This window comes from Manis javanica, chromosome 3, assembly GCF_040802235.1.
Source record: "Manis javanica isolate MJ-LG chromosome 3, MJ_LKY, whole genome shotgun sequence".
Classification (NCBI taxonomy): Eukaryota; Metazoa; Chordata; class Mammalia; order Pholidota; family Manidae; genus Manis; species Manis javanica.
Genome location: NC_133158.1, coordinates 154,703,261 through 154,764,208, shown reverse-complemented (window position 1 = coordinate 154,764,208; position 60,948 = coordinate 154,703,261). Strand labels below are relative to the sequence as shown.

Below are 60,948 nucleotides of genomic sequence, written 5' to 3'. Positions count from 1 at the left end.
ATTTTTATTGCTCTTATCTCTTCCCCTAATCTCCTCATGTTTGTTGGCTTATGTCTTCATAAAAAAACACTTTGTTGTAAATTTAGTGTGTTTTTAGGTTGCAGTGAAATTAGGGGTGTGTGTGTGTGTGTGTGTGTGTGTGCACATGTATGTGTGTTTTCATATTAACCCAGAAAAAGCACTTGACTTGAATTGGTTATGTTCTTTGGGTCACTCATGGGTTGGCTCTGACCTGGGTAGCGTGGTGCCACATCTAGTGGAAAGATCTCAGTGGCCTGGTCTGTATATCCTGCTCTGCCTGCCCTGTTAGACACACTCAAGCTTGACTCCTTGCATTAGTTTCCTGCCAGATATCCCAGTTCCTCCAGGGCTGGAATCTAGTTCTAATCCTCAGCCTCATCTTGCAAAGCAGGAAGCAGAACTGGCAGGAGTCTTTCTAAATATAAATAGTTGGGTTTTTATAATAGTAACCCTGAATTGCCCCAGTTCCTCATAGCTTTCCAGTGTGACAGGCCAGAGGCTGGGGTTTAGGGGCCTGAGTCTGATGGCTGTGATGTTCACATTCTCCAGGCATGTGATGAAAGGAAGTGTGGGTTATCTTGCACTTTGTCCAGCCTAGCAATACTTACCTTTCACCTTTGTCTTCTTTCTTTTTCCAGATTTCTGACCCTGTGCTGTCCCTATCACCCCATGACCTTCCTCCATCCCCTTTCCCTTCTGTTGTGTTTGTGGCATCTTCAGGTCTTGGCCGTCCCAAATCTGCTCCAACTGCACCTAGGTCCTGATTTAAGTCGCCCTGGTTCTTAGAGCTTTACATGTACCAACTCACTTAATAGTCACAACTCCATCATTCCCATTTTACAGATTCAGAAACTGAGGCACAGATATAGTAAGCCACACAGGCAAGACAGAACCCAGATTTGAATCTAAACAATCTGACTCCAGAATACATCTTTAAACCACTATGTTATAAGCCATTTACAAATTGCATCCATGTGCCAAACACTATTTTCTGAGGTACATATACAAATTGCTTTACATATATACATTCATTCAGTCCTCATAGAAACTCATAGATCGAGCAACCAACTGAAAAGGAAAGATGTTGAGGATCTGAATTACAAAATTAACATCTTAATCTAATGGACACATAAAGAATCTTACATCTAATATTTGCAGAAAACACATACTTTGAAAGTACATAGAATATTTACAAATATTAGCACAAAGCAACTCTTAAAATGTCCTAAATATCAGAATCATATAGACCACATTCTATGATCACAATACAATGAAGTTGGAAATCAGATAAGGAAAACACAACACCAGCTCATGTATTTGGGAATTTTAAAGCACATTTAAAAACTCACAAAAGGAAAAATAAATCATAAGGAAAAGGAGGAAATATTTATAACTGAATAAGGAAAATACAGTATTTCAAAACTTGTGAGATGAAGCCAAAGTGGTACTTAGAAAAAAAAATGCAGTCTTAATGTTTATTTTGGGAAGACATGTTGTAAATTAGTAAGGTAGGCATTTAAGAAGTTTGGAAAGGTACAATGAGATAGAAGCAAGGAAAATAAGAGGGAAATAATAAATGTAAGAGCATCTGTGCATAAAATAGAACTCATTCTCAATTAGGATTAGCTGGCAATACTCAGGCTCTCTGAGAATTTATAAAATGGAAAGAATATTTTCTAAAGAGGGTAAGAAAAAGGGCTATCACTCACATACCCTCATGTCTAGTTCTTCCCTGTTTTAAACTCAAGTGGATTTTACAGAAAGCACTTGCTTTTTGAATTTTTTCTCATTATTCAAGAAGTACATTTTCAAAGGAAAATTTGAAAATAGAGAACAATGTAAAGAAAAGAAATATAATTCATAAAACCCCATCATTTGGCAGTAATTATTAACTATTAATATTTTGGTATTTTTTCCATCATTTTTTCTATGTATCTGAAGGTTTGTACATGTCTACATGGAATTATATAGTTGTGTAAAAATGTGGGCTCAACTGGACACATGGATTTGCATCCAGCTTTTTTACTTAAAATTACACCGTCAACATATACTCTTTAAATACAAAATTTTTGGTGGCTGTGGTAATATTTAATTTACTAATAGATAGATTGTACTGCGTTGAACTGTGCCCCTGTTGTTAGGCAATGTTTCCAGTTCTATGATGGAGTTACTGAGCTGACGTCTATTCATGGTCCACCCTTCGTATGGTACCATATGGAATCTAAACAATATTAAGATAATCTGCAAGTGTCTAACTCACTGTTGGGGTTGACCCACTGGAAGTCTGTATACAAAAGGGCTGAGGAGTCTTTGGGAGAACTGGTCAAGAGGCACAAGATATGATGAGCTTCTGGGCTGGACGGAGTAATCAGATACTCTCCGTGTGCTGGTGTTCTTCCTCGTCCTTCAGTGAGCTTTCTGATAGCAATGCCGAGGCTGCCCATTCTTCACTTCCCAGTTCAAACTCTCAAGCAAGATCGACCACCCATGTGGTGTGAACCCTGCTTTACTCTAGGCTAACTCAGAGCCAGTGGGGTGGCACCTGGCTGCCCGTAGCTTGGTTCTGGGATAAGGGCAGGGGGTCATGGGGTCCACAGTATGGCTTACTTGCAAGAGGCTTGCTTCAGCAAAAGCTGTGGACTGGGTGGCTATGCTTAAAGGAGGCTGCAGGCAGTTCCGGCACAAAGGTGAGAGGCATTTCTCCCTTTTCCCCCAGGCTACAGCCCAGCGTTGGCAAGAACAGGTATTGGCAGAGCATGTGAACAGCGTCCATGGAGGGAAGAGTGGGGAAGTGGCAGAAGTGTTAGAGCCCAGCGGACCTACGATGGAGACAGGCGCTCGGCAGAGCAGCCGCGGAGACCAGAAAGGCCTGCCCTGAATATCCAACACCTGAGTGTCTACTGTGCCCATCTGTGCTGGACCTATGGATGACAGGAAAATATGAGACATGGCTGCTGTCCTCAAAGAGGTCATGGTAAGTATAGGCAGATGGTTTATAAATGTTTTACTTAAAAAAAAAACTTGTTTTTAAATCTTACCATTTGCAGCAACATGGATGGAGCTAGATGGTATTATGCTCAGTGAAATATGCCAGTGGGGAAAGACAAGTACCAAATGACTTCCCTGATTTGTGGAGTATAACAACAAAGCAAAACCGAAGGAACAAAACAGCAGCAGACTCACAGACTCCAGGAAGGGACTAGTGGTTACCAAAGGGGAGGGGTGGGAAAGATCTGGTGGGGAGGGTGAGAGGGAGGGAGAAGGGGATGAAGGGGTATTATGATTAGCACACTTAACGTAGAGGGGTCATGGGGAAGGCAGTATAGCACATAGAAGACAAGTAGTGACTTCACAGCATCTTACTACACTGATGGACAGTGACTGCAATGGGGTGTGGGGTGGGACTTGATAATATGGGTGAATGTAGTAACCAAAATGTTGCTTGTGTGAAATCTTCATAAGATTGTATATCAATGATACCTTAATAAAAAAATTGTTTTTTATAAATAAGGTAGTAGTAACTCCTCAGGACACAGGTATCAGCTGGTCAATGTGCACCTTCTCTAATCCCATCTGCTCATTTATTTCAAGGCTAAGACTATGGCCACCACACTCATCACCACAAGTAAGAAAAGATGACCAGCAGCTCAGTTAGAATGCCTAAGTTTATATAAAACTATTTTGGGCTTATTTATCTCACTACTTTCCTCACTGAACACTGAAATGTTACTCTTTGATGTTGACAGATACTCGAGGTTGGAAAATGTGGAAAAAACATATCTTTAAAGTTTGGAAAAACAGCAGAAGTTTTTCATAGTAAAAATACAAGTTTTGTAAAACATAATAAAACTTAGAAAACAGAGAAAAGTAAGAACGGTCACCTGTGACCCAAAAATCAACCACAGTTGGTATTTGTGTAAATCCTTCTAGATTTACTTTTGATCCTCAATTTTGATTATCTGGAGTTTTGTTTGTTTATTTTAGATAGTAATGCTTATACTGTAAGCAGAAATTTGTAATCTGTTTTTCACAGAGCTGTATTCATAATCTTTAAAACTTCATGTGTAATGACTATATAATATTTTGTAATGATTATATTCTATTATCACTAATGTACCACTATTTAATCCTTCCCCTGAAAGAGGCTTTGTGGTATTTCTAATTTTCCAGAATATTAAATAATGTTGCAATGTATCTGTATAAAGTTTCATTTGTATCTTATTTATTCCCATAGTATAGATTGGAAATGGATTTGTTTGATCAAAGAGTGTAAACATTTCTGAGTTTCTGACACATGTCATTTAGAAAAAAGTTCTAAATGGAAAGGTGGCATGATTGTAATTACCAGCAGATTTCACAAATGGGCAAAATAACACCAAATGATGAAAATACCATCATTTGAATATTGCCCTCCAGTCTACACAGTGGATATGAGACAGTTGGCCATATCTTGATGATTGGAAATATTCTTGTCCTTCTTCAAATAATTCCAGGCTATTAAAAAAGGAAAAATAAAGTCAGTAAAGTAGTAAATTTAGCTTGATTAATGATTCATAATACAGGTGACAACTTAAACTTATACTTATATTGAAAACATGATTGAATAGAAAAATATCTATTTGAAACCACTAGGAAAGGTATTATATGTTATATGTTATTATATGTTATATCATCTGTAATAACATTATATGTTATTAAACAAGATACACGGTAACTTATTGTTTTCACTCTAGACTTGCTGGAAAAGTTTGGAAGCTTCAGCCATAACTAAATTAACATTAGTGTTTAAGCAGATGAAGCAGAAGCAGTTGCTAATGATTCAGTATAAAGAAGGTTATTAATTAAATGTAGCAGCATAATTCAAAAGAGAAATTATTTCAATGGAAAAATGTTGTGAGCCTTCAATTATCTTATGAACAGGGAAATTCTGAATAAATGATAAGACTTCTTTGTGCTTTGGGTTATTTCTCCATAGAGCACTGAAATTTTGCTTATTCATAGCACTTGTACTGTTTTCATTGTTCAACGTGGAATGCAGATTTTACAGTTATTCCATTGACTCAGTCCATTCAGACAAGCCAACAGACACATTGGAATACCAGAAAAAACTGAGATATTAGAGCTTGAATAAAGACAAGGGCAGTAGGAATGTACAGAAGATGAAGGAGTTCTAAAAATCTTTTCAACAAGACTCACTGAGACCTGGACAGTAGGGGTAAAATAGAGGAGGTACAGGTGCCAGTGGTGGTCTGTTACCTGGATGATGACTGAATAGGTTCCACACAGTATCTTGGATAACTGAATGACTACTCTGGCGAGGCAAACGATTACTTGAAGCCCACTGAGAGCTATGAGAATGGAAAATAAAATGATGTTCCACTCCACTACATGTGCAGGTTCCAGACACTGAGTCCATATGCTGGAATCTGTGAGGAACCTGAGAGAAAGGACAGAAATGGCTGGTAAGACCCATGGTCAGGCTTAAATTCTTGGTCCAAGGAAGAAAGCTACAGGTATTTCTATGTTTGTGAAATTCATATATATGATTAATATGCATAATACTATTACACATTAATTAACATATTTTAAGAAATCATTCAGATAAATATACTGAACACATAATATGCATAACACTGGGTTATGCTTATTATAAACGTGGTGCCTGCCTCAGAGACAATTCTAACTTGTTTAGAAGGCAAGACACATACTGAAAAATTTCAATAGAAATGAAAGACAGCACATGCCAATAGCAGGAGAGGTAAAGGTTGCCCATTCCTTAGGAGTCCGGAACTTAGCTCAGGATGGCAGGGACAAGGCTGAGCTTATGCTGGAAATAAAATCAGGCATGTGGCAGAAGAGCAAAGAGAAATGCTGCTAGAAATTCCTAGGATCTGTCACAAAGCCCTTCAGAGCAGCAGTTCTCAAACTTGAGCATGCATCAGGATCATCTGGAGGCAAGTGAAATGCAGATTGCTGGGCCCCACCCCAGAGTTTCTGATTCAAAGGATCTGCCTGGGGCTCAAGGTTTTGCATTTCTGACTTCCCAGATGATGCTGTTCCTGCTGTTCTGGGGTCCACAGTGCAGAGAACCTCTGCTGTAGAACATGGCAGTACTGCAGCTGTGAAGAAGAGTTAGATTATGGGGTAAGAATGCAAAAGATTGAACGGTCCAATGAGTCTGGTTTAGGACAGGATTATGAGACTTAAACCATTCCCAAGATACTCTTGAAACCACACTGAATCTACCTGACTGACTTCTGCTCACTTCCAGGTCAGCCATGGCCATTTGCACCTCGAAGGGTCACCAACACCCTCTCTGTTCCACTACATCTAAATGCAGAACTGGTCTCTTCAAAAAATTCCCCAAATGAAAACAATCAAACCTATTTATTGGGCAGAGTTGTTTATAAATATCTTGCCTTTTTTTAAAGACAATGATTCAGCCACTCTGGATACCAGCCAAGTGGCCTGGGCACTGTCGTCTGTGGTGAAAAAGGGTGAATTCTGTATTTCGGTGACCACCACCACCATGACCTCTTCCTATCCCTCCTCTATTTCTCCCCTATCCCTTCCTTTAGCTCCCTCTTTCCTTCCTTAATTTCCTACACTCTCTGCTCCAGGACAGTCAGCAGCACTCTGAGGATTTCTAGATGTCGCTAATGCCAGTGGCCCTTCGGTCTCCAGTAGCAGAGCACCTAGTATGGGGCAGGAACGCTTGCATATGCGGGTTCTTTGGCGAGGGGCTTTACGTCACTGACTGCCATGGTCTTGTTTGGACAATGAACTTAAAATATCTAACCCAAGGGCCAGTATTGAATATTCAGTAAAAGGTATGTAAAAATGAGCTGGACTCTGTAAAGCATGATACAGTTGTGATTTCCCGTTACCATTTCCCTAGACCCAGTTCCTAAGCCCTCACAGTTCTAACTCGGTCTCAGCCACCATGGAAGCTAACCCCTTTCAGAGCCTTACCCTGGACTGGTCTCAGAAGCTCTGCACAGATCATCCAACACTTAAAAGCCGGATGATTTGCAGGGTTTCTATTTTTCTTCCAGGCTCTGGTACTATTTCTTCTTATAAACCACAGACAGTCCTAAGTGCACTAGCGAGGTCTAGAATGATTGGAGAACCTTTCCCTGACACTCACTCCCTATACAATCTGCATACACAGATCTAACCTCATCACTTACTCTGGTATGTTGTAATTCTGTCTGAATCTGTATCTGTATCTGTATGCTATACTGTGTACTCTAAGAGCACTATTGTGATTTATTCATCTCTGAAGAGCCAGGTCTAAGACCCAAGGCAATACCTGGTGCATTACAAAGATCAACAAATGCCTGTTCAATGAAACACTCAGCATCCTCTCTGGTTACCATGCCAGTGGCTGGACCTATTGGCCAACTGGAAAATAGAGGACATTATATGGCAAAAAAGAAAAAAAAATGCAGGGTAATGATGTTAGTGATAAAATCTGGCATGTTTTGATAATTTGTTAAATCTAATTTGTGTTTTACTTCCATTTAATTCTCAATTCTGTGAGGTAGAAATGATTATTATATTCAATTTAGAGAGGCTCAGATATATCTAGGTATTTTTCTAAGGTCACACAGTTTGTACGTAAGAGACAAGAGACTGAAGCCTGGATCCATAGCACTGAAGGCCTGTATTCCAAAGGCAATGTTCACATGAAGGCTTCCATCTCAGTAGAATGTTCTGTCAGGTCTGTTTGAGTGCCTAGAGGGAAGGCAACCTGTGTAATTTATCTTTTATTCTCTAGCACCTAATTCAAGGCCTGGACATAGTAGGTGCTCACTAAATATTTGTTGAATAAATGCACAATAAATGAATAGCTTGTTTGTGCAACTTCAGCTTTAATGTGTGCTCCAAATATTTGTTGAATAAGTGAATATCTTATTTGTGTAACTTAAGCTTTAAGGTGTGTTCCACCCTGAATTTTCCAAGCCTTAAAAATTTCTCTAGGAGACAAGAGATTTAGCTTCCCGTCATGGCCTCCAAACAACATTTCACCTGCAGACATTTTTATGTAGCTATAATCAGGTGAATACAAACGTCAAGGACAACTTTAAAGGAGTAATGGACAGGCATATGGCAGCTTGAGATTTTTGCATTGAAAGAGGAGGCTTCCTTGGTTTGGAGTGGGGGAAAGTTCAGGAGCTGACGGCATAAAAATGATTTTTTTTTTGCACTCAGTGCGGCATTCTACCTTGGAGTTCCCTTTTCTGAGCCCCTTCAATCCCACAAGAATGTCTCCAAGTGCTCAGAAAGGCCTGAGGTTATCTTCTAGGTTCTCATGACATGAGGGATCTCTGTTCACATCACGTGGCATCTTGCAAAAGCTTTGGGAATAAGGCAGCTGTGCACGCAGAAGCAGTTTGGCCATGCAGGCCTGACCATGGAAGACCTCAAAGAGATGTGGGCCTTGAATAGAGCCAGACATGGGGAATCGAGAAGAAATTGTAATTTCCCCAGATACTCCCTCATTTTATTCCATTAGAATTCTGAGCACAGGACCAGACAGGGAGAGATTCAGGGGACCTCCTCTGTATCCATCTGGGCCCTGCTACCTCCTAACCTGTCTCTGAAGGCACTGGTGGGCCATTAAACCCAGCACAATGCCAGTGTGAGGTGTTCTGCCATCCAAGACTGGGTCTGTCAACACCTGACCGAGCTACCAGTCCTCTGAACAAGGGGGCCTCCCTAGACTTTCCTGCAACACGTGCTGGCTAAGCTCCTGGCTCCTTCTACAGCTCCTGTACTTAGTCATGTCTCTGGATCTCAGACTGCACCTTGCTGCTCACCCTGCCAGGTTCTCTCTCTGCATAACCCCTGACAGTATGGCCGGGGGGCACCAGCCAAGGGCACTGTGATTCTCTCCCAGCCAAGCTCTTTCACCTCTGTCACAGACCACAAGTCCAACCTGGCCACAAAATGAGATGGAATTTCTAGAGCCACTGAAGTCCCAGGCTCCGGCGGTCACCAGAACATAATAACCACGAAGCTTTGTTCTGGAGTATGGGAGACACACGCACGCCTCCCCTTCGGATATCTCCATGACAGCCTCAAAATAGTGAATGCATGTGGCATTAAAAACTGGAGAAAAATCATCTAAACAAAGATCCGTGTAGGAACAAACTGATATTAGTAAACTAATAGGAAAATTCTGCACTCTGGTAACGTGATCATGCAAATGAATATGAGCAGGAAGCCAGGTGCCTCCGGTTTTCAGATTCCCTTGATCTGGGGAATTATTCCTTACCGTCCTGCAGTGTCTTCAAAAGCATACTCCCAGCCATTGGGAGTGTGGCAGTATGGGCCCTGAACAAGGCCCAGAGCAGATATGGCCAGGCAGTATCCAGAGAAAGCAATTCCAAGGGCAGAAAAGATAATCGACAGCAGTGTCTAAATTAAATATAGAAGAAGGAAGTTAGTGCCATAGAAGGGGACATGAGCATATGTGGCTTCATGATCAGATAGGTACCTTCCCAAACTCACCCAAGCCTTCTGCGGTCTATGTAATACCAAATGTCCACGTAAGAACAAAAGCATTTAATCCAAACCCACTTCATCTTAAAATTATTTTTTAAATGACTTTGTTTGGCATTCCACACAGGAAACTAACTTATTTACTAAATGTCTTCTTTTTTTTCCTGGAATTTTGATATCAAAATAATGATGACATCATTCATAAATACTATAAAGGAATGTAACCAATCACTCTATACTTCTTCATTGAAGATATTATTTTCTAGGTAGAGTGAGTTCTTTAAGAATCACAGCTATGATCCCTGTTTTCTCTTATGGAGATGATATTTGAATATCTTCACATACAGGACTATGAAGGGAAATATCAGGTGTTAGCCTAGATGGTCATATTTACATTCAAGTGAGGGTGGGATTGAAGGGAGGGGGCTGTTTTCATTTGAGTAGAGAGAATGAGCCACATTCCCAGGCAAATTGGTACAAGCAGAGTTATGAGAGTAAGTAGATCAGTTTGATCTAAGGGGGGGTCCTACTGAGGAGTAGAGGGGAGAAGTTCTTGAGACCAGTTTGACACGATGCTCATGTTGGGAAGCAGGGTTGCTAGGACACAACCCAGCCCTGGAGTCACTTTGAAGTGAGTGCAGTTCGGCAGATCTGGGCAGAAGACAGCTTTGAATGCTGGGTGACGGAGGCTGGACTTCATCCTTCAGGACCAGTGACTTTTCCCCCATAAGCAAATTTTTCAAATCTACACAAATCTGAAGGTATAGTACAATGAACCTCTATATACCCTTTTCACCGAGATTCACCTTTTATGAATGTTTTACCATTCTCACTTGCTCTTTCTCTGTATGGATATTATACACACACACACATTTATTTATTTCCACACCTATGTTGCTGAACCGTTTGAAAGTTGTTGCAGACATTGTGATATCTCACTCCAAAACATACCAGCACTTATCCCCCAAGAAAAAAAATACTGTTATTCTAAACTGTTTTGAAGTTTTCATGCAGGATCCAATGAAGGTTTATGAACAAGGTTCATTTTTCTTTAGTTTCTTTTTATCTACACTAGTCTTGCTGTCATTTTGTTTTTCAGAATATTAAATTGTTTTTGAAGAAAATCTCAGCCAGTTATCTTGTAGAATGTCCTACATGGGGCTTTCCTGTTTGTTTCCTCACAACCAGACTTGGGTTAAATATTTTGGCAAGAAAACTTAAGTGGTGTGGGTATATTATAGGCCTCTCATTACTATTGGTGACACTAAGTTTGATATCTTGGTTGAAGTGGTGTCCTTCAGATCTTTTAAATGTACATTTTCCAGTTTGCAATTGGTCAATAATTCCTGAGGTCATAACTTTGAGACTGTGTCATATCCTGTCCCTAAAAACATTTTGACGGATGGGTTTAACATCATTGATGATCTTCATCTCTACTGATCACCATTTATCACAATAATTGGTTGCAGTGTGCTGCTTTTCTAATTTTATCATTTCTTCTGCATTTTACAGGCTATCATTTGTCTGCCCAGAACAACTTCTATTTCTCATTTCTCTCTCTGCCTTTCCTATATGACTCTCCTGTATCCTCTCCTGTATTACTGCAGACTCATGGATATTATAATTCAATAAGTTCAAATTCATAAAGATGCTCAGATGGTCCATATATGGGCAGTGGGAACATCCCTTCAAGCCAATTCCTGTGCCCTTTGACAGATTCCAGCCATGCTTTGAACACTTCCGTGCTTCCTGGCACAGGATGTCCTAAGCTCATTTTAAATTCATGCTCCCCTAGACCTGGAATAACTCCTTGTCCAGCAAACCATGTAGTTAGGTTTGGAGGAAAGAAATGACATGAGCCAATATGTAATTTTGGAAGGCTGCTCTGGCAGTGGGGCATACCAGCCCGGCATGAGAGAGCCTAAAAATAAGGATTACACGGAGACAATGAAATCCAGAAGACAAAGATATACAATGGAGGTAAAGACACTGATGGGGAAATTACTATCTGCAGATGAAAAAAAAATCTCAGACCTTGGGCCTTGGATGAAAAGGAGACAGAAATGGGGATGGCAAGAAGGGTAGTTTGATTTGGAAGAAAATTTAATTTAGCTTTACAAAATAAGTTGTACAAGTGATAGTAGGAGCGAAACAGAAACATGCAGTAGCCAGGCAGTGATAAACTCCAATGCTGGAAGCAGAAAAATCAAGACCTGCAATATTTGGGACAAAAGTTATCTCAGATAGTGCTTCTTTGTTTACAATTATTTTACTGATGATAACATGGATACCCGCTCATTATGGAAAATTGGAAGAAAGATTTAAAAGTGCAAAGAAGAGAAGAATAATTCTGCTTTTTTCCTATTTGATACTAATCGTTTCATTGTCATCTTTGCATATGATTAAGAGCTTTCAAATTATTTTTCTTATATCGATATTCAGAGAGTTTTGGCTCACAGGGGATGAAATAAGGAGAGCTACTTTTTTCTTAATAGGAGATCATACTGTTTTACTTTATAAAGAACATTCACCTATCCACCATGCTCTGTCTTCGAAAGGGAAGAAGGCTGTTCTGAAAAGACTGAGCTCTTTGTTTGCCGAATGTATGTTCAACGGTTCACTGGGAAGATCAGTGAACAATTTCTTCATTTAAGGAAACTGGCAAGCAGAGCAGGTTACATATGTGTGTGCACATACACAAATTACGATCCAGTGAGTGGATACCATTGCACAATCAAGGTAAGCTTCAAAATAAAGTGGAATTAAGAATCGCAGCTCCATTTTCTGTAAAATGTAGGTGATTTTAGGTATCAGGACTATTTCGAAAATTAAAGGACACGATGGATATAAAAAGTACTTTAAAAGTGTAAAGTATGATCAAAATATTATCTATTATTTCAGGTGCCCTTATTTAGCCATATTTATTTTCAAGGGATAACCACCCATCAAATCTTGACAGAAGAGACTCTACAGAGGAATGGGTAGCAACCGAGACATTGGTAGGGTTCAGGTCACAATATGCCAAAATACGGCACCTGGGTGTGTGGAGCAGCTTAAGCTGAAGGAGTGTTGAGAAAACAGTAGAAGGAGCAAGGTCACCCTGACCTCCCTGAGCCCCTCACGCTTCTTCTCTGAAACAGGTCACAGCATTTCCTTGTACAAGCTTCCCTCTCTCCACCAGGAGGAAGGAGTGCATTCTTATCACTGAAGACAGGGAATTTGGGGCCAAGAAGTCTGTATAAGCAGACCTTGTTAAATGAAACTTCATCTCCATAGTTCTTCTTCATGTTTACTACCACTAACTCAAACACCTCTGTCTTGGCCAATTCTTTACAAATTTATTGTTTCTTTGTCTAAAAGGTAGAGAAGCTTGCTGCTCTGCTCCCTTCCTCAGGTATTCATTCTCTTGTGAAAGCTCCCAGGTGCATGTAAAAATTCAATATGATTTGTAGGCTTTTCTCCTGCTAAGCTGTCATTGTCAGTTTAATTTTCCAGACCCAGCCAGGGCCCCTAAAAAGGTCGAGTGAAATCTTTTCTTCTCTACAATTTCTGGCACCCAACGTGGGGCACCATCGGCTGGAGGCACCTTGCTCAGTCTGGAAGCGTCAATTAGAGATCCTGGACCTCTGAAAGACTGCTGGCAGGAGAGTCCTCACCACACCAGTCTCTTGTATGTCCCTCTGTACAAATTGGCCAAGTGAAGGTGGCGAGGGTCATTTCCTTTCCATATTTAGAATGGCAGGAGAAAAACATTTGTAAGAATTTGTTCTTTGGATTTTGACTCTGGTTAAAATTTGGTTTGGGGGTGCCCATCGGCTACTGATCCTTTCCTTCTTAGGAACAGCTATTACTTTCCTGTTTGTCTCTTGTTTTGTGTCCCAAGAACTGGGCTTGGCTGTCTGCCTATAAGGGCACACAGTGTCAGTTCCTGTATGTGCAGGCCACCAACTGTCAGATGGTGGACCCCAAAATATGGCCATACAGAACTGTGGTTTGCACCCCACTTGTGGCTAGCATCTTCCCATGGACTGCTGCCAGCTTTCAGGAGGGCTTGTCTAAATCTTCTTTCCTTTTGGCTGTCTTTGGAAGTGGTTCTGATCTTGAGAGGGCTGCAAATTTTGTGCATGCCTGTTGCATCCAAAGTTAATTACTGGCCTTGGTTTTAAGTCACTTGACAGGTATATCTTTGATTTAAATATTTGAAAAAAAATTTTTTTAAAGGAGTCCTATGGTCAGAAGTTGGCCAGGTTGGTAGTTGATATTCAGAGCCTGGTAGAAAATTTTTTATTAAGGCTTCTCTCCTAAGCTAAAATGGATCTCTGAACTCAGAGGAAAAGAAAATATGCCAAAAGTTTTGTGGAACAATTTTTGAAAACATCCCAAAGACACACAGCTCTAAATCTAGAATATAGAAATCTATGTCTCTGAAATGTAAACATCCCAGAGATAACTAAAACATTGCCTACAACCATCTGAAACTGAAATTTTAAAAAAAGGGAAGAGAAGTGCCTTAAAAAATACAAGCTGCTATAAAATCTCCCTTACCCAAAATCTAGTCCACAGCCTCCATAAGATTTCTTGTCAAAGGTAGTTACAAATCTTAAAAGTCTTCTCCACAAATATCAGGAAAAGCTTGAGCCATCTGAATGGAGGTGACTATAACTTTACCCATCTGACAGAAACAGAATTTGAATTCTTTTATAAGCTAGTGAGTCTTGTATTAATGTACCTGACACAGGCTAAAATTAAAAGCAAAAACTACTAGAACTACTAGATGTCTGTTTGCATCTACCTGAATATTTGTGTCTATATATGAATGTTATAGATGTGTGATTTTTTTCTACATCCAGATGGTATTACCAAATTAATTTATAACACCCCTCAAAAGATTCTGTTCAAATTGGTGTAGATATAAATGAGCACTCGTATAAATTAAGTATTCTTAAAACTCTCAGAAATAAACTAATTCAAAAAAAAATTTTTTAAGTTCATATCATCTTGCTTAATCTTTGGTAAATAAAGGTAGTTTTAAAATTGTTGGGAAAAAAAACCAACAAGCCTATCTTTACAGTTGTCAGCACTAAATATAGTGCAGTCATGCCATTTTTTTCTACCTAGGTTTATTAGTCAAACAAACTTATGTCTACTAGATGTTTAAGATTATAAAACTATAAAGCCAACATGAAAACAAGCATATGATAAAATTAAATTTCTTACTAAACATCAAACACAACAGTTAAAATTAAAAAGAGATAGAGAAGTAATATGTTCAACTTTTTAGGTACTTTGTTTCCATGTTTGATGCTTGCCAAATATATATATATGTTATAAAACTTATTAACAAGAAAAATAGCTTAAGATGATGGCTAATCTTGCCTAATGTCTCATGAAATTTTCATGAGTAATCTGAACATAATTGTGAAGAGCAAGTGAATTAAATAAATGTGTGATAAAAGTTTATAAGTGAATTTTTAAACAATGATTATGTTTTGTAAAATGTGTATGCTTTAAAATAGCTTCCAAAATGTTTTTGGTAACTTGAAACCATAAAGTTATAACCTTAAAATTAAGTTAAATGATGGTAAGTTAAAGCTGAGTTAAATGATGGTAATTCACTGAATATCTAGATCATTTCCAAATAAAATAAAATACTGAAACATCAGTCACTGAATATAATTTCCCTACGTTGTCTTCCTATTACAGAGAGACTAAAGATATTTGGGTCGGTAAGTAAACATGTCTTGTGCCACATCGAAAAGTTATACTATAAGGAAATGTATACTTCTAGAAATTATGAAATGTATACTCATGAAGTTGCCAATCCACAGAAAGTTGATATGTAACAGTTCTCAATTGCTTACTTCCCAGTTTTCACTAGAAATTGAGGTTTCTAAGAGTTAAGAATTCTAATTAATATTTACATAATTAAAACTGCTTAAAGTAATAAGGGACCAACTCTGTATGCAAGAAAAGTAGGGTGTGTTTTTGGTGAAAAAAAAATGTAGGCAGAATAGAGATGCATTTTTGTTAAGGAAAAAGATAGAGATGAGGAAAATTTCTTCTTCTTTACAAAGCAAATTTTAGGTGACCTCAATTCCCATCCAAATCTTCAGAAGTCACAAACTGGCACAGACTCAAATTTGACCTGCAAGATATGCTGTATTTAGTTTAAATGAGAATTAATTGCCAACATTTTATAATCAGAAGTTTTACATAAAACTCCATATTTCTACTTTCTGTTGAAACCTGAGAATTTTGCCCAATTTTGTCATAGTAACAATAGGCTGGACTTTGATAGCAGCTCCCTCTCTTCTCTGAATAGAAATTTCGCTCTAATGCCTACTAGGCAGGCTTCTTGCACTTCCCCCAGGTGTTTGGCTCCTGGGGGAGTTGGGGCCCCTGTTGGAGAGCCTGCTTGGAAAGAGCCTAGGGATCCCAGGGAGTCCTCTCTCCCTGCCTTTTGCTCTTCTCACTGAGATGTCAAACATCTCAACCGATGTTGCGTATAAAACACTGTGCAGACTTCATTATTTCTTGAATCCATTTGTGCTGGGGATGCTAATAGTGAGTTAACGCAAATTGAGTACATTGATTTTTATTATATGCTTAATGGTACATACATTTACTTCTAGAAAAATCACTGAATATCACAAGTAAAATTTATCTGTCCATTCCTTCACCTAGGCAATTCTTAAGTATTTTCTATAAGTAAATAGCAACAGCTACTATTGTTGGGGATGTCTGATCAACTGGCTGAGATAACTAATTTAATCTTCCAAACACATCAGCCAAAGAAAGCTGGCCATACCGTCTTAGCTGCACATGAAAATCTGGTTGCACCTCAGACGAACTAAACCAGGGTCTCTGGGGGTGGGATTCCAACTCCAAGCTCCCTGATGTTTGCAAATGTGCAGCCAAGATAAGGAATCGCTCCTGCAAAGAATGCCTGGCAGACCTCTGGTTAAGTTCCCCCTAGGTAGAAAGTCACATGTTCTCTTTGAGCCAAAGGTGACTCATGTATGAAATAAGAGTAGCGGTGGTCTGATTCATTGGGTAAATGTGAAAGAACTATTAAATGCTATGCAAATATGAATGAATGAATGGTGCTCATCATGAGGAGGAGGAAGAGGAGATGGATAATCATAGAGAGGTAGAGCCCAGTGCCTGCCTGCTGAGCACAGGCTAAGAAAATTTGGTTGTATTATTCTCTCTTGATTCTATTTTAATAATGTTTCAAGTTCCAATCTAAGAACACCCATCACATATACCCAACACATGGATAAATCTAATCATTTGCTGGGTGAAAGAAGCCAGATATAAAAGACAAATATTGTATGATTCTATTTATATAGACTATAAACTATTCTATAATATAATGACAAAAAAGATCAAAGATTAATCTTTTGGGGATGATAGAAAGGTTCTATATCTTGTGATTGTGGTTTCGTGGATATATTCAACTGTCAAAACTCATGGAATGGTACACTTTTAATGGATGTCATTTATTTATGTAAATCAGTCCTCAATAAAATTAATTGGGGAAAAAACAGACTTACAGGAACCCAGTTAGGAAAAGGCAGTATTATTTTCTAATTTTATGTGTCTCTAAATGCTGAATTTTCTGGAAGAAAGGCAGAGGAATGACTGTAAACAGAAGAGAGTTTTTGGAGTAAACTGTAAGGTTCTGAATGGAAAGGATCATGGAGAGGTACAATAGCATCAATATTTTCATATTTCTGAGTGAAAGGAAAGAAAACTAAGCCCATTCAACTGTCCTCAAAATACTCTTGCACTTACCATGTATTTTTTGCTGCAGTTTTCACTCTGGCAGCACTTACAGTTGTTATCACTCTCCAGGACAAGAAGAACTGCTGCTACTATAAGCATCTATAGTAAGGACGAGAGGAAGTATTAGAAATGGAACAGTAGTTACATTCATGCTTGTAGTCAGAGGGCAATGATTCAGAGTATAGACTTTGGGGTCAAGTAGAACTGGGTTCAATTCCCAGCTCAGCCACTTCCTAGCTGTGTGAACTCTAGTCCTTCCCTTAAAATGGTGTTAAGAACTCACTCATTGGGTTGCTGTGAGTTTATATATGTAAATTTTGAACTTAGAAGCTGATTCATAGTAAGTGATTGAGAACTGTTAGTTATTATTATCATAGTTACCAGTCATTAAAAATTAATGATTAAAGAGAAGTAAATTGTATTTACTACATGGGAATGCCACTGTAGGCAGTAAACCTGCATTTTTCATTGACTTGTGGAGGGCTAAGGAAAGTCATTCATCAGATTGTCATTTGTCAGTCTCTCTTCATTTCCTGCCCCCAGGGAATGCAGGTAAGAGGCATGGTTAATCTGAAACTACATCTCTTAATGCAAAGTGAATTAAGTTCAATTTCCCATGCATCCAGACCATCTCAGGATCAAATTTTCCAGTGTTTTGTCTGTATCAAACCAGCAAACTGGAATAATTCAATGTATTCTACTTCCTTGTCTTGGTATTGTAGACAAAGGGCTCAGGTTCTGGAAAGAACATGGATTTATTTTCTATTACATTTTTTGGTTTGAGCAGGTATGGACTATGTATTGCTTCTGAGAAATTCTCCACCTATCTTTCATTCTCTCTGTTCGGTACTGAATTTTGAAGCTGAGTTCAATGTTACTTTATTGTTTGTGGACAGCATTTCCAGTTTCCAAATTCCTTTAACCTTCATGTATTTATCTACCCATTTAATTATATAGATATTCCTCTCCTTTCTCCTAAGAGGATTAGATGTAGTAACAATAACATTTTTCAAGGTTTCCTAGACAGTGAAAAATAGAGAACAATTTCTTTCCCCCTTCTAAAATTTACATGAATATAAGCAGAAGAGTCCTGTCTTCCCTTCCTTTCAACACCATGAGTTACCGCAGATTTTAATAGGTTCTGGTTTAGCTTTATTAATGCTTTGTAACTCTTCCATTTATTACAATTACATATTGAGGGAAACAATAATGAGATAAGATACAGTTATCCAGGTACAGTAACTGGTTTCATAACAATATTGGTAGAGATACTTTGACTTAGACCCTGTGTCAAAAGAGAAACACAGACATCGCCTGTGTTGAAAGAGAAACTGCTTTCTTTTTTGATTGTAAAATAAAACTCCAATATAGAGGGCTCAAGAAAAATGGGGGAAAACTACCACAAATTCCACTAACCTCCCATGTTTTTATGTATTTAGTCCTAGTGTCTTCCCACATATGTATATTTTACATAGTTGTATTCATAATTATTCACAACTTTGGTACATCTTTTCTTCACTTAACACAAAATAATATACATTTTCCATGCTGTACATCTTCATAATTATGATTTTTGTCACCATATGAAGTGCATGTACCATAATTTATGCTAAGATGTGTCTAGTTATTTACTATTATAAATAATACTGCCATAAATGACTGTGTACACATCTTTTTATTCATTTTGGCTTATCTCCTCAGATTCTCAGGTTCAGGGTTACTGAGTCAAAAGATGTAAGCATTTTCATGGATCTTAACATAGCCTATCAAAATCTTTTCCAAAAGGGTTGCGTTTATTTATAATATCACCACCAACATTCATTATGTATCTGTCACATAGCAACTTCAATAACATCATATGAATATTTTAAAGTTTACTAATTTAATACGCAAAATAGTAACTAAATGAAATCTTTCCAACTCTTCAAATATTATAATGATTAAACACCCACAAAGGTATACAGATAGATTGCAATGCACTTTCTTTTATGTTATTGGTGGTATAGTAAGCTTACAGTGCACAATGTACTGTTTTTAGAAATGATATGATCAGGAAAAGTGCCTTTTCCTCTAAGTTGCCAACATGATTTACTCCGTTTGTTTTTAAAGGGCACAAAGTCATCAGAAAAACATTCATAGATTCTCACCATGGATGATTTGATTTAGTTTTCAAAAACACCCTCCATGATTAGGGGTATGTCAGACTATTTAATGATAATATAGCCCATCCTTCAACAAATACTTATAATCACAATAGTCACTGGATACCTAGTACATGTCAGTCTCTGTCCTAGGCATGTCATATGTGAATTGTTATTTAATCCCCACAATTACCCTAAAAAGTGTATGTCATTATTCCCATTTTTCAAATGAGGACACTGAGTCCCTCAGAGATACGGAGCAACTTCTCAAAGTCTCACTGCACAAATGATAGAGCTTGGATTTTAATTCAAGTTTGTCTGAATCTCCAAGTCTCTACTTTTTCTAAGCTATCTTAACACACCTCCAACCCAGCGAAATCATGAGTACAGAGAGAAAATCTGTTCTGGAAAAGAGCAGCGCCACTGGAGATTATATAGCTTGAACTGACACACAGGGGTTCATGAAGACATAATATTTTTACAAGCCAGTGGCCCGCAAGCTTTCATTAGGACAAGTTTCCTGCATTGCTGCAATAACACAAATGAGCAGCTTAGAGGAAACAAGGCTTCTCTCCGAGTCCTAATGGACTACCTGCCCCTCTACCCTCACCCAGTTTCCAAATCCCGACCCCAGGGGTAGCAGAATGATTTTTCCATTATTCATTATTTCCACAAGGAGCAAGGCAATTCTTAGTTTTAAAAACTCCCCCTGCTGTGATCCCAAGTCTCCAAGTCACACTTACCATGATACCTGAGAAACAGATTCCTTCAAAATACCAGACGTAGTTGGTGAGTTTATTGCTGGATGCGTAGGAAGTTTGCCCATTTGGGAAATACAATAATATATTCACAATTATACTCCAAAGTGCAAGCGGAATCAGCAGACCACTGAGGCAGCTTCCACATTTCCGAGACCCCATTTTTCCCCTGCTCAGAACCTGCAGGAGATTTCAAGAGGGTAGAATTACATAAAGCCTGGTTTTCTCCCTACCTGTCTTTTTTTTTTTTCTAATTACCTACCACTTTCTGGGTCAGAGCCCTTCACTTCATATTTATGAGGAGCCCAGGACTCAGACAGGACTGCAGCCCACAGTCTCTTGATGTGAAATAATGGTTTACTGTTTGGAGAACAATAGACGATGATCAACAGCCGAAGAGCTGAGCTGGTCTTCATCCTGTGCCAAAGGAATGCGGTGTTTTTACTGCTTTTTAAAATAAGTCATTTTCCTCTGGATTAGAGTACTAAAGGCTTAACCCTGAGCCTGTTTTAAGAAGGAAGTTGGGGTAGGGGTTGAAACTGAGTCTAGCAGATTTCATCCAACAGTGGGCAGGAGGTAAAAGAGAAAACTACCAAAGAAGCGTAAGCCAGTGCACGGTGTGTGGCAGGTTTGCTCAAATATCCTGGCTTTATTTATCTCTTGTTTACTCAGTGTTCTTTAACGTGTGCCCACTATTCACCAAGCATTGTTCAAACTGCAGGGCGCACAAAAATGACAAAGAAAGGGACAGACTAATGTGCAAGAAAAGTAAGACATCCCTCTTGGTGAGTTACTGTTACAAGTCCAGCTTTCCTTCCCAGAGTTCCTGTCTGTTCTCTCTACCTCTCTGAAAAATCATGACAGGAATACATTCATACTTTCTGGCTGCATAAAAAATGAAGTTAAGAGACATCGACTAATTTGGTTAAGACATTATGAGTAACAAGTTTGAAACAAGGATGTAAGAATTCCCCCTTTCAAATTGGTGCCCTGAATTTAAAGAAGCATGGGTCAAATCCCCTCTAATTATGATGAGATAAGAAGATTATGAGAAGGAATTTTGGCAACATGCTAAAGATGATGTAGAGAGTGGTGGTAAAGAATTCAAAGATTGCCTGACCTTGTTGCCCCCTTTTACTACTGGTAACGTCAGAGCTCTGCTTGACGTAACTTTCTTAAGTCTCAACTTCCTCAGCTGTGAAATAGGAATAAAAAAATGATACCTTCCCCAGAAGGATAATGTGAGGATTAAGAAAGATTATGCATGCAAAGCGCAATGTCAGGTGATTCAGGAGTAGGCAATAAACAGGAAACATCATTAATAACAAAAAAAGCAGTTACAGGAACATAATTGTCAAAATAGTACAGAGATCAGAGGTAAAGTCTGCTTACTTGCCCCTCTCAGTCCCCAAAGAGTTCTGTATCATGAACTCTTTTAAAATTTTGATTGAAGAAATATTAATATTTAATTTTGTTATTGCCCTCCAGAAAGTATTAATATTGTATAACTCCATACTTTTAATTCAAGAGAATAAAAATCTATTTTTATATAAATGATTTTAAATTGTATTATACTTTTTTTAAAAATTGGAGGTACTTGGAGCCCCTTTCGGATTCAAACCAACCAACCCAGAAACTAGCAGTCTTACGGGTTCCAAAGAGATTTTGGCGCCCTCTGGTGGATGTAACTTTTATTCCTCTGGTATTTTTCAAGCAAAGTGCATCACCAAAGTCTGGTTATTAGATTTTTTTCCCAGGGACATAGAGGCAAAGTAAAATGGTATTTATGAGAGACCTCGTGATGAAGCAGAGAGCAACACTTTCGGCTGAATATTTGTTGAGCACCTCCTGTGTGCCAGGCACTGTTGTAACAGCTAGGGAGAGATCAGTTAACAAGACAGTCTAAAATCCTTGCCTTGTGGGGCTTTCATTCTACTGCAGGCAAGACTAACAATGAAAAAATATGTAAGTAAAACATAGCTTATCCTATCAGATGGTGATGTGTGTGGCTAAAATAAATCAGGAAAGGGCAACCAGGAATACCAGAGAATGGGGTTGAAGATGTCATTTCAAAAAGGGTGGTCAGGGAAGAACTTACTAGAAGGTGACATTTGAGTAAAAACCTGAAGGAAGCAGAGGGTGTGAGCCATGCAGAGGACTTGGGGAAAAGCATTCGAGGCAGAGAGAAAGGCCAGTGTGCAAAAGACAGAAGCCTTCAGGAAGAAGGGACCACAGCGAGGAGCCCAGTGAAGGGTGGGGGGAGCAGTAGACCCATCTGAGATTAGTTTTCAGTAGTAAAATAACTTGATACGTTGCAAGGCTCACTCTGCCTGCTGTGTTGCAAACAGGTTGTAAATCATGAAGATAAGTTCTGAAGTTGTTTAACAATCCAGGCGAGAGACTATTAGGGCTCAGACAATGACAGTCACAGTAGCAGAGATGGTGAAAAAAGGCTGGATTCTGTATATATTTTAAGGATAGAGTCAACAGTATTTGGTGACAAATTGGATTGGATGTAAGAGAGAAAAAGAGGAGTCGAAAATGACTGTGTGATTTCAGGCCTGAGCAACTGGATGAATGAAGTTGCCAGTCACTGAAATGAACCAGCAGCAAGTTGAGCCGGTATGGGAGTGGGAAGATGAGGTGGTCAGTTTCAGATATCCCAAGGTTTGATGCACCTATTAGAAATACAAGTGGAAATGCCAAGTAGGCAGTTGGAAATATAAACATGAAGTTCAGGGACGAGGTCTGGGATGGAATGTATGGGAGTTGTCAGTGTATAAATTATACTAAAGCCATGAAACTTCATGGGAATGAGTGTAGATAGAAAAGAGACCCAAGCACTAAATCCTGGGCAGACCAAGGAATTGGTCTGGGGACATGCAGGGACAGCAAAGGAGACGGAGAAGCGGCCAGGGAATTAGAAGAAAACCAAGAGTTTCTCATGGAAGTCAAGTTTCTAGTTCAGGAGGAAGTGATCAACTGAGTCAAATACCTGTAGAGCAAGTCAAATGCAACCACCAAGAACTGCCTGCTGGATTCAGCATGTGGAGGTCATCAGTGACCTAGACAAGGGGCTTTAGTGGTGGGATGGACATGACAGTCTATCCACAATGAGCTCATGAGAAAAAAGGACAAGGGGAGCTGGAAACAGAGCAAAAAGGCAACTCTTTTGGAGAGTTCTGCTGTAAAGGAGAGCAGAGAAATGGGCCAGTAGCTGGGGGGAAAGTGGGAGTCAAGGAAAACGTTTAGTGGGAAGAATTACAGCATGTCCACACACAGATGGTAATGTTCTTATTGGGAGTGCTTGGGGGTGAGGTGAGGATTGATAACTAAGAGACAGAGGGGAGAATTGATGAAGTGGTGTCCTTGAGGAAATGAGAAGGGATGGGAGCATGTGCACAGAAGGAGGAGCTGGCCTTAGATAGCAGCAGGGGCGGTTCAGTACTAGTAGCTAGAAGGGAAGACAGAGCCTATGGAGGTAGAGGGAAATTCTGACTGCTTCGGTTTTCACAGTGAAACAGGAAGCAGGTTTATCAGGTGAAAATGAGGTTGGGGAGAGAGCGTTGGAGGTTTGGAGACAAACACAGTATGAAACACTTGGTAGGAAAGTAGGATGGGGAATGGTCTAGAGAATGTGGCAGGATTGCTTGCAGGCACTGAAGGCCCCTGGAGGTTATGGATTTACAGTGCAACTAGGCAGTGTGGTTGAGTGTTTGCTAGTGAAGCTCAGCTGTGGGGTGTGGGCAGAGAGGTGAGAACGCTGGAGTCAACCAGGATTCGGACTTTGACAGACAAATACCTTGAAGAGAGAGAAGGACAAAGGAATCAAGAATATATGTCAGAAAGTGATTGTGATGATGGACGGTGGGACTTAATCTGAATAAGGAGGTAGTAGGGACATGAGAGAATGTGAGGAACAGTATATAAGGAGATGGACTTGTAGATTGTGTCTCAGTGTAGTTGAAGATTTATTGGTTTGGGGTGGCAGAGAAAGAAAGAACAGGAAAGATAGAAGTTAGTGATGGAAAAGTGGGATGCTAGAATTTGAGATTAAGATGTTTTAGGAATTGATGAAGACACAGCCTAAAAGTGTGCTATAGGCTGAATTGTGTCCCCTCAAAGCTCATATGTTGAATCCCTAACCCCTACCACCTCAGAATGTGACTGTGTCTGGAGACAGGGCCTTTAAAGTAGTGATCAAGTTAAACGAGTCTAATAGGATGGTGTGAATCCTGCCCTTGCAAGAAGAGGACATTTGAACATACGAAAGAGATACCAGAGGTGCCTGCGCACAGAGAAGAGACCATAGGAAAATACAACAAGAAGGCGGCATCTGCACAAGGACAGCGGTCTCAGGGGACACCAAACCTGTCGGCATTGATCTTGGATTTCTCACGTGCATGACTGAGCGAAAATACATTTCGGTTGTTTAAGCCAACTCCTCGGTGGCATTTCGTCATGACAGACTAACACAAGGTATGACGATGGGAGTGAGTGGCCAAGGCAGGGTGGAGGAAAGCAAGTGAGAGAGAGAACCAGGCCTTGGAATGATTACTTGACAATGAATATTTAAATCAACCCTGAAGACAAAGGTAGTTTGGGAAAAGAATGACCACACTTGGAGAGCCAGGTGCCAAAGTCTTCAAGGAACAAAGGAAGTAACCTCGAGGTGAGTCAGCTGAGGGTGGGAGGTGATGGCCATCATCCTGCACTGAAATTTACCTTCTCTCCTGCCAATACGCAGGACCTCCTATCCCATCAACTTTTAAGCAGAGTCATTAAAAAAAAAACCTGAAATTGTTTAATTCAGCTTCCAGGTTTTCTCAGCTTGAAACTTCTTGTCATAGAGATTCTCACTGCTGCTAAAATGAAGAGAAGAAGGGAGAAGAGGATCATCTCTGAAGAGGGAAATTGGCTACCCAGAAACCCAGAAGCAGCTGTGTTTTAGGACATATTTGCAAGGTTTGCCAAAGGGTTTGGTTGAGATTTCATAGAAGGTTTCACTGCCAATATTTTGCACTCTGGAGATGAGTGACCAAGGGAACCTTTTGTTAAAGTTTATGCGGAGCAGAATCATGGAGTACTTTCCACTCTGTAGCAGTGCTGTACCTTCCAGGAATTTGCTGGTTCGGTTAGGTGAGCTCTCACTCCAAATTAGGGCCTCCCTCAAAATAATCATGATAAACCGACATCTGTTTGTTATGGTAGGCACTGTGTTAGAAGCTTTCCCATACATTAAAAACAAAAAATGAATTCTCCCAAAGACACTAAATGAAGGCACAATTAACCCCATTTTGCATGTGAAAAAAAAAATGGATCCAAGAAAAAAATTTTCAACTTGCCTAGGAACTAGAAGCTAAGCCCAAGACTTTAATATTCTTTGGACTCTTCTATCAGGTTCACCTTTGCCTGATACATGTTTATGCATTAAGCCCCTTCTTCTTCATTGAAAATTGGTTTCAAATTTGGACTCCTTGCCTGCCTCCCGTGTTTTTTGAAGACACCCTAGTTTCGAGGGGACAGACTTACAGGCCAGAGAACTTAGCTAGATTGATTACTAATGTGTGCTGTGGCGGGGTCAGGGAAGGGCAGCATGAAGGGCTAGTATTCCTTCAGTCTTAGTCAAACCCCAAAAGATGTCTCTAGTGATACTTCCAAGTCACAGGTAGTTATGAGGATCTGGGAGGCTCAGGACCCATTATCATTTGGAAGACTGCTCCGTAAGGGTGACGGAAGTAAATGACTGGCTGGAAAATTTGATAAAGTTGTGGAAAGGAGAGCTGAGCAATTTCCTCATCTTTGGTTATCCCATTAATGTAAGCTTGTAATGAAGTTTCTTAGACAACTAGAAAATTTACCTAAGAATATTTTTTCACCTGCCTCCTGGAAAAAATATATACATACTCATAAAAAAATTCCTGAAGCCATTTGTCTCCAGTAAACTCCCAGTTTTCCTGCCAAGGAATTCTTACTACATCAGGATTTTCTTTCTGGTTGTCCAGGAACTGGGAAGAGTCACTGGAGTGCTGTGTTTATTGCCTGCTCCTGGCTTGTCTTCCTGTGCAGCAGAGCTGAGGAAATCCGCAGGATGCCTGCTCCCGGGGACCGAGGTGACTCAGGAGGAAACACGCCACCTAAAATAGTCCTGGTGTGCAGCCTCTGAGTCACTTTGGAATCAGAGTTAACATATGATCCTGGAATTAATCCCATAGATGAGGGGAAGTGGAGAAGAAGGAAGTGTCTGACAGAAATTTACCAAAAAGAAAAGTTTGCCACAAAAATGAAAGTTTAACTACAGAAAAGGCTAATATCAGAGAGAAAATTCAACCTGGACATTCAAGGCAGATGAATTGTGATTTCTCCTACTGACCATGGGCTTAAAATGCTGGTTGTGGTTCAATCTAGAGACCACTGGTTCCTTACAAACACATTAGGAAAGCAGCAGTAGAGATGTGCAAACAGAAACGGACAGTTATGATGCTGTATCCTTGATTTTGGTGTTTATAATTCCTTCACTAGAATTATCTGACCCAAAATGTCTGTGGTGCCGCTAAACTCCAGGTTTATCTCTACTGAATGTTAAACATATAGTGTTTTGCCTGCTGAAAGGGGAAGGCGTATACAGTTCACATTCAAAGTTCTTCTAGCAATATTCTGTATCTGGAATGGCCTCTCAGACTCTTGTCTTTTCTGCCTTTTACCTGCTCCCCCCCTGGCATTCTACATGACAATACCAAAATATTGATTTCTAATAGTATCAGCGCATTTACTTCTTTGCTTTATTCTATAATATACATAAAATAGCTTTAGAATTACAACTTAATATTACTACCAGTCATAAATGTATGAAGTAGAGTGTAGGTTTTTTGCAGTCCATTGTCTCTTTAGAATGTAAGGACACCAGCATGTACATACTTGTGTGTTTAGTACATAACAGAGCAATTCAAGTAACTTCGAACACAATCCTCTGTACATCCTTAGTGACATGTAGTCTAGTCTAAAGACAAAAGGGATTGCAAGGAGATCTTGATAATAACTTGATAGACTTCTTTTTATATTTTAGGGTTGGTTTTTAAAATATTTTTATTACATTTTACTTTATTTTTTTATGGATCACTTTTACTTGGTTCAAAAGTCAGAACAATTTTAAAAGGTATATGCAAAGAAATGCTACTTTTATCCTTTTCCTCCACTCTGTTCCCACCATCTCCATAATCAGTATTTTCAGTCTCTGTTTCAATCTTCCTGTATTCCTTTTTTGCAAAAAATAAGAACATGTATATATACATGTTCTTATGTTCCCTTATTTTTTACAAGGTAATGTACCATCTGCATCTCATTTTTTTCACTTAACAATATATCCTGGCAATCACGCCCTATCAGTTTATTGAAATCTTTCTCCTTTTTTCATTATGAGTGCATAGTTTGTAGCTGTAGCACACTTTGATTTAGTAATGGATGCTTGGATTGCTTCCATTATCTTATTATTACAAATAGTATTATAATGAAGAACACTATGAGTATATTCTTTCATATTTGTGGATGTTACTTTCAAGGCAATTTCCTAGATGTGGCTTTCGTGAGTAAATACATAATTATTATTGTTAAATATTGCCCAGTTCCCTTCTCTAGGGTTGGATCACTTTGCATTCCCACCGACATCATATGAATGTGTTTATTTCCCTGCAGATTTTCCAACAATGTGTTTCCAAAGCTTTTGAATTGTCAATCTCATGTGAGAAATATCTCTGTATAGCTTTTAATTTGCGCTTATCTAATTTTCAGTAAAATTCAACATCCTTTCACATATTTAAGAATCATCTGTACATCTCTTTCTGTAGATTGTCTGTTTATGATTTTGCCCATTTTTATATCAGGTTTTGGATTTTATTCCTTTTTATTTTCATTTAACCACTCTTTATATAGTAAGTATATTAATCCTTCGCAATATGTTGCAGATATTTTACACTAATTTACCAATTGCCTTTTGACTTTGTTATGATGTTTTATACATTGGAAAAACTAAAAACTTAATTTTTATGTAGTCTAATTTATCAAGATTTTCTACTGTTGCTTTGGGATCTTGTTTTGTATCTTTGAGAAGTTCTTTCCAAACCCAGTTATATTTTCTTCTACTACTTTTTTGCTTGACTTTATTCACACTTAGATTACTGATCTGTTTGGAATTTATTCTGGTCTATGGTGTGATAGAGGGATCTAATTTTGACTTTTTGTTCATTCATTTCTTTTAATTGAAGTATAGTTAATATACAATATTGGTTTCACATACGTAGCATAGTGATTTAACAACTGCATACATTACTAAATACAACAAAAAGTGTAGTTATCATCTGTCATCATAAATTTTATCTTTTTTCAATGACTATCCAGTTGCCCCTCCACCATTTATTTAAGTTAATATTTTCCCATCCTTATCATTTATTATATTTCCATATATACTTGGGTATATTTTGGAATGCCTAATTGTTTGTATATGTCTAACTATTCATACTATCTATTTTAAAATCATATGCAAGTATTACCCACCACCCTTTCCCTGACTCCATTTCTCTTGAATACTGATTTTTAAAAAGAATGCAGAGTCTATGGGGCTTGGTGACTAATTGAATGTGGAGGTTGAAATAGAGGGAAGTCTCCTGTTTTACTCCCAGACTTCGTTCCCTTTTGCCTTGGGCAGAGTAAGGCTGTTTGCCAATAGATGCCAGGGAGAGGATGTAAGGAGAGAGTGTCGACAAAGAATGGAAACCTTGAATGACACCAAGTATACACAGAAAGAAGAAAACAAGAAAAGAGATATGTACAGTTAAGGAAATGTAAATTAGTTTCCAAAGGTGCCATAACAAATTACCACAAACTGGGTGGTTCAAAACAACAGAAATGTGTTATCTCACAGTTCGGGAGACTAGAGGTCCAAGAATCAAGATGCCAGCAAGTCTGGTCCCTTGGAGGTTCTGAGGGAGAATCTGTTCCACGCCTGTGTCCCAGCTTCAGTGATAGCTGGTGCTCCTCGGCTCCAAGTGTGTCAGCCGGTCTCTGCTTCTGTCATCACGTGACCGTCATCTCTGTATCCTCACATGGGCTTCTTATAAGAGCACCAGTCATTGGATTTATGGCCTACCGTAGTTCTAACTAATCATCTTAACTAATGACATCAGCAAAAACCCTGTTCCAAATAAGGTCACAGTTTGAGGTTCTAGGTGGATATGAATGGGGGGCACTAGTCAATCTCATATAAGATGGGAGAAAACCAAGGGGTATAAGCAACATGGAAATCAAGGGGAGACAGTTTCAAGGTTTAGTAGGTTCAGTGCCTTATGGAGGTCAAATGAAACATGTCAAGAGAATCATCTGCTGCCTCTTGCCTGCCACTATCCAACCATCCAAGCTGCCTTTCAGTTGCCCAAAACTGCAGTGTGTCCTGCTCTGAGGTCCCATCCTAGCTGTTCCTATTGCCTGGAATTCTATGCACACCTGCCTTGGCAGATGCGTGCCATCTCATCCTTCAGTCTCATCTTGGAGCCACACAGGACATGCTTCACATCCCTCTTAGACAAATGTAAAGCCAGTGCCTCTCACTGTGCTTGGCACACAGTAGATTGTTAACAAGTGTTTGTTGAATGAATGAAGGTACTTCTAAGTAAATGGCATTGTATAAAGCATATTATTCAATAAATGCTCTTTAGTTGTTACCATCATTTTCTATATTTTTCTTCTTAACAATAAATCAAACAGCCTACCTTCTGGTGCCATCTGGTACAGATCTCACTAGCGATATTAGGAGTTCTGCTTGAACCACCCTTGGAGTGTGGACTCTCAAATTGGGTACCTCATTGTTAATTTCTCACCACTAAGATGTAGGTTTAAGTTAATTTACACTCTTATAGTATATTTCTACTGGTGTATATTAAAGTAAATAGCAGACAATATAACACTGCAATAAAAAGTATTTTTATCTAATACATGGTGCTTACTATATTTTAGCTACTGTTTTAAGCATTTTATCAATATTAACTCATTTAATCCTCACAGCAACCTAATGATTAGATACTGGAATTTGATGGAAAAGGAAACTGAGGCAACAGAGAAGTTAAATCACTTGCCTGAAGTCACGCAGCTGGGAAGACTTGAAGTCAGGATTTAAATCAGGCTAAATGACTGTAGATGGAGTCTGTGCTCTAGGCTGCCTCTCAACATACCTTTAACCTTTCATTAGATGGGCCATTGCCCTTTTCATACAACCTTTTTCTGCAGCAGGAAATGAAAACATCAGCCTGTAGCCTTCTCCATGCTCCTTACTTACAAACTCCATCTCTGCATCCTGCTGCTTATAACATAACACACACACAGCTTCGCAGGAACACACAGCAATGCACACATGCAAGCGGTCCAAGCCAGTTTTAGGAAAGTGGTAAAGTCACTAGCTTAGGCCCAAGTTGGAGTTGCTCATTGTAAGACCCTCATGAGCAAACCAAAACTTTTACCTAAGCTTCCGTGCTGGGCTCTCCCGGAAAGGGAAGGGCTAGCTCAACCAATCTGTGCTTGCCTGCTCAGAGCCGGTTACCTGACCCAGCTCCAAGGCTTCCCTTTGCTCCATATCAGGAAAATAATCTTGGAATAACCAATCTGCTTTTGCCCAGCATGACTTCCTTGTACCTGCTCAGTTTGGTCTATAAAAACCTCTCTAATTGTACAACTATTTGGAGCTCCTTTCTATCTGCTAGAATGGATGCTGCTGAATTCATGAGTCCCTGCATAAAGGTCAATAAGATCTTTAAAATTTACTCAGTTGAATTTTGTTCTTTAACAAAAAGAAATCATTCTCTTACTTTACCATAACTCGAAAGCAAATTGTGCTAGAAAACCCAAAAACAAAACCAAAAAGAAAGACCTGTTCAATTTATATTACTAATTAGAACCCCTAACTTCAATTGTTTACTTATTATTCTCAGTGAAATTGCAGAGACCCTTATGCTTTATATTTGCACAACAAAACTCATGACAGTAATTATTTTTCCACAAAAAAGGAGTTATTTTACCTATTTTACCTTGCATGCTTGCACCTGAGATGGCATTTTGCAAAAGCTTTATCATCACAAGCCACTGATTAGGATAGAAAATAGAGTGCACTCTGCAGTATTGCTGCTGTGAAACTTAGTACATAGAACTGCTATAGGAAATAGTCCCAATCATCGCAGCTTTGCTATGAGGTGGTGGAAAACTTCGCTCTTGTCAGCAGAAATGATCATTTATAGAACATTTATACAGTTTCAGAAAACACAACGATTAATTTCTACTGGGTATTTGGTTTCATTTGTATAGTATTTTATGGTTTACAAGATGCTTTATGGACATAATGCCATTGGCCTAAGAATAGCTCTGTGGGGTATGCAGGAAGGGCATTCTTATCTCTATAAACATGCACAGATAACAAAATCAGGCTGGGACAGGTAGACTGACTTGCGCATAGTCTCTTTCTTTCTTCCTTCCTTCCTTCCTTCCTTCCTTCCTTCCTTCCTTCATTCCTTCATTCCTTCCTTCCTTTTCTTTCTTTCTTAAGTGTATAGTCTCTTGGCTGGGCTATGGCAGAGCTTTCCCCAGAATCCACCCTTCTAACCACAGCCTTTCAGGCAGCCCACAGCTGCTGCCTGAGGACTGTGCTTTAAGGACCTTCAGACGCTTTAGGGAATTAGAATGACAGGTGCCTCGGGCAAGTGTTCAGCACTTGGTGGATGTGCTGTGCATTCTTTGCCATTTAGACTGTGGGTGTAAGAGAGAAAGGTCATCAGCAACAAACTGGTTGCTTGTGACCCAAGACCAGGCCTGCTCTCTCTTCACGTTCAGTTAAACCAGGAGGTCGCAACCTGGGCTGCATATTAATTCACGACTGAAAATCCTGAAGCCCCAGGCACAGTCCAGACCAGCTGCCTCGGACTCTGGGGTTGAGTCTGGGCATCAGTTTCAAAGCTCCTAAGGTGATTCTGTTATGTACGTGAGGTCAGGTTCCAAAGAATTAGACAAATATGGCAAATCTCATTTGGTTGAGGCTGGCAAATCTTTATTAAATTGTCAATGCTTGATTTGAGCATAACAAAAAACATCAATGATCTGATTGGTCTACAAATTTTTGACAATCATTATTACAATAAAGATCAATTTTTGGAGCAGTCCTGCTCAGCATCACACGTTGCCAGTATTATCTAGTTTAAACCTCTTTTGAGGTAGAGATTCTCTTCAATTACACAGGCAGGGAAGCTGAGGCATTTGGTGCTTAGTGACATGTGCAAGATCACATAGCTGGTAAGTGGTGGTATTGGAGTTCAAACCCAGGTTGTCTTGATTCCAACACTCAACATACTTCTGAGCAGCCCTGCTCGTATATGAATTATTGGCGTCATGGGCTGGTTCTGTGTTTGTTGACATTCATCTATGTCTTTAGGCCTCTCAAAATTGGTGGTAGCATTGAGACTAGTCAGGTCTTCCTCATCTCTGCATTTACAGTGTCTTGGGATTCTCTCCAGCCAGGCAGGCTTCTTGAGGGGAGACCATATTTTTCTAAACCACTCTGTCTTCTATGCTCAGAATAATGCCTGACACCAAGTAGGGCTCATGCACTACTTACTGTTAGAGTGAATGATGCTCTAAGCCTCATGGACTATACCTATTTGACAAGTTTACACAGCCACAGTCCTAACAAATTTTTTAAAGTTTTGAGAAACTGACACAGTAGAGTTCAACTGGAAATAAAATGAAATATTTAATCAACTAGATGTCCTTAATGAGTAGCATGAATAACTTTTCCAGGGCATTCTCAGAACATTAAGCAGTTCCTTATAAAACTGTAGACATTTTGAGCAGAAAGGTACCTTTAAGAAAAATTTAATAACCCCAGAGTAGTCCCATTTGCAATTCAAAAATTAGGTCCTTCCACTCTTCCTCTCGCTTTTTTTTCAAAAAATAATTTGGCCTGCCATGCGGCGAAAGAGGAAATGAATTCTTGTGTTCCGTGGTCTGGAGGGCAATGCTCAGGAGCTCTTTCAAAACCCTACAGAAGTCAAAATGATGAGGTACAGATATTCAGAAATATAAGTAATGTCTGTTTATAACATTTATTCTAGAATGTATTTAACCAGCATGAACTGCTTCAAAAACTCAAAATATCAATACTGAACAAAATAGATGTAGCCCCACCCAGCCTAATAGCAAGAAGCCTAGTGTTCTCTTTGAAGTGAACCCTCACAAATTGCTCAAGTTTGGGAGTAGACTGGCCAGGCCTTCTCAGCCCCTGAGGAGATTGTGTTTACTTCTCTTGGCCACACGGTGTCACTGTTGAAGACCAGTCAGTTCACCTTAAAATGCTTCCCATCTGCTGTAAGGAGCCCTCAGCGCGCCGGTCCTCGCAGCAACCATGGAGGCTCTGACGGAGGACGGTGCCTGCCCTCACCACTTTGCCCTGCGAGCGGGCCCCTACGTGGCTGTCCTTCCAACCCGGCCCTTTTAGTTTCTATAAATCCAGAGCTGGCCCCTGAAACTGAATTGGAATGGATTCCACTGTTTGCAAAATGCCCTCCATCCGTTCTCTCTACTGAGACTGCTGACAAATAAAAAACTCTAGAGACTGAGCCATCTCTGAAATAAAAGGGTTCGTTGAGATTTTACAAATGCTAGCCAGATAAAGGACTGAGTTCTGGGACAGGAAGTTTCTGCTTCACAGCAGCTAGGTCAGTTCTCAGAAACAACCCGTCCGCCAGAAGCAGGAAAGGGGGCGTTTATAAGGGGTCTTAAGAAAGTTCTTTAAATTTGTCTGGGCTATAGATAAGGAAGGTGGGCTAACATGAAGCGGGGCAAGTCCAGGGATAGGTGGTTAGCGCATAGAGAGCGGATTACTCGTTGATGATGGTCAGGTCCTGGGGACTTTCTAGGTAAATGGTGAAATGACTGCATCCAGGAACGTGGAGTTTCTGGTTAGCTACAGCCTCAGGCTATTGACTGATTATCTTCCCTTATCTCTCTCCCTCATTCTTGGGTCCTTATGTCACTTAATTTAGGACATTTCAGAATTATTCTTATCACTGCCAACGGGCAGGGTAGCAGCTTTATCTGCACCACCCATCTCTCCACCCTCCCAACTCCCTAAACAGAAACGGTCTTTATCACCTTTTCTTAGACAATCTAGGTTATTCACCCTTTACTTACATGTATTCTGTGGTTTAAATGATATGCATCCTTTTAAGGGAAAACCCCGCTTCCCTAGAAGTTCACAAAGTTATTTTCTGTCCTGCACAGAAGGAAAAGTAGCTTGTACTTCTCTCATTGAAGTAGTGAAGAGATGCAAGAGAAGATTAACTCCTTCTATGAGGCTAAGATAAAATAATACCAAATATATTTTCATTCTAGCATTTTTATTTTTCAATGAAATTACTGATCTGTAATGTCACATTTTTGTGATAGTAAATGTATCCAAACCCCTCACATTGTTTCATCCTTCCAGTTCTTCCCACCCCAGCCCTGTCCATGTTTTTACCATATTCAGCTTAAATATTATCTGGTCTAATGTCATGCTTATTGAGAAGGAAGTGAACTTGATCAAGTCAGGGGCAAACCTGGGACTGAGGTCTGACTCCAGTGCTTTCTCTGCAACCCTACCTGGCATCTCCATTTCTGGAAATATCACCAGGCTGGAAGGCAGAGAGTCTGGATGGGAGAGAGAGGTGAGTCAAGGTGGATGGTCGGGTTTCCTCAGGGAGCTACCTTTGAGAATTCCATGTGATCTTGGTGAATTTGGCCCGTACCAGCCACCCGTAGCCACCCACTGGTGCGAACACACGTCCCACGCCCGGATGGTGAAAGGAAAGCACTTTACAATGGTCAGTGGTTCTCACAAGTCAGAGCGTTGAGAGCATCAGAGTCACTTGGAAGGTTCATTGATACACAGATGGCTCACGAGGCTCCACTCCCATGTGGGCTAATTCAGCAGGTCTGGAGCGAGGACTGAGAATTTGCGTTTTGATTCAGTTCCCAAGTGATGTTGATGATGCTGGGCCAGGGCCACACTTCGAGACTCTGAACTCCACCTTCTTAATCCAGGTAGTTGACCAGATCCCTTGTTTTTCACTGCCCAACGTTAAGGATGGGGAGCTCTCTCAAGGACTTAGCTGGGTTAGTCATGAGGCTTACCTACTTGGTTTCACATCTCTCAAGCGTCATTGTCTTTTACTGCTGTACTGTGCCTTGAAAACTGTTGTTTCACATTTTATCCGCTATTCTAGTTGTCTCAAGTGACAGGGTAAATCTGGTTCATTCTACTCCATCTGGGCTATAAACTGAAGGTGGAGTCAAGAATGTCCATTTTATAGACATTATAAAACATAAAATAAAAATTATTTTATGTTTTATAAGGGCACAAGAGTATCATGTCTAACAAGTGTTAAAATGACTGATATTTTGGGTAGAAATACGTGTTTAACATACGTATGCTCTGGTCTCTCTGTCAAGGTCTTGGTTAAAATTGCATGTTTGAAAGAAGAATCTAAAACTTCAGAGCGTATGCATGTTTGAAAGAAGAATCTAAAACTTCAGAGCATACAGACTATGTATTTTTCATCTTTGCATCTCTCATGTGACTTCGCAGAGCACCTACTTACATTCAGTGCTAAAGAAAGAATTTTCCCAGGCACACTTACAGAGCTGTGTTGTGTATGTAACGCTTTCTTGGTCTGTGGCTTGTGTGACTGTGCATCTGAACTCCCCTGCCACTTTTTCCTAGAGACTTTTTACATGTTTAATGTTTTCTTGAATAATCTTTTTCAAAATGCTTCAACTAAAAATTGATTTCAAAACACCTAAGCATTTCAAATTGCTTTACCTTCTTCGCAGGTCTTCTTTAACTATGTGATCTGTAACAAATATAAATTCTTATTTTCACTTAGATGGGCTATCAGTGTCACGGCTTCCAAAATATTCATATAACCATTTGATTTGTTATCCAAATTCTAAGTAATTTTGTATGACATACATCATTTAATTTTTTATATTTATTTAATTATCTAAAGCAATGTAAGCCAATAGAAATATAATGTGAGCCACATATGGAGTTTTAAATTTTCTAGTACTAAAATTAAAAATGTAGAAAGGAAAAGGTGAAATTAATTTTAATATTGTATTTAACTTGACTCAATGTACCAAATTTGAGTCATTTCAACATTGAATCAGTAAGAATGACATGTTAATAATCTGTTTTATATTCTTTGTTTCATAATAAGACTCCAAAATCCAGTGCATAGCCAGGCGCTGCATCTGGGGAGGTCTCTCCCTGCGCACTAGGTGAAACCTCAGCCTGGTCAGGGGAGGGTTCTTGACTCTGACGGAGAAAGAATTCTCAAACAGGTCGATGAGTGTGGATAAGGAAGGAATTCGTTAAAGCGAGAGTAGTAGTGAATGGCAGCAGCCTTGCAGGCAGCAGAGAGCAACAAGGAACAGAGGGAGGAAGGGAAAGTTTGTGGAACTCCTGCCTGTCATACTGCACATCCCTCACCAACTTCTGAAGCCAGAGTCACTTGGTGTCCAGTGTCTGTATGAATCTACACGGCGTGGAAACTATGCCCCTACCAGCTCAGGATTTGGGGAAGCCACAGAGCATTGGAGGGAGTAAGACTATGTTCTGAGAACTTCCCAAAGACAAAGAAAGGAGTTTTGGGGGCAGACTACTAAAGAGCATGACTGTAAGCTGCAGTCCCATCCGGGTCACCCAGGCAATGGGAACTTGCAAGCCCAAATCAGAGATCTCACTAGCCCTTCCCTACTTGTCTGAAGTAGGACAGTGAGAGTGAAGACCTGTGCTTATGTCTAGAAAATGAAATGAAATAGTGGAGTAACAAAGACGTGTACCTCTGGGAAAGCGCAGAGACACAATGCAGTAAGTTGAGCAGTGATAAGTCTTTATTTAAGGCAAAGTACACACTGGAAGAAATGGGAAAGTGGGCAACCTCAGAGAGGAGGAGAGCTTAAAGGCTTAGGATTCTGCCTTTTAAGGATATCAAGAAATGGGCAAAGCACCAGGGGAGGAGGACATGTAGGTTTGACATGTGGTCTTGCGATGTCTGTCTCCGGTGAGAGACATTATGTCACCTTTCACTGCAGAATATCCTCTAGATTAAAAGATATAAATAAAATAGAAATAAATTAAAATAAAAAACGAATACAATTAAAATAAAAACTAAAAAGGAAACACAAGGATATTCTTGATCCCATCCTTCTCCAACATCATTGTCACCCTCAAGCAGCGGGAACATATCCTTTAGGACTGCTTGCCCTGCCTTAAGATAGGGACAGTTGTTGGCTACTTACCATAAAGTATGCCGGGAATCTTATGTCTTAACTCCCTGGTGTTTTAAAATGGAATCTTAGCCTGAAGATGGAGTCCCTTCTGCTCTTCCTACATTGTTTGTATCGGCATTTTTCATCATAGGCAGGAAAAATGAATCATGATGCTTGTCCCATGTCCCTGCTCTACCTCAAGTGCATGTTCAATGTTTATAGCACATTTCAATCAGACTAGTCACTCTTCAACTGCTCAGTAGCCACTTAATGGCTAGTGGCTATCATAGTGGATAAGTTAGACCTAAACAATAATTTTGAGGTCATTTTCAGCAACTATAGTAAGTTAATGCTAGGATTTGATTTGTTTGGCATATTAATAAGCCACATACCGACTACAGTAAATACTCAAAATTAACAACAATGCCTTTGGCTATTTTGAAGACTTCTAGCCTTGGATCTTATTTTTAATTATAGATTAAAATGGGAAATTCTTTAAAAACAGAAGTTCTCTTAATTATCATGTTAGTCAAAGGAAGGCTTCTTTCTGGATTCTTAATCAGCCGTGTCTTCTATGTTTCCAGGTACTGAAGTACAAATATAATGCATATGCAGCCCTTTAAAATCAGCCCAAGGCAGCCTCCAGCTTCTCAGAATAGTTGACATTGAGTGTCTACTCCACCCCAGCATTCTCACATACTTGATCTCAGCCATCATTCCTGCTGGACATATGAGGGAACAAAAGCTGAGAGTCATTAAGAACCTCGCCTAAGATAACAAAACTAGGAAGTGACGAAGGCTGGACTCTCCCAGGCTGTCCATGCTGCTATCCCTCCCACATCTCTGTGCCTTCTCTAAAGAACGGTGGTGCAGCCTGTCTCCTGGCCTTAAACGATACGCACAGCAGAGCAAAAAAGGCAGCCAACTCCTGTGAAAGGTTTCAGTGGCCTCTAAATATGCCTATTTTCTTTCATCTTGGGAAGACAGAGTGTTTCATAAACATTATCTCATTTGTTCTCATAACACCAGACATTTTCAAACAAATGAGTTAATGTTTGCAGGAAGTATTTGAGCTTTGAAGACTATAGGCACAATCTGAAGGTAGAGCATCGTCCCAAAGCCTGAACAGCTGTCACAGAGTCACAGCCTTGGAAAGTTCTCCTATGAAAATGTCAGACTCCCCCGGACATGGAGATGGGGGCAACAATAGGGGGAGACATGTCGGTCCAAAAAAGCCATCTCCGTTTGGAGATGAAATAAATCTATAGAGCAGAGATGCCAAAAGGGATTCTATCAATTGTGGGTGCCTGTCTAAGCGGCTAAGTAGAGAAGGATCCTAAAGCCATGTCTGGACTCAGGTCTGGGAATGATTGGTGATTTCTACTATGGATACAGGCGTGGAGAATTTGGAGCATATGTTCCAGGAATTTGCTCCTCCTGCTAGAGATGAGTGATTCTCAACTCTGGTTGCATATTAAAATTGCCTGAAAAGCTTTTAAAAAATTTTAGTATCCAGGTCTTATCCTAGAACAATTGAATCAGAAATTCAGGGAGTGAGGCCTGGTCATCTATATATATTTTAAGTGCAGGTGATTCTAATGGTATCAAAGTCTGAGTTCCACTGCTGTAAGGTATCACCTTCCAGGGCCATGCTTCTCAGCCTTGACTGTACATTGGGATTACACGGGCTATATAAAAATTTACTGATGTCTAGTTTGCATCTTCATATGTCTTGACTTAATTGAGTGGGGGTGTGGCATAGACATTGAGAATTTCCAAAGCTATCAGGTGTTTTGGGTTTTTTTTTGCAGACTTCATTTTTAGAGAAGTTGGAGGTTTACAAGAAAAATTGAAAACAACTCATACACCCTCTGTCCCCATGCATGTTAGTTTCCTCCATTATCAATATCCCCACCAGAGTGGTACATTTTTTACAACTGGTGAATCTAAATTTATACTTGATAAGCATCCAAAGTTCATATTTTACATTAAGGTTCACTCTTGGTGTGTACAGTCTAAAGGTTTCGATAACTGTATAGAAGTATGTATCCATGATTATAGTATCATACAAAGTAGTTTCACTATCTTAAAAATCCTCTGTCCTCTCCATATTTATTTCCCTCCTTCCCAACCCCAGCAGCTACTGATTTTTTTCACTTAGTTTTCCCTTTTCTGACATGTCATATAGTTGGAATCGTAGAGTATATAGCCTTTTGGACTGGCTTCTTTCACTTAATGATATGCATTTAAGGCTCCTCCATGTCTTTTCATAGCTTGATAGCTCGTTTATTTTTAACACGGAATTATATTCCACCATTTGGATGTACCATAGTTTATTTATTCATTCTACTGAAGGACATCTTAGTTGCTTCCGAGTTTTGACAATTATGAATAAAGCTACCATAAACATTTATGTTAGGTTTTTATGAGGCTATCTATTTTCAACTCATTTAGGTAAATGCCAGGACTGAAATTGCTGGGTTGTATGGTAAGAATATGCTCTGTTCACTAAGAAATTGCCAAATCTGTCTTCCAAAGTTGCATTCCCACCAGCAATGAATGAGAGTTCCTGTTGCTCCACACCCTCACAAGTATCTGGTGTTGTTAGAGTTTTGGATTTCGGCTATTTTAATAGATTTAGAGTGCTATCACAATTCTCTAATGACATCTGATGTTGAGCATCTTTCATATGTTTATTTGTCATTTGTGTATCTTCTTTGTTGGGATGTCTAGTCAGGTCTTTTGCCCGTTTTTAAATCATATTGTTTTCTTATTGTTGAGATTTAAGAGTTCTTTATATATTTTGGATAACGATCCTTTATCAGATGTGTCTTTTGTAAATATTTTCTCTCACTCTGTGACTTGTCTTCTCATTCTCTTGACAGTGTCTTTCGTAGAGCAGAAGTTTTTTATTTAGTAAAGTCCAACTTTTAAACTATTTAATTCATAGATTATGCCTTTGGTGTTGCAGCTAAAAAGTCATTACCCAAGATAATGTAGATTGTCCCCTACATTATCTCTAGGAGTTTTATGCTTCTGTATGAGTTAGGTCTATGATGCATTTTGAGTTAAATTTAGTGGAGTGTGTAAGATCTATGTCTGGATCCATTTTTTTTTCCTTTTGCTTGTGGATATCCACTCATGCCAGTGCCATTTGTTGAAAAGACTGTCATTGCTTCATTTGTATTGTCTTTGCTCTTTCATCAGAAATCAGTTGACTATATTTATGAGGGTCATTTCTGAGCTCTCTGTTCTGCTCTATTTATCTATTCATCTGTTCTTTTGCCAACACCACACTGTCTTAATTACTATAGCTTTACAGTAAGTCTTGAAGTTAAATAGCATCAGTACTACAACTTTGTTCTTCCTCTTCAATATTGTGTGGGCTGTTCTAGCTGTTTTGTTCTCCATATAAACTTTGCAATCAGTTTGTTAATATTCACAAGTTACCTTGATGTGATTTTGAGGGATTGGATTGAATTTATCAATCAAGTTGGAAAGAACTAACATCTTGATGTATTGAGTCTTTCTATCCATGAATATAGATTTATTTAGTTTTTCCTTGATTCCTCTCATCAGCATTTTATAGTGTTCCCCATATAGATTTTATACATATTTTGTTGCATTTATAGCTAAGTATTTAATTTTTTAGGTGGTGATGTAAATGGTATTGTGTTTTTAATTTCAAATTTCATTTGCTCATAGCCAGTATATAAGAAAGAAATTGACTTTTGTATATTAACTTTGCATCCTGCAACTTTATTGTAATCATATTAGTCCTCAGAGTTTTTTGTCGATCCTTTTGGATCTTCTATGGAAACAATCATGTTATCTGTGAACAAAGACATTTTATTGCTTTCTTTCTGACGTGTATACATTTTATATACTTTTCTTATCTTTTTGCATTATCTAGGACTTCCAGTATGGCATTGAAAAGGAGTGGGAAGAGGGGACATAATTGCCTTGTTCTTGATCTTAGCAGGAAAGCTTCTAGTTAATCATCATTAAGTATGACACTAGTTGTAGATCTTTTATAGATATTCTGTATCAACTTGAGGAAGTTCCCTGTAGTCCTAGTTTGATGAGAGTTTTTTTCATGAATGGGCATTGGTCCACCTATTGGTATAATCAGGGGATTTTTTTTTTTTAGTCTGTTGATGTGATGGATTAAATTGAATTGATTTTTAAACGTTGAATAACCTTGCATATGCGGCATAAATTCCACTTGGTTGTAATGTATAATTCCTTTGTTGGATTCAATTTGCTAATATATTGTTGAAGATTTTGCATCTGTTTTCATGAAAGATACTGCTCTGTAGTTACCAGGTGATTTTAACATGCAGCAAGAGCTAAGAATCCCTGTTCTCAGTGTTAAAAGCAAGAAAAAAGTATGTGAGAAGTTCTTTACATGTTGAGTGGCTAGTGAATCCCAGGGTCCATGATTTATGTGAGAAAGAAGAAAATGATATAAGAATTAATGAGAGTGATAATATAGTGGAACTACTAATCTTTTTATTCATGGCAAAATAATAATATATTTTATATAAAACTTTATAGTTTACAATGTATTTTCATATAGGATCTACCAATTCATATAGGATTTATCAATTCCAATGACAGTAAGCAGTTAGAGATAATATTATCCCCTCTACTTTACAGATTAAAAAATTGAGGCTCAGAGAGAAAAACTGACTTGTCCGAGTTCAACAGCCATAACCCAAATCTAGAGCTCCTAGGTGAAACAGCTTATGATTCTTCAGCTATTCAACTTTCTGTGGTTCTTTAGTTACTCAAATGTGCTTATCACTCAAATGTGACAAGAGTTCAGTAATCATTTAATTCCCTATTGCATTAAAATGAGAATGACTTCCAAAGAAAAAAGAAGGAATCTTCAAAAAGGCAAATGGAGAGAACCACCTGCCTCTGGTGTCTGGAAACCTTTTAGTTTGCTTTGCTTTCAGAAGCAGAGCTAATGAGAGAGTGTAAGGTGTGGAGCCATGAAAAGTGTGGTGCTCAGCGAGGAATCAAAGGAGCCTTTGCAGCCCCCCTCATTCTTTCTCTCTGTACTTGAGCCCTCTTCTCCCATCTGGCACATCTCTACAAACCATCAAACCCTAACGTCCTCAGCTGCACAGGGAGCCCTGACGATCTGGACATGAATTCTTCTCTCATTATACAAGATCAGACTCATCATTGCCTCTAGTGTGACGCTTGCCTGGGCCAAAGAAACACCCAGTTGCTCACAGGTTACCTGACTCACCTCTAGTCAAAGACGCTGAAGACTGAGTCACCCAGATTGCCTTTGCAGAAACTAGGTACTAACATGTTATTTCAGTTCTGTCTGTTTGCATCTTCAAGCTTTGCCTGCTCTGTATCCACCCCACATCCTTGTCACCCACACCTCTACAGCTATACAAAAGAGGATGTGTGATGTGTGTGCAAATGCAGAGGGAAGTTGCCTCTCAACCTTTGCAGAGCTTTGTAGGTTACACATACTACTGCACATGCTCACATACAAGCACTCCCCATGATAAACAGTGGGACTCGGAAATGGGTTTGGTGGGAGGACTGGTTTGAATCTAAAGTATAAAGGATAAAATGCTTTTATAACTGGGTTATTTATATCTCTGAAATTCTGTTGTCTCACTCAGAGAGTTCTCCCACTCTAAGACCATTACAGCTACAATTTTAACTCCAAAGTTGTGACATTAGAAATCAGGACATCCCCCAAAACCTAGGAAACTAGAGTCCTTAAAGGGCATATAACATGTTTTCCCAGAGAACTGGAACAAGATCCACAAGGGTGGTACCCCTGCACACACCTATTTGAGAGCAGAAGATATGGACAAAGCACATCAGAATTCCTGTCCACTAAACAGGCAGCAGCTAATTATATTGAGAACTTTCTTTTACTCAAAGCTCCCAGTTGTCACTGAAGGACTCCTCTGACCTCTGTCCTCTATTGGCATTTAATGAGTTTTCCATGTTTTTAGTTCTGTGCCTTTCTTCTCATCTGCTGTTCAGTTTCTTTCAAAACCTGCAACCCTGAAGTCTGATAATTAAATAATTTGGGAAATTTTGAGTTAAATGGATTTTTACAAGGTTTCTCAGAGCTTATAGAATGTTAATGTGTGTGGTGAATTTTTGGGAGATTTATATTGTGTGCACTATTTCCCAGACTTTTTCAAGGGCATCTCATAGGACATCTGTTTGGCTTAGATGATGCTAGTGGAGTCTCAGACAGGGACTGCTATCTCTTCCTCTGCTATGGGTTGAATTGTGTCCTCTCAAAAAAGATAAGCTGAAGTCTTAATATGCAATATCTCACGATGTGACCTTATTTGAAAATACGGTCTTTATAGAAGTAATCAAATTAAAACGGGGCCATTAGGGCAGGCCCTAATGCAATATGACCTGTGTCATTATGAAAAAGCAAAATTTGGACACAGAAACAGACATAGACAGAGGAAAGGTGATGTAAAGAGACACAGGGAGAAGGTGGTCTTTAATCAGCCAAGGAATGCCTGAAGCTTTCAGAAGCTAGGAGAAAGGTCTGGAATAGATCCTTCTCTGGTTCCTTCAGTGGCCCGGCTGACAACTTGATATCAGACTTCAGGCCTCCAGAACTGTGAGACAATAAACTTCTGCTGTTCCAACCTATCCAGTTTAGAGTGCTTTGTGATGACAGCCCTAGGAAATGAATGCATTCCCTAATATCCATTTCTGGGATATAGGAATGGTGGTAGATCTGTCAGACTCATTTTCTTCTCTCTGCTTTTTTAAAAAAAAATACATTTGAAATTTTCCATAATAAGCTTAAAAATAACAAAAATGCCCACTGTAATAGAAGCTAATTTTTAGCCAGGCAAATGGTCTGGTAGAGGTCAGGAAACTCTTTCTGAAAAGAGCAAGATAGTAAATATTTCAGGCCTGTGGGACTATGTTCACAATCAGAACTACCCAGTTCTGCCGTCATAGCAGGAAAGCACCATCAGCAGTATGTAAACAAATGGACGTGCCTGTGTTCCCATAAAACTTTATTTACTGAAACAGGCAAAAGACTCAATTGGCCAATGGGTCATAGTTTGCTGATCCCTGATCATTGAGCACCTACTGCCTGCTGGGCAGTGTTCTAGAGCTGAGGATACCATAGTGAGCAACATAGTCAAGGACTCTGCCTCATGGAGCGTAGAAAACCTTGTTCACAGCTGTGACCTCAGCATCTTGTGCAGTTCAGTGCACACAATGGGAATCCAGAAATACTGAACTGTGAGTGACTGGCAGTCCCTCAGACAGAGAAGATGAGCCCAAACCTTGGGAGTGCTGGGCCGGGGGAAACTTTGAGCCCCATGAGATGCTAATTAACACACAACAAAAGACTCTCCATTGGCAGTTTGATTCCTTAACAAGAAAAAAAACAGAAAACCAATACCCATGAGCTCTTACATGCAGCAAAAAACATGTCTAAGAATGATCATAGCAACATGTTTCCTAAGAGGCAAAAACTGAAAATAACCCAAATACCCATTAATAAATAGGTAATGGGTAAATAAACTGTAGGATATTCAAACCATGGAATACTGCACAGCAAAGGAAAAGACAGCATGGGTGAATCTCAAAATTACTGTGGACTCAAACCACCTATTCCTCATTCCCAGCTTGGATACAGAACTGAAACCATTATCTGCTCCATAGCTTATTGTCAGTGATATCAGGATTTTATTATTCCATAGTCTTAGCATAGTTTTACTATTGCAAGATACTTTTGCTCAGCCAAATAACTTTATTGTTCATTATAGGAACTTCCTGAAAGACCCATCATCTCTTCAATAGAAAACATCAACAGTTTACATCTCAAGAGTCTTTGAATCTCTCACCTCAAAATCACTGTCGTGCTGATCCCACCAATCCTAAACCATACCATAATCCTTGCCACTCCTATTCCAGCCTTCACATCAATACCTCATCTTACACCAGAATCAAAATGTCAAATTTAGCTTTTTCCTTCCCCCTCCGACGCACAACCAAAGCTCTTTCAAGGTGGTGTTGTCCCTGATGGCGGTGAGCAATACACAGCTTTGTCTTGTGAACAGATGGTTCTGATGATGTTTTGGCAGCCAGAATTCAGCAACATAATATGTAGTGAGAAAAAACAGACACAAAAGAGAACATGCATTATGAATCAATTATATAAAGCTCAAGAACAGGCTCAACTAATCTATGGTGACAGAAATCAGAACCGTGGTTCCCCAGGGTGTTTACAGTGGTGGTGGGGTGCACATTGCCTGGGAGAGGACATGAAAGAGCTTTCTGGGTGCTAGAAATGTCCTATATCTTGATGTAAATGGTGGTTACATGGATATAAACACATGAAAAATCCATTGGGTTATACATTTTTGTGTGCATTTTTCTGAATGTGAAATGATTAAAAAATGATTAAAAAATGTTAAAAGGCTAAACATTTAATAGGTGTCAGAGATAATCACCAGAGCTTTAGTGAGGGGGTGGTCTTAACCAACACAGAGTTAGGTACTGGGATCCCAACCTGGATACCTTGGTTTAGCTTTTCAACCTTTCTAGGCAGTGTCTACCTCTGAGATCCTAGCGGCCATTGCAATTGGCCCTGAGCCCTGCACCCAAATCAGTGGTATTTATACACATGGAACAGAGTAGGGTGTGGTGAGAATTAGCAAGTGGAATGCTTGACACAGAGTCTTCCACTTGCAGGATGCAACTTGTGAACATAGACATCTTGAAACAGCTCCTCTTGGAGAACGATCATGCTGCAATAAAAACCTAGTGTGGGAAATGTTGCATAAAGGGACTCACCACCCCTTTCTCTTGATTTAGCTACGTTAGTTAAGATTATGTCCAGGATTGTGTCATCAATATTGGGGGAAGAGACAGGGTAGATGATTTCTGTCTCAGTGTTTGTGAGAGGTTCCCGTGTTGTCTCAAGCAGCAGGAGTTTGTTCTTTTTAATTGCTGTACAATGGGAAAATATGTGTATATGTGGTCTGTGTGTGTGTGTTTGTGTGAGTGTGCATGTGTGTGTGAGAGAGAGAGAAAGACTTGACTGATTGGTCGATTCCAGGAATTAACATGAAATCGAGCTCCAGAAAGGCTGAGCAGGCTTTTTTTTAACTACAGTAATTAAAGTAAATATCTAAACTGATCATAACGTACACACACAAAAATATTTCACGTTAAAAGAGGAGGAACAATTTGTACTAGCCTGAGGTGGGTGACTCAATTTCTCTGCTTGTTAAGATGCATTGGATCATTTCCATAAACTAGGCTGAGCCAAATTCTATAAACCCATGCTATTGTTAACCCTCAGAAAAGAAAAGTTAGGAAATTCAGGCTCTACTACAAAAAGCCCTGACAAAAGTCCAATGCATAAAGTAAAAGTTTCATTACTTTCATTTTTAAAATGGAAAAGCAGGTATGTAGTTGATATTTATGGAAATCTTATTTAGTAGCTAGACTAAGTAGATACCGTGTATTTACGTTTCCCAAACGCAGAATGGGAATTGTGGCCACCCCTTATTTTAGCCTGTGGTTATTGCCAGCCTCACCTGGTCCATCTCTCCGCCTAAATGCAGGGAAATTATTCTCCAGTGTTTACTTAGAATGACTCCTTTGTTCACCCACAAGAACAATGGTTTTCTCATATATTTGGGGAGTTTCCATTAAAGACTGTGGACCACTCCCTGATTGATTTTAGGATTGAATCTTTCTTTGCCCATTTTTGTTTTCTTTCCAAAAGTAGTATGAATTTATTGTAGAAACTTCAGTAATTATAGGCAAGCAAAATGAATCAAGACAAAATCACCCAGAATCTTATCAATATTACTTTTTAGTGTATATATATATACATATGTTATACATTACTTATAAATATGTGATTTTATTGTGTCAACAACATTTTATCAGCCCAGTTCCTTGTTGGACATTTAGGTTTTTGTCATTTTTCTTTGTATAAACAATACTCCCAAAATTATCCAACTGAACATCCTTGATGATACTCTTAAAATAAGTTTCTAAAAGTAAAATAGTGGTTTACAAAGGATGTGCAGACTTGATAGATTGTGGCTTTTCTGAAAAGCTGCGCTGAATCCCACACCTGTTCCCACCATGGGTAAGCCTCAGGGGCCATGTATTTAAAGAGACCTGACACACACACAAGAAACAAACTGTAGTGCAGGTAGCATTGCATCAGTTCCTTAGATATCAATTCAAGAGACTTCCTTTATTTGGATAATTATTTGTGGGTTTGGTAACTATGGTAAATTGCTACTCAGAGGCATTCACCTTATCTAACACTGAGGCCATGTGGCCTATTCAAGTGATACAGATTCTACAGTAATTTTTAATGTTTTTAGGTTGCCAGGTGATAATGAGCTGTTCTGGTATAATCCCTAAGGGAATTTCTGGCCAAATTGAGGGGTTTAGGATAATATAGACCCAGAGTATGAGCTATAAATACAATCAACTAAAATAGACGGTAACTTGTGTAAGCCATTTCCTCTGGACAATGGCTGTATCTACTCCTAAAGAATTTACCAACTAGGGGAAACTTTGAGTTACTCAGGCTTGGGCTCTGGAACTGGGATGACTCAGGGTCCTAGGGGCCTTCCAAAGCCCCCAGTAGGTGGGTGAAAAAGAGGAGGCAAGACTCCAGCACCTGGACAAGGGCAGCAGAGGAGGTGGGGGCCGAGGAGAGCAGCTGGAACAGCACATGCCTTCGTGTTAGACTGACCTGGATTTGAATCATACTTGTTTCACATGCTGAGGATATGGCCTTGGGTGGATTTCTTAACCTCTCGGAGCTTTGACTCCGTAGAATGGAGACAAGCACCATCTACTAGGGCTACTAAGAGATTTCAGTGAAATACTAGGTATAGAAACTAAGTACAGTAACTGACACATTTAAGAAAAGTAATAAATAGTTGCTGTTATTACTATCATTGTTAATAATTATTATCGACATTTCCTCTGAGGACACATTTAGGGAGAAAATGTGCTTATAGCTGATCATGATGTCACTTTTTTGGATCCTCTATTACAGGGGTTCTTAACTTGTCCAAGATCTCCCAAGGGCCATATAGATATCTGGGAGGGGGTGTTAAACTTGAATGGGAAAAATGTCACTATTTTTATTAACCTCTAAAACAAATTTAAGATTTCCTTCCTGCATGCAACAAATTATAATAGTATCAGCAAAACAGATCATGCTTTGCTCAACAACACAAAATCACATATTATTTTCATATCACATTAAAACTGTTGCATATACCTCAAGATATCATTTCAATCAGAATCAAATTTCAAAAGTACAGTAATCCTTAGGCCCACTCACCAGACTGCTGCTAGATCACACATAATCGATCTTCCCATCTACAGATGGTGCAATGGAGTTGCTATGAGGACAACTACAGTATAATTTTCAAAAGTATGTTGATGAAATATTCCCATATATTGATTTACTTTAGCAACTATTTTATGTTGCTGTCTAACAGCCAGTGAAGTTTTATTAACTCATTTGTCTGTTGCCCAGGCCAATAAGCACCCAAAGCAGAAAATTTTGGAAGACACTTCCCAATAGATGAGGAGCCCTGTAGCTTGAAAGGGCTTAACTCTGTACCACAGATATAAAATGTCAAGAGAGAAAATGTCTGTGCCTTCTCCAGGAGCCTGAGGCCTGGAGCGCCCAGCAGAAAGTTAGCTACCTGGGTGCTGGCCCCAAGGGGTGGCAGAGCAGCTACAGTGCGTAAATAGTGGGTGAAGGTAGAAAAGGAGGGACAGGATGAGCTAGAGAAAGTGGGATAAAGAAACCAGAAGACACAAAGCCCCGGCCATGGGCATGGCACAACCTGCAAGCTGGAAAATAAAATGGGGAGAAAAAAGGAGCAACTTTAAACAAAAGACAATGAAACCAAACAAAGAAAAAAATAGTATTGAATCCTTTATTTTGTTGTATGTAAACAAGCAAGTTTTGGGGGTATTTCCTCAGGGTCCTTTGGCTCCTTCTTCCCCTCCCCATTTTCCCATGATGCTGATCAACTGCTTTATTCCGTTTCCCACCTTTCTTCTTGTCCATGAACCATCCCTTCTCTTTTTAAATACATGATCCTTAGTGCTTGTCTTTGAAGGACAAAAAAACCTTCCACGTGTTAGGAAAATTCAGGATCTGGTAGAACTCCCAGCATCTAGCCACACTGCATGTTTTGATGCATTCATTTGGCTGGGTATATGCATTCTGTCAGTCTCCTTCTCCCACCAAGTCCCTGTCTCTCACAGAACACAAATAATTCAAAAAGGCCTCTTAGTGATTTGCAGGCATATGAATGGGAAACACCATATAAACAGTGAAAAAAACACATCTTTTCATGTTGTTGGATTTTCTCCTTCATGGTCTTAAAAAAAAGCAACTAGAAATCTTTCATTTAATAAATGCATGCACATATATATATACAATAGTAGTTGGAATGTGATATTTACCCTTGTAATGTTTCTCAAAAACATTACTTTAGGCCAGAGTTTATCTCAGATATGCTGAGGACCCGTCACTCAGTTTTTTTGCTAAGTTCCAACACTGACATCACATGAAGATGCCAGTCTTTATGCACACTTATAAAAGTAGAATATGTGGACTATGATACACTAGTACAAAGTTTTACAAATTAATACAAGTAAAATATATAAATTACAATGAAATAAAGGAAGACTGTGGTTCGGTCTTGGGGTGGATCTCTTAGCAGTCATATCGCTGTGAAGAAAATGAAATATTCATTAGGTCCAAAAGGCTCAAAAACAGTGATGACATTTCAGTCCTTTAATTCCTGTTTTAAGCAAACAAAGCAGACTCATCTCAACTTGAGCAGAGTTTGGGCCAACAACACTGAAAGCTTAGGCAATGCTCATGACATGTTTCCTAAACAAACTAGACCTGTTGTCCTCTCTGAGTAAAAGCTGCAGGAAGGGGCCATAGAAACTAACTCACCAATACTTGGTTGGCTTTGAATATGTTTGAGGTAGATTTTTAATCTTAGGGCTTTAAGAGAATGCTGTGGAAATTTCACACCGCGGAGGCTAAATGTGGGTATCTTTTTCAATGAGATGCTTCTGAGTTACAGACTCAACTCATCTATGTCAAAAACCTTGCCCTTTGAAAGTGTCTTTTATTTTATAAACAAAGGTAACCAATCTGCACTGTCATTTCTAGGAAGAAGCCATCTCTACTGCAACTCATATGGGAAACCCAGTGGGACTATTTGCTCCTCCCCATAGAGGAGAGCGTCACTGCCAAATGACTACAGCAATTTCGGTGATTGACTTATTCTGCCTGTTCCCAACACGCACAAGCACTGAAGCCTAGTGGGGCCTCACCTAATTTAAACTCTGTCTCCTACAAAATTCAAGGCTAAAGATAGGTTGCATTAGAGCAATCCCGAGAGGATTTTTCTCTGCCTCTCCCCAACCATATTGCCTGGCAACAACTCCATATTGAAAGTTTCCCACTCTGTTGTTTTCTTGGAAATCTGGCAAGCGACCAAGGGAATTATTAATCTTGCTGTACTTGCCTGATAAGGAAAACTAGATTTTAATTTTAACTTCCCTCAAAAAGTATACAAAGTTTCCATTTATTTAAAGCAGAGTTTTTCATGGTAGCAGTGGGATTTTAGTTTCCATTAGGTTTTGTCTTATTTTAAAAGCAAGTTAAGAGAGCAGGAACCACAGGAGTAAATGGTTAGAAAAATACAAGTTCAGTGAATTTCTGTTTACCTAATCCTGTTTTATAGAATAAGACATAAAACAAACCCACCAAAACTGGACCAAAACTGGACTTCCATCAATTCAATAATACGTTTTTTAGAAAGACAAAGAAATAAGAACTTTCCTCACTACTAACAAATGCATATTTTTCTCTGAAATCATATCCCCAGGAAACAAGTGCTTCCTGGTTTTCTTTCACAGTGAAAGGCTTTCATGAGTTGCTCTTCAACTACTAGTGACTCTCAGTGCCTAGCTGTTTATGCATTTTCAAGGCTCCTTATTAGGAAGGAATTGAGAAAGCCCAACAGGACAGCAAGTGTTGTGAACAAGTTAAGAGCAAGAGCGGTGGCATAAAATGACCCAGGGGGTGAAGCCTGTTACTCTCTGACTAGGTGATCTTAGATATATTGCTTCATCTCTGAGTCATAGTCTCATCTGAAGGAAGGGTTTAGTCCAGGGCCTGGAGCAATGAAAGTTGCTTATTATTTGTGTATACTCCCTGGGAACAGGAGATCAGGCAAAGACAGGAGCTTTCTTTTGTGTCTCTGCAGCCAGGGCAGGGGTCATGAAAGGGGCCGTGGGCTAGCTCCTGCAGGGACCCTCTGTCTATGAGTGGCATTTTCCTGTACACACAAAGCCAATCACGAAAAAACAAGATAACTCAGTGACTGTGACACTCAAGGAAGCTCATGATTGAGAGCAAAACTGAATGCTGTGAATGCTTTGCTGCAAAGATGGTGCAGGAATAAGTACTGGTAGGGTGAGCAGTGTTTGATTTGGCCTTTTTTTTCTTTGTGGTGATAACACAATTGTGCATTATGGCAACTGAATACCCAGGACTGGGTTTCAACATTTTCACCCAGGTCCTTACCTGTTGGCGAGAGCAGCAATAGCCACATATGCCTCCCAGCACTCCATTTATTACTTGAATGAGACACAAAATGAATTCAATTCCACCAAGTCCCAAGAGAATAGAAAACAGAGAGACATTCCACTCCACAACATGCTTGGGTTCAATGCACTGGGACCACGTGGATCTATCAAGGAGGTACCTGTGGATAAAAAGACAAACTCCTAACACATGACCACACCTAATGGGATGTCTCATAAGCTATTTTTTGTGTGGCATTTTGAGTGAAAAATGCCACACAAAAAAAGAAGTGAATTAATTCAATGGCCTATGCCACATTCTTTCAGTCAGAGCCATTCCACGAAATTAGGAATTAAACCCAGATTTTGTTGTGGTGACAAACATAAAACTTAATGAAGACTTCTGAGCCCTCAATACGAGTTAGACATTGAGCCGGGGCTGGGAATATGGCAGTGAACACACGTGGTCTTTGCCCTAGAGAAGCAAAGCCTCAAAGGGAAGAGACACTAGACAAACTTAATGCAGCAAGTGTGCTGATCAGGTAAACCAAGCATGAGAGGGCCAGGAGAAGGGCCCCTAACCTTGACCAGGGGCTTATGTGTCTTTTGCACAAGTCTGAACTCCATGAAGGCAGAAACCAGATGTCCAGCCCTAGTTCCGTATCAGTAACTAACCCCTCCAAAATGCAAAGAAGGATGTCATTCATTTATCATCATGTACATTAGTTTCTATTAGCTATTTCTCTTATTTTCTCAATAATGGATAAGAAATAAGTATCAACAAAAAACAACAGAGCCTCTTAAATATCCTAATGTTAAAGTTGTATTAAGACCTGTCTTATGTAGCCTGGTCATGTTCAATAAAGGGCATGTCGTACGTTGTTATGCTATATGTGAGGATGCATATATGAGGGTAGTAGGAGTTTCCCTGAGCTTTGGTCAACTATACAGTTTCCATCCATATTATATAAAGATTCCATAATATTCTCTTACATAACAGTAAAATCAGCCAATTGTTCTGGTAGAGTGTATGCACTGTGTGAGCACAGACTCTACAGCCAGGCTAACTGGGTTCAAATTCTGGCTGCCATGTTCCAGCAATGGGACTTTGGATGAGTCACTGCTTTTCTCTGTGTCTCCATTTCCTTCTCAGGAAAATGGGAGCTACCATGGAAGTTGCCCCATCAGGCCATCATGAGAACCGAATCAGCAAACCCATTAGAAAGCCTGGGCATCCATCTGACCATCATTGCCTAACCGTGCCTGAGTCACTTGATAATCCTGGCTGAGTGAATGGATGACTGCACTGCTGATGACTATTTAGTTCGATCAGTTTGCCACTAAGCACATGTGATGGATAAGAATGTGCAGCCTGGTACGGAACAAGTACTTACTGCCCCTCGGTGCTGGCAAAGGTGTAGTTCCACCGGCCAGAGTGATCGAGACACCGTGGTCCCTCCGCTAAGCCCAGGGCTGCCACAATGACGCAGTAGCCAGACCCTGCAATCCCGATGAGAGCAGCCAGCACAGAAGACAGCATCTAGGGAAAGGAGGAGCACCTGAAGTGAGCGCGGCGTGCCGCACGGCCCCTTAGGAGCCACTTTCCCCACCGGAGTGGACGACAACCTACCGCGCATCTCTTGCCACAGTTTTCATGCCCGCAGCAGCCACAGCAGTCTTCCTGTTCCAGCCCGATGAAGACAAACGCTGGCAGGAATATCTGGTTAGACAACAAGCAGATTAAAGTCATTGCCTTCCCCCAGGGCCCTAAGGGTCAGACCAAGCATCTTTTGGCAAAATGTATTTTTTTCTAACACTACTGAATGGCTTTGGGTTAGGCTGACCAAATATCTCCAAGAATGTAAAACCACGAGGAGAAAAACCTCTATGTGTAGTACTGCTTGTTTTCATGTAATGTGTCAAGGCATTCTTTATGGTGAGTGTGAAGTATGGGAGTGTTAAGATAATAACCAATAAAATGTGTTCATAACATAGTCCCAGATGCAAACTGTTTCAGAGCTCACAAACCCTAGCTTTAAATCTGATTTTGTTTTCCTTGTGAAAATAGAAAATACCAACAAATCTTTAATAGAATGACTGCAACATTTTTTTGTAAATGATAGAGATGAAAGCACTCTGTAGTAAATGTAATCTGACTCTTTGAAAATATGATTGTATGGTTGTAGCTCCACAATTAAGATCTTTAAATAAAGTAAGCATGAAATACTTTGAGTTCAACATCAAAAGAAGCTTAAACAAGTGCAGTGTTATATTAAGGACAAATGATTATGTTAATGTGACAGTTATTGTACATTCAAAGCAATTTTGCCATACCATAATGAGTGCAGTAAGTTTAAATGTTTTAAAATCCTTTTCTTGACTAAGAAAAATATTCTGTGTGATACTAGCAATTCCATAAAATTTCTCTTAAAAGTTCTCAATCCCACCATTTTATGTAGCAAACTCAAGTGTGTCACATTCTTTCCATGCTGTGGTTGAAGCTAATACTTTCAGCTCCTAGGTTGGCAGGGCAAATTCCTTTCACTTCAATTAAAAACAAACCTTGGAAAAAACAACACATTCCACTATTAGCTTCAGACACTGATTTGTTAACTGTAGGATTTTTTCCTAGACACCACACCCAGCTTACATAAAGGAGAGGATTCTTAGTTCTTTCTAAATAGCAATGCACTTGCAATTCATTATTTTTTTTCTTTTTCTTTTTCTTTTTTCTGTCACAGATGCCTGAGAAAGTACAGCAGAGAATTTGGGTCCAAAACTGTTGATTTAGACAAAGAACCAGCCGAATCCTCTCAGCACTCCAGGGCAAATGTTAAATGACTGCCCACGTCAGTAGGAGAAACTCTATAGTCTCTCAAATCTGATTTAAAAGCTAGTATCTGTTTTCTAGCTGTGAAGTAAGAGAGTTTAGCAAAAAGGTAATTCACTCTTAGTTGAAAGCGGGTTTTGTAGGCCATCTAATAAAACGAATACAACTAGACCTATCTCAGTTTTGTATAATCTGCTTTTAAAAGAGTGAACATAAATAACTGGATTTGGCAATATGGTAATGGCAAACTTCCCATGAAAACATCATGTTCACAATTTTTTAGGCTTGTAATAATTCCAAACAACTTACCAGCAAGCCTCCTCCTACAATTCCAGAAAAGAACCAGACGAAGCGGCTGAGATGGTTTTCAGAAGCATACCTAGTTTCCCCATTGGGAAAGTAAAGCAAAATATTAGCTACAATGCAGAGAACGGCGAGCCACACCAGCCAATGTCCGATGCATCGAGCGCATTTGCCATAGCACATGGTGGTGTCAGGAAGTCTGGGAGGTTTTTCCCCTTCCCTCGGCAGCTCAGTGCTGACCCAGATCAGATGAGAGTGTGCTGGTCGGCAGAGAAAGCAAAAGCAATTCCCAGCCCATTCCTGAAACCTCTTTCTTAAATACTCTGTGTTCTTAGTCCCGGAGTGGATGAGGTGCTCTGCTTTCATTGGTCCTGATTGCAGGCTCTGGCTGAGGTGGGCGGAGGTAGGAGGAATGTCCCGCCCCTCAAATGAAGTCCTGGGGACAAGTGAAACCAGGGGCAGGACCTGAAAACGGCCAGTCATAAGCAAGAGAGAATAAAATGATTATTCCTTAACAAGGAATTCACTGTGCAACTTCTTCACAGGAATAAAGAATTGCCAGGAAAGTCGAACAGAACCTTCCAGTAAGGGCCAACTGTCCCAGCTGAGGCTTTGAAAGACAGCAGGCTGAAATCCTGCCCCACAGGGACAGCGCTGGGTTCAGGCCTACCTCTGCACTGCTTTAATTTGAGACCCAGGGCGGGTCTGAGCTCTGAGCTCTTTTCTTTGTTAAAAGCAAGGAGTCTGACCCATCACCAACAAATCTGAAGAGGCCACTGGGAAAATTACAGAGCAGCCTCCTTTCCTCTGCCAACGGCATGCTTCACAGGACCGAGCCTACTGGACAGCCTTCTTGGGCATCTGCCTCCAAAACAAAGGTGGCGTTAGTCAACACAAAGGGCTCAGGCATCTTTTTATTCCTGAGTATGGCTGTCAGGCAAAGTGATGCTGGAAAGGGCCAATGGAGGCCCAAAGCAGGGGGGGAAGAAAAAAAAAGGAAAGAAAGGGACAGAAGAGAAAGGGGCTCATCAAGCAGAGTGGGAAAACAAGACTGAGAGAAGCTGAAATGACAGGGAGAGTTGTGGTCCCTGATCAGGGCACAGGGCTGAACCCAGCCAGGTCCTGAGCTGTAAGGCTGCAAGCTCCCACGCGAAGGCAGAGTGTGCTAGGCGAACTTTCTCAGGTTATCTGGCAAGGAGGGGTCAGGCTCTGAATAAGTTTAGCCTTTGAATCACAGGTTGCACCAGCCAGCTGGGTGGGGAGAGGGCAGGGTGGACGGGTGGGGCCAGGACTGGAGGGGCTTTGTCACCAGGACAGAATAGCAATTGCAGAAAAGAAGCAGAAGGCCAAGATAGGGAGTTGTTAGTTCAGAGGAAGGTGTGCAGGGCTGGTAAATCCGGAATCTCAGGCTGAGGCCAGAGTCTGAAGGATCTGGGCCAAAACTGGAGGGCAGGACTCATACCAAATTTGATGAGGCCCGCTGGGTTCAGTGATGGGGAATCCAGACTGCAAAGAACATTCTAATAGGGTTGAGGCCATGATCCAGGCTGGCCTGAGGAAGTAGATGGATGGAAACCTGAGTGGTGGCAGGGAAGCCTAGAGCCACCCACCTGCTCAGGTATAGAGGCTGGTCTCAAGGACAATCACTGCATCACTACCATTACGTCCAACACCTGGGTGCACGTGCCCTCTGTCCTGGCTTCCAGTCTTACTGGGGCTGGGATGGGGCAGGGCGTGGTGGGAGTGAAGTGAGTGACAAGGTATTTTGTGGAGGTAGCATCATCCCGCCTCTCCAGGGTGCTATCTACCCAGCCTGTGGCTAAAATAGGGAAGAGACATCCTTTGAGGACTTGCCCCCAAGTGCTTAATCCCCTTCTTCCACTCTCCACTACTCCTAGTCAGCAGGGCAGGGCAAAGAGAGTGGAAAGGAAGAAATTGGAAAAGAAAATCTGAAGCAACCCCCCAGCTCTGCTGTCTCTCACTTTTGTGGATCAGGTGAGTCCCTCACATTCCTGGGACTGTTTCCTACTCTCTAAGACAAGGTACAGGACTAGATCAGTGGTTCTGGAGTTTTTGAGAGTCTTATAATGACTCTCTGCCCAGGAAATGTGCATATATGCAAACACACACATTTTTCATTTCATTTCTTGGGGTTCACAGACTCCCTGAAGCTCCTTAGTGGATCTGCTTCCACCTTTCTCAAGGTGTGGCCTGTCTGGAGACCACCTGTATCACAAATGCAGATTCCTGGTCCCATCTGCCACATAATGAAAAGGGATTTTTGTGGGGGTGGAGCCCAGTCTTCTGCATTTTTTACAAACACTCCAAATGAGCCTTTTGTGTGCTCAGGTTTGGGGACCACTGACCTGGTCTGCAACCCAGATGAGATCATTTATCTTGTCTGCTCTCTGAGGCCACCTCACCCTATAGGCTCCAGAGCTCCAGCCAGACACAGTGCATGTGAGAATGTGGGGCACACAGTGGAATTCAGTGTAAGGTACTTTCAGGTTTGAGCTGACACAATTCTCTTGTAACATGGAGCCCCTCTCCACTGCTGCTGTCATCTGTACAGCACTCTGTGGCTACCCTCAGCTAGAACCTAAAGCAGTGTCTTTTCTGATTTGGGCTCCTGGCTTAAGAGCAAATATGCTTTTCTGGACAGTTCTTTAACCACTTGGCTGTGCTCCCAGCCAGACTTTGCCCAGCCGATGACTCTGGCCTTTCTCCTGGCTGTGTACTCTCCATTTCCTGTGCCCAGCTGCCATCTCCACCTTCCATCCAGGTTTCATTCCATTCTCCAGCCCCCACCTTGACCCTCCCGCACCTTTGCCTCCCTGTCTGCCTTGTTTTGAGTCTTATCTTCTTCCAGCACTTCATGCTGAAGGAGTCTGCTCACAGATCCCTGTCTAACGATGTTCTACCCCCTCCCCCAGTTACTGGCCACATGTCACCCTGTTCTAGTAGCACCCCAGAAATTATTCTGTGGTTTGCTTGTTTCCTTTTATATCATCTGTCTCCCTCCCCTCCCCTCTGAGGGTAGAAACCTTTCTGTCTTGTCCACCATTGTTTCCCCAGGGCCTGGAACAATGCCTGGTGCATAGTAGGTCCTCCGTAAATATTCGCTGAAGAGTTGAATGGATAAATAAGTGAATTAATAAACTTTTAAGCCTCTTCTTACCAGGCTGATGCCCTCAATTCTATTATGCCTCTCTGAGAGCCACAGTCCCATGGAAAAGCTCTCTTAGCCATTCACACCACTGATTCCTGGTCTGCCACTGCCTGGTTGTTTGGTGTGGGACAAGTGATGAACTATTCTGTACCTCAGTTTCTCTCATTTTTTTTCAACAGTATTTATTGGGTTCCTACTCTGTTGTCTAAGTTTTGAAAATACAGCAATAAACAAAATTAACAAAAATCCTTGCTGTTAAGGGGAGTCTGTTCTATAAAAAGGAAAGATACAGATGAAAAATAATACTAAGTAAATAAAATACACTGTGTATTAGTTGGTGATAAGTACAGGAAAGGGAATAGGCATGGGAGGGGCAGGGTCTCCTGAGCCAGAATAACAATGGAACCTACAGCACGGAGTTGTGATATGTGAAGTGAGTCAACGTGTGTAAAGTATGAAGCACCTGGATTTAACAATCACTCCATAAATGTTACCTATTATTACTTCTTATTTTCATTAGCTCACTATTCTAGGAAAGGTATCTCTACACCATTTATTATTCACTCTATCTCCTTCTCTGGGATTCCAACGCTGCAATATATATATGTGATCCCTTTCTTATTTCTTATGACTGATTTCTAAATACTGGAGTTCTCACAATTATATTAATAGCTCACTTTTATCCCCCTCATTCCCTCTGGAATCAGCCTCAAACACAAATGCTTTTGGAAAGGGTGGTTTTGACTTCACCACAGAACTGCAGGTCCCTTAGCACCAGGTACTGGTTCCCCACCCACATTCTGGGTTTTGGGTTTGGGGTATGCTGTCCCACCGTCACAGAGGCTGTCCCACTGCCACCAACGCCCTGTTCCTCCTTACCCTGTTCCACCTCAGGTGGTTGTGCCTTTGGCTGAATTCATCACTTTTTCCATGACATCTCCTATCACACCCCAGTCCTACCTAAGTAAGGGTTTTAATGTTAGAAGAAGCCTCAACAGAATGAATGGCTCAGTTCCCTTCACAGAATCTTTATGGCCATTTTATAGTTAAACCCACAGGAGTTAAAAACTGGCCAGTATCATCTAGCTGGTGGGCAGTGGGAATGAGTTACCTGTAAGAACTAATATCAATAGTCTATGATTCTACGTGGTTGTGGGATTCTAAGAGGAAGATTTGAACTCAGATTTCTGGCCTCCTGATTGCTTCCTCCACATGTGTTTTGCCTTCCTTGTTGGGAGACCACTAGTTTCTCACTCATTTGCACATGAAAAATATAATGATTTCTACATAGTAACCATACCCGTTAGAGCTTTTTTGATTATAGGTAACAGAAGCCAGTCCGGCTTTCTTAACCAAAGGGGCATTAATTATGAACTCCAAAGGTAGGGATGCGGTGGGACGGCAGGACTCATGGGCAGGGAACTCTGTAGGAAATTCAGAATGTCCTCCTGCATTTCCATCTGGGTCATTGACTCTTTTATCTAAACTTCATGCTTCATAATGCAGATTCATTTTCTCCCTTTCACAGGCCAAACTGGAGAATAGGGCTACCGACAGTTCCCAAGGGTACACATTTCCCTGTTCAAGAGACCCGTCCCAGCCCCACGCTCTGAGGAAGGGAGTTGCACTGGGCAAGATTAAGTTAAGACATGTGTCCACGCACCTGGAGCCTGAATAAAGCCAAGCGGCTGCCGGGGAGCCATCCCCGCATCCATCCAGATGGGGGCGCAGTCATTCTCAGGGAAAGCGAGTGCAGGACTAGGTGGAGAGCCAGTAGCTGTCCTTTATTTGAAACTATGATCAGGGCGTACAACCACAAGCAGCGTTAAGCCATGTTGCCTACAACCTCCTGGCTTTCTCCTCATTTTAGATTGTAGCTCACCTTATTCATGTAGGTTAAAAAAAAGCTTCTTGGTTATATAAAACCAAAGTTTATCTTTACCTTCATCCTCTCAATTCCCCATCTCTATCTGGAAGTTGTAGTGCAACACCTTACAGTGGCCATCTTACCTCATCAGGCCAGGGGTTCCCTCGGCCTCACTGCCATTTTCAGACAAGCCGCCTCCTAGGATGCCTGCTCCGTTGTCTGTAGCTTGACATGTGGGGCTGGCTCTCTGCTCCCAGGCGCTGGCTGCTCAGAAAGTCTAGCCTGCTGCCCCCTTGGGCTTCGTTTCTGCTTTCAGTATCATTTCCTTGGGTTTTGTAATAGAGCCTGGCATGTGAGATGGTGGAGGCCTTCAAAGACCATCTGAGTCTCAGCAGAGAACACCTACGGGTTTCTAAAAACCACATACACTGGTCCAGCCCAAGGGAAACAGGGAAGCTCTGAAAGTAGGGCCAGGAAGTTGCATTTTAAGAAAGCTCCTCAGGTGATTCTAATGGACAGCCAGAGTTGAAATCCACTGATACAGGTAGTCTAACTTCCCCCTTTTATAAATGAGACCA

General features: G+C 40.2%; 2 protein-coding genes across 4 annotated transcripts; both read right to left on the bottom strand.

Annotated features, from left to right (window-relative positions):
* Positions 1–934: 934 nt before the first annotated feature.
* On the bottom strand, positions 935–20,820 carry TM4SF18 (transmembrane 4 L six family member 18). Of its 2 annotated transcripts, XM_017649988.3 has the most exons (6): positions 20,478–20,813; positions 20,201–20,395; positions 17,326–17,415; positions 9,302–9,444; positions 5,278–5,458; positions 935–4,515 (listed from the first exon to the last, which is right to left on the bottom strand). In XM_017649988.3, the coding sequence occupies exons 2-6, from the start codon at positions 20,375–20,377 to the stop codon at positions 4,501–4,503; spliced, it is 606 nt and encodes a 201-aa protein (XP_017505477.3). In that variant the 5' UTR covers positions 20,378–20,395; positions 20,478–20,813; the 3' UTR covers positions 935–4,500. The 2 variants fall into 2 exon arrangements, with proteins under 2 accessions (XP_017505477.3, XP_017505478.3); XM_017649989.3 differs by lacking the exon at positions 5,278–5,458 and having other exon boundaries at positions 20,478–20,820.
* A 28,687-nt stretch (positions 20,821–49,507) lies between these two features.
* Positions 49,508–55,645, bottom strand: TM4SF1 (transmembrane 4 L six family member 1). 2 transcript variants are annotated; one of them, XM_017644887.3, is made up of 5 exons: positions 55,341–55,645; positions 53,832–53,921; positions 53,596–53,741; positions 52,183–52,383; positions 49,508–50,324 (listed from the first exon to the last, which is right to left on the bottom strand). In XM_017644887.3, exons 1-5 carry the CDS (start codon positions 55,515–55,517, stop codon positions 50,219–50,221), a joined length of 720 nt encoding a protein of 239 aa, XP_017500376.1. In that variant the 5' UTR covers positions 55,518–55,645; the 3' UTR covers positions 49,508–50,218. The 2 variants fall into 2 exon arrangements, with proteins under 2 accessions (XP_017500376.1, XP_017500375.1); XM_017644886.3 differs by having other exon boundaries at positions 52,203–52,383; positions 55,341–55,640.
* Between the last annotated feature and the right edge of the window lie 5,303 nt (positions 55,646–60,948).

Coding starts and splice junctions, on each gene's coding strand:
- TM4SF1 (XM_017644887.3), bottom strand. CDS start 55,517: ATGTGCTATGGCAAATGCGCTCGATGCATCGGACATTGGCTGGTGTGG. Junction 53,922..55,340: donor TTGTAGGAGGAGGCTTGCTG/GTAAGTTGTTTG, acceptor TTGTCTAACCAG/ATATTCCTGCCAGCGTTTGT. Junction 50,325..52,182: donor GTAAGGACCTGGGTGAAAAT/GTTGAAACCCAG, acceptor TTTTCTTCACAG/CGATATGACTGCTAAGAGAT.
- TM4SF18 (XM_017649988.3), bottom strand. CDS start 20,377: ATGGGGTCTCGGAAATGTGGAAGCTGCCTCAGTGGTCTGCTGATTCCG. Junction 17,416..20,200: donor TCTGTTTCTCAGGTATCATG/GTAAGTGTGACT, acceptor TCCTTACTATAG/ATGCTTATAGTAGCAGCAGT. Junction 5,459..9,301: donor TTTGAAGACACTGCAGGACG/GTAAGGAATAAT, acceptor CCTTTCTCTCAG/GTTCCTCACAGATTCCAGCA.